Source organism: Eumetopias jubatus, unplaced genomic scaffold (genome assembly GCF_037043125.1).
Source record: "Eumetopias jubatus isolate StellerSeaLion01/CBP00866 unplaced genomic scaffold, mEumJub1_p1.0 scaffold_1, whole genome shotgun sequence".
NCBI classification, from domain to species: Eukaryota; Metazoa; Chordata; class Mammalia; order Carnivora; family Otariidae; genus Eumetopias; species Eumetopias jubatus.
The window spans coordinates 97,683,052-97,755,140 of NW_028274807.1; the positions used below are offsets into that span (position 1 = coordinate 97,683,052).

The window sequence follows — 72,089 nt, forward strand, 5'->3', positions numbered from 1 at the left end:
ATTTCAATACCAAATTTCTTGAGAACCATGTATACGTCTTTAAATCTTAAAATGAGCACCCCCCCAAAAAAATTATATTCTATAAAAACGGGAAAAGACCTTAAAATATCTGGTAGTATTTAAAAAGGAAAACACATGCATTTTCTGTTCAGTTTCAGCTTCTGTTAAAGAAACTTCTGTGTCTTTTTTTTTTTCCTTCACTCTGAAATGAGCGCCTGCAATCGTAAAGCATGAATCTGGTAATACTTTTGTAAATGAATCACTAGTGCATTCATAACCATTAGCCTCTGAACAGATGTCAGAAAGTAAAGATTGGCTGCCTCTAGATCGAGTTGCGGCTGCCAACTCTCGCGAGCTTTGTCAGTAACAGTTGATTGTAATGTCAGTGCCGTCCAATTTACAGGCTGGAGCAGCAGCTGCATACTGCGCTTCCCCGAAGTATTACATGATTTCCACTCCTTGCAAACTTTATCATCTTTGTTGCAGTGAGTCAGGTAAGCGGCTCTGAATTTACATGTTCGTGTAGAGATGCAACTTACTGAGAAGCTCATTCTGTAGGAGGATTGTTATACCTTCACTGGTTTGCTGTGCCCCTTTGGTGCACTGTGGAGAACAATTATTGCCAATGGGACAGATGAAGCAAGCGAGCAGACACATGCATCAAATCTGCCTATTATTCAAGGAACGCAAAGTGAGTCCATTTAACTGCTGAGGAAAAAATGAATTTATTCAACTTTGTGTAACCATAGCACTTGTGGAATCACTGATGTATCTTCTCAGTGCGCTCCCTAAGGGAAAACATTTTATGCTGTATTTTACGCTTAAATGCACAATTCAGTGAATCTCTATCTCTCCTAAAAAGAGTAACAAAAGTGGTTTTTGACCAGTCTTACTCTATTTCCTTTTTCCTTTTTCTTTCTTAATTTTTTTTTTTTTTTAAGTGGCATGAAATGAATAGTTCTCTTATTGTCTGGCTTGGCAGGGTACTTTTCTTAATCAACATTTTGTCATCTGAAACAATATCAATTGGCAAAGAATAAAGTCTAAGTTTCTTATATCTAAAAGAAAATTCTGTTTTCTAACTTGATATACAAACTTTTCCCCCTTGGTTCTAGTTGTCCTCTTTTTTTAAAATATGTGCATTTAAATTATAGCATAATATTGTAAATTTGCTATTATTTCTATTATACAAACAATTAGCAAATATAGATTTTCTGCTCGTCCTATAGTCTTGTACACCTACCTTTATTTTGATGATATCAGTTCTTGTTTAATCAGAGAATTAAGCATTGAGTATAAAATGTGTGAATGATTAAAAGTAAACTGAAATGTGGATGAAATTATTTCATTGTTTATGATTTCTGTTTATAATTCATTTTTTATTTCTTTTTTTAAAGATTTTATTTATTTATTTGAGAGAGAGAGAATGAAAGCCAGAGAGCACGAGAGGGAAGAGGGTCAGAGGGAGAAGCAGACCCCCTGCTGAGCAGGGAGCCCGATGTGGGACTCGACCCCGGGACTCCAGGATCATGACCTGAGCCAAAGGCAGTCGCTTAACCAACTGAGCCACCCAGGCGCCCCTCATTTTTTATTTCAAAAGTAGGCCTTCCCAATTTTTAGGAACATATTACACAATAATAAACTCAACTAGGAGGTACTATCACTAGTCTGTATAATGCCTTCCATAATATAAACTATCTCATACTTACGATAAATATATTTCACTTATGTAAATAGTTACTTGTTTAAGGATGAACATGAGTTTTTAAAGAGTGGCTTTATACTTTAAATGAACATCTTTAGAATTCTCTGTGATTTTGAAATAACATCACCTTTGAATGACAAAATTGCTAATTGGATTTGCTAAGTTGTTTTATTGTTGTTTTTAATGTCCTGCTTCTTTAACTGTAAGAAAATGTTTGAGATCTATTCCACATTTCAGTTTTTAAAATATGGGCTAATAATATCTTAACAAATCACATCTTGTTTATAAATTTAGTTTCTGCTCTGAATCATTTTTTGATAATAATAACATATTTAAATTGTATGTTGTCTTCATATTAATGCTTTCATGCCAAAATCTGCTCATTCTTATAAAAACTGTAGGATGTTAGAGGATTATAACTGAATAGATGTCAACCTAACACCAGATTTAACTTTCAAAGAAGACCCAAGATACCTCTCTAATGTCAAATGTTTGAATTATTCGCACAATGAAAAGTTTGTGAATGTTCTTCCTGATTGAGGACAGATAAAGATCTTATGCTTCTCATACCTAACATAGTGTCTTCTATCTGTACACATTCTTTTAGGAACTAATGGGTATCTGAAGGATCCCTGAAAGACAGTGGTATAGTCTATTTATAAATAGACTTCCTCAGTTCCCCACTTCAGATAGCCTACAACAAAACAAGCTTTTTGGGTTTGGTATAAAGGCTTAGTTGTTTAATTTGACCAAATATATTTTAGAGGCGCTTGTTTTAGATCATATTATCTAGATGGCTCTTGCCCCACTATTTTAAGGTTTATTTTTATATAGAAATGCATATTATAACTTTTTAAAAAACAGGAAAATTACACTCAGAAAACTATTATCAATATTTGCTTGCCCATCTTTTAAGAAGTCCTTGGGTGGCCAATTATTTTGAAAATGTGGTTGATAATCAGCTATGGCAAATGTATGGCAAATAAGTAGCTTTCTGTCAATCATTTTATTATAGCCATGTCTTATGGCATAACATATATTTCTTAAAATTGATAATACTTTCAGGGTGCCTGGGTGACTCAGTCATTAAGCATCTGCCTTCGGCTCAGGTCATGATCACAGGGTCCTGGGATCGAGCCCCTTATCGGGCTCCCTGCTCCATGGAGGGTCTGCTTCTCCCTCTCCCACTCCCCCTGCTTGTGTTCCCTCTCTTGCTGTGTCTCTCTCTGTCAAATGAATAAATAAAATCTTTTTAAAAAGTTGATAATACTTTCAAAATTAAATCAAAAATGAAAAAAGTAATTTTTTGCCTTTTTTTACTTTCAAAGTTATATTGTTGAAAGGTTGAAATATTTTCCAAAGATTGCCAGTAGATTTTGATATCCCAGAGCACTTGACAACTTTGGAATACTATAGTCTTCATTATCTTTCAGGTTTTTCCTTCTTCCCACACCCATCATTCATTTTCTCTTGCAATTCCAAAGAGTCTTGCCTTTCTTTCCAAAACTATGGCAGTAAGTTAAGTGATCTAATTCAGATACTCATTTGTAGTTGGTATGAAAAATTTCCCCATTCCTTATGATGTGTTATGTATTCTCAGAGTTTAAGTTGTTTATTTAATGTGACATTAGCCAACTCGCACCAGAATTTATTGAAAAAACAAATGAAGTTTTATTTAATGTTTTAATTATTAATAAAGATTTAGATATATAGACTAATAACATTTTCTTAGTCTCCTTTATTCATCTTTTGATTATTTAATCATGTGGTAACATATACTAAAAATACAGAGCAACCTGTTAGAATAGAGAATACCAGATTATGAAAAGGACAACATAATGGCTTATTTAAATCAGTACTGCAGCTAACTATAAAAATATTACCCTACACTAACAATGTATATAGGAGCACATGCATACTTTCATATTAAAGTCTAGGCTTCATAATATGGTATATAAACTCTCCAACAGGTACCATGATGGAGAGTTGGGATTATATTGCCATTCTTGCTGTGACCACATGCTTACGATGATTTTTTTTGAGTGTTACTAATTACATTATTTGTGAGATGATGACTCATAGGTCATTGTTGAGAAAGCAAGATTATTATTTGCATAAATCATACTATACAACATTGACACCTAGTCAGCACAAATATAAATAAAAACATACAAGAAAATCAAACTAAGTGACATACAAATGATACTAACCTTTTACGTGTTATAGTAGATAATTTTTAAAATATTCAAGGACAATTATTAATTTACTAATTACATATAAAAACAAAATGTTTTGGTAGTATTATACTTGCTGTGCAATAAAATTATTAAACTGTAGAATAAACGTTTGAAAATTATCAGAGAACAAAAATTATTAGCATTAGGTGTTTAGTTTACAAAGGCAAAATAATATTTATATAAAACCACACACACACACACACACACACACACACACACACACACACAAATGAATGATCTTTACTTGAGATTCAGAAGAACATTGCTTGAACTGGGCCACAGAGAGGAATGAGTACAATCAAAGATGCTGCAATTAATGTGTTGAAATGCATCTTAGAGTAAACCTGCTTTGTGTCTTAATTCCTCTTTTCTTTCCAAAGCAGGCTTTTAAAAAGAAACAAAACAAAACAAAATGCTGCAGCACTTTGTTCTCCAAATGTCACCTCCATCTATTTAAAAGAAAGGGCTTAGAAATTATCAGAAGGAAAAAAAAATAAGACTGTAGTATCTATACCTCTAAAATTCCTGAACTGTCAGAAATATAAAATTTCATTAGTAAGTGTTAAGTCTACAAGAACCTTTACATTATTGTTACATTATCATAATACTATGATATCATTCTAATTATCATAAATAGTATATTATAAATAGTATATCATATTATAATAATATAGAAATCATAAATATAATAGTATAGAAATAGTATTAAAATATTATGTAATTCAATAATGTATTTAACAGTCAACACAGATCCAAAAGTATCAAAACTGATAACATAAAATAATCTCACAGTTTGATTTTTTAAAACCTTATTATTTTTATAATCATTATATATAGACATGCATATACATGGACAATGATAGTGTTAGATCTAGATATATAGGTAGAAAGACAGAGACAGAGATAGAGATATCCATAAGCACACTGAACAAAATACAATTGATCAGGTTATCCAGATCTTTTGGGGGGCTCAAAAAATACTTGTTGATCACTAGCTGTACCATTAGCACTGGTGAATGCAATTGATTTAAAATGTGAGAATCCTAACTCTGGAACAGTTTTCAGGGTAATACTTTATTCCCTCTACCTTCTGAGACAATATAAATTAAAAAAAATAAAAACACTAATACAGATTCTCAATGCTCACAGCATTAGCTTCTTAGACACATAGCTTGTATTTACAATTACAGTATCAAAAAAAATACAGAAAAAATTTTTTTACATTTATGGACCTTTGTTATTATCATGTGGATGAGAATCAGTGTTTGTATTTGACTGTTTTAATCAGGTTTTCTTTCAGTTATATAAAGATGTTAGTTCTTTTAAATGATATGGGCATTACATTTTTGGGTCCCTCTTTGTTATGTGAAGTTTAAGAATCTGATTTTTAGGTTTTATTAATTTTAAAGAAATTAAGGTGTACATTATGAATTTGTTTATTTATTTATTTGAGAGGAAGAGAGAGAGCACACACAAGCACGAGTTGGGGGGAGGAGTAGAAGACGGTAGAGGGAGAGAAGCAGACTCCCTGCTGAGCTTGGAGCCCAATGCAGCTAGATCTCATGACCCATGAGATCATGACCTGAGCTGAAATCAAGAGTAGGACACTCAACCCACTGAGCCACCCCAGTGCCACACATTATGAATTTTTAGTAAAACTTTGATTTCCACAAGCAATCTTTTCATGTCATCAATAAATATTATTTAATAAAATGTCAAATAGTTATAATTTTGTAGGTCTCAAAGATTCCTTTTTCTTCTACTCTTTCCAGTAATTCCTCAGCATTAGTCCTCTTAATCTCACTTATTTTGTCCACTATCAAAATGCAAGTAATCTGACCATGTTAACACATGTCATATGTTAACATATAGGCAACCTTGTCAGTTGCATATACTTTAATCAATTAACAAATAACAGATGTGCATTGAGTAATCCCTGAGTGTAAAATTCCTTCAAAGTATCTCCTCTCACACATTATATTATCAGCTGCTGGTTCTCTCCATTGACATTGTAATTCAGGTAGAGAAGGCTTTCTTTGTTACTCACCTTTTCTGGTATATATCTTCAGTTTCTCTTCCAGTTTTTCCCATAGTTCTTTACAGTGGCAGCAGATTTGTTAGTTTTCACAATTTTTAGTTTCAATGACAACTACTGTATTTTTGTTACTTAATATTCTATGAATAGATTGTCCAAATTGTCTTCTGGATTGTTTTGAGGAAGAAACCATGAGGCAAAAAGAACCACAAAGGGACCATGGAAACAGAAAAAGCCAGTAACATAAGTCTAAGGATCCTTAAAGGTTCTCAATCTACTTCACAGTTCTGTCAAGAGTCAGCTGACCATGAATAGAACTGTACACATTTCAGAGCATACATGAGCTTGTATTTTTTCCTCTAATCGAGGTAGAAATGATATCTTCATAAGTTGACTACTACTTAATGCCACTTTTGGTGGGTCAGTCAAAAAAATATATATCTATATCTATATCTATAGATATATATCTATAGATATAGATATAGATATATCTACATATAGATATATATATGCCTGGGACAAACTTCCTCTTTAAAATACTAAATCTTCCTTACAGAGACCTGATAATGAATTCCTCCAAGTGAAATAATTTCTACTTTTCCATTCCACTCATTCCTGTTCTAAATTGAAAACTGAAATATCTCCAAGCATTTTCTGTGTGTGTGGTTTTTTTTAACAAAACCTTTATAGTAGTAACAGATTTATTAGTTTTCATAATTGTTAGGGTTAATAAGAATTACTTTATTTCAGTTAATTATCATAAATAAAATATAATACTTGATGCATGAGGCTTTTAAAACTTCCTAATTACCTCTCTTTCAGAAATCAATATGCAGAGCAAGGGTACAATCATAAGAATCCGATTTCTCTTCCGGTTTCTTCTGCTCTGGGTGTTTATTGGGAAGTCACTCACGGAAGAAGACATCATAATTACCACCAAGAATGGAAAAGTCAGAGGAATGAACTTGCCAGTTCTTGGTGGCACAGTAACAGCCTTTCTTGGAATTCCCTATGCACAGCCTCCTCTTGGTAGACTTCGATTCAAAAAGCCACAGTTCTTGACCAAGTGGTCCGATATTTGGAATGCCACAAAATATGCAAATTCTTGCTATCAGAACACAGATCAAAGTTTCCCAGGTTTCCCTGGATCAGAGATGTGGAACCCAAACACCGATCTCAGTGAAGACTGTTTATATCTGAATGTGTGGGTTCCAACACCTAAACCAAAAAATGCGACTGTAATGATCTGGATCTATGGTGGTGGTTTTCAAACCGGAACATCATCTTTACCTGTTTATGATGGCAAATTTCTGGCTCGGGTTGAAAGAGTTATTGTAGTTTCAATGAACTATAGGGTGGGTGCCCTAGGATTCTTAGCTTTACCAGGAAATCCCGAGGTACCAGGGAACATGGGCTTGTTTGATCAACAGTTGGCACTTCAGTGGGTCCAAAAAAATATAGCTGCCTTTGGTGGAAATCCTAAAAGTGTAACTCTCTTTGGAGAAAGTGCAGGAGCAGGTTCAGTTAGCCTTCATTTACTTTCTCCTAGAAGCCAGCCATTGTTTACCAGAGCCATTCTGCAAAGTGGATCCTCTAATGCCCCTTGGGCAGTAATGTCTCTCGATGAAGCCAGGAACAGAACATTGACCTTAGCTAAATTTATTGGTTGCTCTAGAGAAAATGAGACTGAGATAATCAAATGCCTTCGAAACAAAGATCCCCAGGAAATTCTACTGAATGAAATCTTGGTTGTCCCCTCTGATACTCTTTTGTCTGTAAACTTTGGTCCGGTTGTGGATGGTGATTTTCTCACTGACATTCCAGACATACTACTCCAACTTGGACAGTTCAAAAAAGCCCAGATCTTGGTGGGTGTTAATAAAGATGAAGGGACAGCATTTTTAGTATATGGTGCTCCTGGTTTCAGCAAAGATAACGACAGTATCATAACTAGAAAAGACTTTCAAGTAGGCTTAAAAAAGTATTTTCCAGGAGTGAGTGAATTTGGAAGGGAATCGATCCTTTTTTATTATGTGGACTTGTTAGATGATCAGAGAGCTGAAAAATATCGTGATGCATTGGATGATGTTCTTGGGGACTACAATATCATATGTCCGGCCTTGGAGTTCACCAAAAAGTTCTCAGAATTGGGAAATAATGCCTTTTTCTACTATTTTGAGCACCGATCCTCCCAACTTCCTTGGCCAGAATGGATGGGAGTGATGCATGGTTATGAAATTGAATTTGTCTTTGGTTTACCTCTGGAAAGAAGAGCTAATTACACAAAAGCTGAGGAAATTTTGAGTAGATCCATAATGAAATACTGGGCAAATTTTGCAAAATATGGGTAAGTGCTGATTTTTGTCAGGGTTCTTGTTTGATTTTGTTTGGTTTTGCTTAGCTTTGCTTGCTCTCTGGTATAGACTTCATTAAAAGCACAGAAATGTTTTAATTATTTATTCTTTTTGTACCATAAGCTACTTTTGGTTTCTATTATATAATGAATTTCAATTTCTTGCATCAGGGTGCTTAAATCAGTGAAGAACTTTTATGAAAAAATATTTTCTCATTTCATTTCCAAAATACTGCAAAGTACTGTAGTAATCTTAGCCAAAGTTTATATGCAAATAGATGTTTACCTTGAAAGCTAAAGTTATTGTAACCATACTTTTTAACCTGAAAGTTTATAGTGTTTATAGGTTTAGGGAGGAGTAGAAATATATATTCTCCTCATGTTCATAAACAGAGGTAGTGGTAACTGATAGGTGGGAAAACACATTACCATTCAGGAAAATCAAAGGGCAAGATGGTGATGGGGTTGGCCCTCAGATTACTTCAAATACAAATGCAGAGTTCAGCATTTTATCAATTTTTCCCCTAATAGGTTTGTTCAGAGCTTTCAGGTGACTGGACAGGAGCAGCTGCAAGGGTCATCAGGTTTAGCTAAGCTGCTTTCAGCTTGAGCAGCCATATAGCTGACATTAGCTAATCCGAAGTATGTAGAACTTATTTTTCCTTATATGTTATAAATATTGTGATATTATGCCCCCAGGAGTCAGAAGAAAACAATCTGTTCAAATATATTTTCTAATTTGTATCTCTTAAATATACAAATTTATGTGTATAGAAAATAAGGGGTATTTTTTTGTAACCCACAAAAGAATTTTATACATTGGGATAATTGGTATCAGTGAGAAAAACAAAAGAAATAGAAGTTTGGGCATCTGTTTTTAAATTACTGTGAGTACTTGCAGAAACTCACAAATTGATAGATGCATTAATCCAATCTGTCATGTTATCTTTTATAATTGGAAAGAATGTTGATAGTGATATTGTGTTCTAGTTTTCTCTTCCAACCTCCATTTGAAATTCATTATTACTTCATGTCACTATATGTATTTCCTACAAAGTACTTGTATGATGTCATTCTTCTCAAAAATTTTTAATGTTTATCCACTCTGTCTAAAGCAAAAATTCTTCTTTCTCTCATTAAGAGACCTCTGTAATCTTACTGCAACCCATATTCCCCAACAATACCGGGCTTCTTGGCAGGCCAATTACCTCATGAATGCCAAAGATTTTAAGCTTAATATAACCTTCCATCCTTGTTCTTGCTCTGCACCCTGTTTAGAACAGCTACCCGTCTCCTTCTTAATGACACAAGTCCTACTCTTTTTTAAGGTCCTGCACACCCACACGTTTCACCAAGCATATCTTTAATTCTTAGAGTTGTAATTGCTTCAGTCCTCTTTTTCACTCTCAACAGAAGTTGTTGACTGTAACTTGTCTCTGTGGGATTTTTCATTGTATGCTAAGCCTCCCAAGCTAGACTGAACTAACTTCTGAAAAGAGAAACTGGTTTTACTGGAAACTCATTAAAGTACTAGTGTGGGTATATGACATATTTATCAAATTATTTGGTTATCAAATGATTGAACAAAAACAGGTAAAGGCTAGAATGAGTAAAAAATGTACATATGTTCAAGATATGTTAGCCATTTTTTATAGTTGCACAATCTTATGACTTCTCCACATCAGCTTCAATTTCTGCTGAAGAAGAATCATCATTTCCAGAGCAGCTTTAGAGTGATTTCTATCTCATTTTCTTCTCACCCTAAAGGCTATATCCATATTAAATCGCTTTAATATGTTTTAAATTCTTTCTTACAATTCTAGAGATTGTAAAGAATTTAAGGAGATACATTCTTTAAAATTATTGATGCCTGTGATTTTTAAAGGAATTTATTTTGCATGTGGAAATCATCAAGGAATTTATACTTTCTCATGTCACAATGGAGAATACTGAGAATTGGATGTGGCTAATATCTTGACACACAGCAACAGATCAAAGAAGCAAATCTTTGATGCTTAACAGAATAGATATGAAGATTGACACATTTCAGTTATAATGATAAATTCACACAAATGAGATTATAAACCATAATCTCATTTTTAAAGTAGTTTGGCTCTCACAAAATGTCATTTTAGTTGGGGAGTTTCTTTACAGGCAACATTTGCACAGTGGAACGGAAGTAATAATACTTCATACCTGTTGAGAGTTGACTTGTTGGCAAACATAATGTTAATCTCCTGGTATACATTATCTTTCTTTAAAGTATACCTAGGAATAAATATAGAAGTTTAGAATGGTTAAGTCAACTCCAGTGGAAACAAAGTTGGTAAATGTACAGTTTGTAAATCCATCCACCTCTATCTGACCACAAAAGCTATGTTCTAGCTCTGTGGTTTTCAGTGAAGGGAGATTAATCCCCTGACCCCTCACCTTCCCACCCCTGGGAACATTCACTAATGTCTGGATCTGTATTTGAGTGTCCCAGCTGGTGGTGGGGGTGCTACTAACAAGGTAAAGGCCAGGGATGCTCCTACACCTCCTGGAAAGTGCAGAGCAGCCCCCACAACAAAGAATTATTCATTCCAAATGTTAGTTATTCCAAGATTGAGAAACTGCAGTTTTCTACTTCTTCATATCCCAAAAATGGCACATTAAGAAAGTAAAAAAGTAGAACTAGGAGCAGTAATAATTATTCAGGAAAATGAGTTTTCAAGTTCATGGTTCATAATACATTTTAACAAATTCTCCTTCTTAAATAATATCTAGCATAAATTGTACTTTTTGTTATAATCAAATTCAAAATAAGGGTGCCTGGGTGGCTCAGTTGGTTGAGTGTCTGACTCTTGGTCTCAGCTCAGGTCTTGACCTCAGGGTCATTATTTCAAGCTCCCTGTTGGGCTCCATGCTGGGTGTGGAGCCTACTTAAAAAAAAATTAAATTCAAAATAATTTTGAATTTTTCTTGGTGATTTTTTATTTTGCCAATGGGTCATTTAGTAGACTGTTACTTAACTCCCAAGTATTTGGATAATTTCTAGATATTTTGTTATTGATTTCTAGGTTAGTTCCATTCTAGTAGTAGACAATATTCTGTAAGATTTTCCCCTTTGAAATATATTAAGAACTATTTTATGACCCAGCATATGACTGTATGGGTTATTAGTTTATGTGCTCTTCCGTTACATAGTATGGTGTGTTCTGTAAATTAATTAGTTCACATAGTATGGTGTGTTCTGTAAATTAATTAGTTCACGGTCATTCAGGTCTTCTAATATTCTCCCTAATATGTTTTCTACTTGCTTCAAAAACTGAGAGAGGGGTATTAACATCTTCAACTGTAATTGTGGTATTACTCATTTCTCCATTTAGCTCTGCTAATTTCTTTTAGTATTTTAAATCTATGTTATTAATTTCTATGCATATTTAGGATCATATAGTCCTGATTAATTGACCATTTTATCATTATGAAATGTCTCTTTATCCCGAAGTTGGCTTTGTCTAATATCAAGATAGAGATGTCAAGTTTCCCATACTTATGTTTACACATTTTGTTCTATTCTTTTATTCCACTTATATTTCTAAAGAAATCTTCCTTACAGTTGAGTTGGTATGACTAATCCATTTGACATTTAATGTATTTAACAATATGATTTTAAGTACATCATCTTGCTTTTTAAAATGTCATTTTATATAGACATTTTAATTTGCCTTTAATATTTTTTCCCATGGTTGCTTTAGGGCTAGCAATTGTTTCTTTAACTTGTGAAAGTCAACTTATAGTTAATACTGAAACATTTTGCATTTTGCAACTGACATTTCCCACTTTCTTCACAATTCACATTTCCCATTTTCTCCATCACCCTTACTACTTCACAAATGCAAGAAACTAACAATATTGTTTCACGTATACTCGATATTTTTTGTATTGCTGTCATATGGTTAGGCAATGTGTAATATAAAATCTCACTTAATATTAAATATCATTAAAATATCATTTGTTTTAAACCATCAGTTATATTTATGCAAATTCATAAAAGAAAAGGAAAAATGGTCTTTTATGTTTACCCACAGAATTGCCATTTCTAACATTCTTTATTCTTACCTATGGATTCTAGTTTTCATCTGGCATCATTCCCTTCGTGCTGAGGAACATTCTTTAGGATTTCTCATTGTGTAGGTTGGCTAGTTACAACTAGCCATTCATCAACTTTCTTTTATCTGAAAATGCCTTTATTTTACCTCTGTTGAAGGATATTTTTTAAGAATATAGAATACTGAATTGATTTTTTTTCTTTTCCATTATCTTCTTGTCTCTCTAGTTCTGATGTGAAGTGCGCTTTTATTCATATGACTTCCCCCCTGTATGCAATATCTTTTTTTTTTCACCCCTCTGGGTTGATTTTAAAATTTTCTCTTTATCTTGGGTTTTCTATAGTTTGTCCATGATGTTTCTAAGTATATATATATATATATTTGGTCTGGGGTTCACTAAGGTTCTTCTTGTTGATTTTTCATGTCACATTTGAGATATTTTGGGTCAGCATTTCGTCAAATATTCTTTCTGCTTCCTTCTCATTCTCATCTCCTTCTAAAACTCCAATTATACATGTACTAGGTTGTTTAATATTTCACAGGTCACTAAATTTCTGCTCCCTTTTCTTCAGTTTTGCTTCTGTTTTTCAAATTAAGTACTTTTTACTTATTTCTCTGCAAGCTCATTGACCATTCTAACCTTCTCCAATTTGTAGCTGAACCCACCCCATGACTATTTTATTTCATTTTAGTTTTCAGATAAAAATTTCCTTTTTTAAAAATAATTTCATTTCTTTGCCAAGAGTCCCTCTCTATCTCCTATTTAAAAAGATATTATTTTTTAAGTTCTTGAACATATTTAAAATAGTTTTAAGGTTTTGTTTGCTCATCCACTATCTGGTTCACAGGTTCAGTTTCTCTTTTTCTATTTCTTTGCATGCTTAATAATTTTCAAATTTATACTGGACTTTGTGGATTATATGCAGAAAAAATTCTATATTATTTTATCCCTCTTGGAAGAAGTATGCTTGCACTGAAGAATGTTTTTCTATTTTACCAGGCCATTCAATTAAAGGATGTGTATACACTTAAGTTTGTCTCAAATGTGTAATAGGCATGGTTTTATATTTTGTTAGAGTGGACCCAGGGGAGGTCCAAGATATTTTATAGATCCTCCAACTTGGCAGGACTAAAACTCAAAAGTCTGTCTTCACTGAGGGTATTGCAGGGACTTGGTTTCAGGGTCTGTTAGGATGGGACAGACCAGGTCTCATTGTATTCCTTACTTCTAAGGCTTGTCTTTGCCTCCAGCTGGACACTGAGTTTTAAAGAGGTATTAATGAGATGTAAATGAAGTGTTGACAACATTATGATAGTTATTCACTCTCCAGCTTTTCCCATCTCTCTTCTGCTCTCAGCCTTACAGCATCTTCTCTCTAGTCTGCCTCTTAGACACTCACCCTGTACATATTCAGCCCAGCCTCAGCCAAAAATCTGCAGGGAATCCCTGCAGAGAATTTGAGCCTCACTCCTTCCTCTCTGGAGTTCTGCCCCAGATTCCAGCTTCTGTATCCGGGAACTCTTATTTCTGTCTCTCGACCTCAGTGAAGCTACTCAACTGCTTAGCCTCACACTCCCTGCATCTTGGACAAGAAATTCTCTGCAGATGAGTAACCACAGTAAACACGGGCTCACCTTAGACTTCCCTGCTCTCAAATAACACAGACTTGTGCTGCCTGTTCTCAGGTTCTTGAAACTCATTGCCTTGTCTTTTGTTTTTGTTTTGTTTTTTGTCCAGTATTATAATTGTTTATGGTGGGAAGGCTAATCCAGTTTAAATCACTCTGTCATGGATGAACATAAAAATCCAAACTCCTCCAATTTGTATTTTAAGGGAATCTTAACCTTTATATTTCTCATTCAGTTACATGAAACACCTTTTTTTGCAGTTACTTTAGAATATTTTTTCAATTTCCAAGACATATAAAAGCCTTTTTAGTTTGACTTATGGGCAAAAATAAGAAAACATTATTCTGTGGTAGCACTAAATTGTATTCAGATTTGGTATCTCTAGTTGTAGTGTTTTAAATTCCTTCTAAAACAGAAGCCACACTATCATGTAAACCTTTGCTGATTGTAATTACCACCTATATGTACTTTGCTTGTTCCTGCTTTCCCTCAATCCCACCTTTGAAAATGAATTTAAAACCTTACCCAAATAGCACACAGGTCCATATGTGCATTACACCCAATACTCTATACTAATATATGTTGAAATATCAGTTCACATATATATCCATCAATCATTCATCCAAGCAATAACTTGATGGCCAAGAAATTAAATTAAGCAGAACTTAATGACATCCATCCATTCAGTACTATCCCAATTATACAGGAAATTGGTGACATCAAACTTGATTTATCAGACAGACCAGAGCAGCTAAAGAAAGTAAATAGCCAAAATATAATTAGTAGCAGAATGTAAGATAGTGGAGGATCATTATTCCAGGACCCCTCCCGTTGCTTCCCACTGGGTCAGATCATCTTTTGTTTACTGTATCCTCTCCAGGTGCTACATTCAGAGCTCCACCAGTGTATAACTTTAAGGGAAGCCATTCACAGCGCAGTTACACAGTTGTCCCAATTGTATGTGACAGCCCTGATGTGTCCAGTGTTCATCTTTCTACAGATCTTATATTTATATCACCTTAGGCAACTTACTTAAAACGCCCTACTGTTTTTCCTTATCTGTAAAATGGGGATATAAATATGCCTCCCTCGCTGACATATGCAAATGTTACCTTATCATTTACAGAGAATTGCATTCCTCCTTCCCATTAAAACAATATATATTTTCCTCCTACCAGGCAAAAACTGCTTCAATCTATTCTTATCTAAGATCAAACTTGCCTTCTCCCAAAAAACATACAATTGTTTCACTTCCCAGCTCCACGGGAATTAATCAATGAGGTTTTCAAACAAATAAAGATCAAATAAAATTGAGGCAGTTGACTGGCTTCTGTCTTTTTGGTGATAATCCATTTATTCAGAATCCCTCTAAAGTGGTTAATGTTTCCTAACATTTTTTTGCCAGACATAAATGTTATGTCACACTTTTCTTTTGTCCTATTTTGATATCATGAAACCAAAAAAATTACTTAACGAAGTATTTGTAACTTCATTGTAGCTTATCTGCTGCTACCCTTGTGTATTTTATTTCTTATTTATTCCCTTACACTGGAAGAAATCTTATCACAGATGGAACAATTTATTAAGTGGAAACAAAAATATACTACTAAACTCTCAGTCCCATGATTCACTGATCTATTAAAAAAAATAAGAATAGTTCCTGATTTCTGTACTAAGAAGTAGGTGTGATTAAATTAAATGTTAAGCCATAATTTCTTAGTGTACAAGATTTTTTTAAATAATTGAGACAATTTAAAAATAAGCATGCTTCACAAACAATGAATCATGGAACACTACATCAAAAACTAATGATGTAATGTATGGTTATTAACATAACAATAAAAATTTAAAAAATAAAAAAATAAAAATAGGCATGCTTCCATATAATAAATTGTAATTATAATGATTACAAATTACAGATTTGCTAGACTTCTAATGCAATGAACTTTGTTTCTGATTTGGAATATTTGGGATATATATATATATATATATATATATATATATATATCTGAATACACCCATGCATTAAGGGGTGGGCACTTCATAGACATTGCTGTAACTTCACTAGACTAGTAGGAACACATGCGATAATAATGTATTTTCTAATATTTATAATGCAAAGTGGATTTAATAATATTAGTGTTTAATAGGTATGATTCCTTCTTATTTACTTATATATGACACAGGAAATAAAGTGATTGAAAGAACAATTATTTCAACCCCATTTATTTTTTAAGTGAGTGTATTTTCTTTGTGTGTTCTTGTCTTTCCCCCTCCTGCAACCATTTTGTGTTTTCAAAAGATAATAGAAAAACTGAGGAAAATCAAAGAAAGTGTAAGAATCAGTGCTTTTTCATTCTAAATCTCTGTAGGAATTAATATGTGTCCCTATTCATTATGTAAAGTTTGTACAAATCCCTTCACCAATAAATTAATTTTCAAATTACACTTGAAATTATTTTTATTATATGTTTTAACTTAACAAAATAAATATTCTAGGACTTCATCACAACACCTTTCTCAATAAGAGATGCCTTAAGTGTAGCAAAAGGATAGCAGTTAAAGATTGTGTTAACATGAATGATACCATTACACTGGCAAAGTATGAAGTGTATGGATTCTATTATTAGAATTAAAAAATGCCGAAATGATGACACTATCTAACATTTCAGATGAGAAGTGTGTGGTCCATAGAAGAAAAGTGAATTAGAGCTAATAGGTGACAGAACGAAGATTAACTAGGACTCGAAACTATTAACTTTCATTTCCTTTTATTATTCTTTCACCAGGCTGCCTTCACCATGAATTATTGAAAGGAGGCATTAAACAGTCTTAGGAAATGCATTTGATTGCAAACTAATAATTTTAACATGTTAGCATGCTGATACCTGCCTGGTTAATATTATAAGGGTAAGGGCAGAGAACAGACTAAAATTAGACATCATGAGATGTAGAGACAAGTTTAAGTTTGTGAAAGACTGTCATCTGGCCATCTAGTGTAATTATTATCAGGCTTATAATTAGATTTCCTGACATAATAGTTCATGTGGTTTCCAGAGTGAAGAAAAAAAATCCTTACCCTCTGATTCTATAATTATTTGTGGTACATTATTATAATTAACCTAACTGAAACATTTTGATGACTTTGCAAAAGGGTCAGGGCTCCAATCCCCTTGGATTTATTTTATTGCTATCATGACAGCATCAGTGTTCTCTCACTTCAAATTCTACCTGCCTCCCCCGACCCTGCCAAAGAATTAGGTGAGAAATTACTCCATAAGGAATAAAACAATGAGTAGTAGCTGCAGTGTAAAGTACTTTAAATTTAATAGATAAAATATAAAAGTAGATTTTAAAAAAAATATGCATGCATTAGTGTAACTTATTTGAGAAGGAGGAATTACATTATGGGACAGTCTAGGGTATACATAAGATCACTTGCAAAACCATTTCAGAGTGCAGTGGTATTTTACCATCAGTGGTATGAGAAGGAGAAACAAGATCCCCCCAGAGGGCTGCATCTATGAAGATAGCTATAAAACTAAAATACATTTGACTAAGTGTTTTGAAATACTTTATCACAGTGAAGTAGGGGAGAACTAATGTTTTTATAGTATAAGGGGGCTCATTAAAACATGGAAAAATCACATTGACAGCATCCATTTACTTGGAAATAACAATGTGATTAGTTCTGTATGATTTTCCAAATGTTTTCTGTATTTGGAAAAAATTATAACATTCAGTGCACTTGTAAATCTGAAGTTTAGTCTGAATTGGAATTAATCCATTATTATTTTAAAAATCAAAGTCATAATTTCAGTAACATATAAATGTAATACTTCAAAAGACCTATCAGGTATGAAATAATATGCCATATTTCACTAAGTAATAAAATGCAGTAACCAAAATGTGATTTTAAATATTTTACTGTATAGGGGCACCTGGGTGGCTCAGTCGTTAAGCGTCTGCCTTCGGCTCAGGTCATGATCCCAGGGTCCTGGGATCGAGTCCCACATTGGGCTCCCCGCTCAGTGGGAAGCCTGTTTCTCCCTCTCCCACTCTCCCTGCTTGTGTTCCCTCTCTCACTGTGTCTCTCTCTGTCAAATAAATAAATAAAATCTTTAAAAAAATATATTTTACTGTATAAAATACTATTTTTCTGACTGTTTCACAGTCAGATATAACTAAAATGTGTTTGGTCAGATTTATGAGTTCCAAGAAATTATTCTTGCTTCAATTTTCCTTCCCAGTCAATAGCACTCAAGATCCAAGTGCTAAGGGGCACCTGGGTGGCTCAGATGGTTAAGCGACTGCCTTCGGCTCAGGTCACGATCCCAAGGTCCTGGGATCAAGCCCCGCATCGGGCTCCCTGCTCGGCGGGAAGCCTGCTTCTCCCTCTCCCACTCCCCCAGCTTGTGTTCCCTCTCTCTCTGTCTCTCTCTCTCTCTCTGTCAATTAAATAAATAAAATCTTAAAAAAAAAAATCCAAGTGCTAAAAAGCATAACTCCACCCTATTTTTATATTTTGTGTTAATATTTTACCTAGACTCCTTCCTAATAACATGATAAATACTATGAACCTGATAGGATAATCGGTAGATTTATTATGAATGAAATGTCAGTATTAACTTGTCCACTGACCTCTGTTATATAAAAGCAACTGAGTCTTTATCTTATACAAATTACATTATTTTTTGGTGTATCAGTCTCTTAAGGATTGATACCAAAATAATATGTTTTTATGACTAGAGTTAAAATATTACCTACAAAAATATATTTTATCTGATAAACCATTACAAACCAACATAATAGCCTAATGATATCACTGTTAGAATTCCATATTTTGTTTAAAAGCCAAAATTTCAGTCATGCTTTTACTGGTTTCATAATGTTTCTGGAGGTATGAAAATTAGACATTTCATAAAACTCCTTGATATGAAAATCTACAGTTTTTATAGAGCACTTGTTAATCACAAGTTAAAAATTTTTTTATGGTTGGGCATATATTATGCAGGCTTGAAGAGAAGGTGAGAAATGGGAGACTAGCCGGTCAGTAGAGCAGTCCGAATACATACATTTCTTCATTAAGTTCTCTGTCTTATTTGGGCACCATTTATGGTGGCCCAAAACAGTTATGATAGTAACATCAAAGGTCACTCATCACAGATCACCATAACAAATAGAATAATAATGAAAAAAAAATGCCATGTAGTGAGAATTACCAAAATGCGACGCAGAGACACAAAGTAAGCAAATGCTGTTGGAAAAAATACGCCAATAACCTTGCTCGAGGCAGGGTTGCCACAAACCTTCAATTGTAAAAAATGCAGTATCTGTAAAGGGCAACAAAGAGAAGCACAATAAAGCAAGGTATGACAGGGCGCCTGGGTGGCTCAGTCGTTAAGCGTCTGCCTTCAGCTCAGGTCATGATCCCGGGGTCTTGGGATTGAGCCCCACATCGGGCTCCCTGCTCGGTGGGGAGCCTGCTTCTCCCTCTCCCACTCCCCTGCTTGTGTTCCCTCTCTTGCTATCTCTTTTTGTCAAATAAATAAATAAAATCTTAAAAACAGAAACAAGGTATGACCATACTTTGAAGGAAGATCTGGCAGGATTTGCTAATAGATTGGGTGTGGGATATGAGAGAGTAAGTGATGGCAAGAATATCCCAAAGTTTTTGACCTGAGCCACCAGAGGTGCCAATTTCTGAAATAAGGATGCCAATGGGATTTTGTAACCAAAAGTGCTATTTTAAACATTTTAAGTTTAAAGTGTCTATCTTACCAGACACTTTTAGCAATAAAATAACAATTCCAACACTGTAGTCTAGAACTCAGGGGTTCTAGTTCTAGAACCAGAAAGGTAGATGTTTGAGATATAAATTTGGTATCTAAGGGCATGAAGATGGTATTTAAAGCCATGAGACGGATGGAGGTGGTGGACAGAGCAGATGCCTGAGCACTCCTAGGCTAGAGGCCCAGAGAAAGAAGAGCAACCAGGAGAGAGAATGAGTAGCCAATGACTTAGAAAGGCAACTAGGAGAACAAATAATCTCCCCAAAAGCAAATGAAGAGAACATTTCAAGGAAGGGGTAATAAAAGTATCAAATATAGACTGAGTGTAATGAAAACTATATGAAACTGTACACAAAGGTCTGTGAGTTTGGAAATGTGGAGGTTATTGGTGGCAAAGATGTGGGATTTTTGATGGAATGTTTGGGAACGAAAGCTTTAATGGATAGATTCCAAAGAGAAAGGGAGAAGAGGAATTAGAAATTTCAATTTGAATCAATTTTTCAAAGAGGGAAAGGATGGGACTTTACTTTCCCTGAAGTCGAGCAGGGAGATCAAGTCTGGGATATAGGGAAAAGAGAGGGCAGGAGCCTCTTTGTGTCAACTTAAAATTAAGAGCCAGGATCAGGGGCGCCTGGGTGGCTCAGTTGGTTAAGCGACTGCCTTCGGCTCAGGTCATGATCCTGGAGTCCCGGGATCGAGTCCCGCATCGGGCTCCCTGCTCAACAGGGAGTCTGCTTCTCTTTCTGACCTTCCCCTCTCATGTACTCTCTCTCTCGTTCTCTCTCTCAAATAAATAGATAAAATCTTAAAAAAAAAAAAAAAAAGCCAGGATGAGAGGCAAAGGAGCGTTTATTTGGGATCAAAGAAGTGCAATTCAGGGAGCACAGACCCAGGTAGAGACCCAAATGGTGTTTCACTTGCAGGTGAAACCAGGGCAGTTTTATGAGGAAAGGCAAGGGGGCAATTACATGAGTTGAAGGAAAGACAAAGTTTTTCTATGGGTGTTAACAAGCTTTGTATGGCTGTTAAGTCGCAAACTACTCCGGGTTATACATTAATGGACTGTTGATTTTATCTTCAGAAAGTCCACAAGTCTCAGTCTTGTGACCAGGATATCTGTTGTCCCACTGATTTCTGAAACAATTGCTTACAACACTTGCTTTTTTAGCCAGTACAAAAGTTTGGCCCAGAGCAAACAAAGGCACATAAGGCAGTTTCTCTGCAGTGGCTGCTTAGGCTTTATTTTAAAATGGCTCTAGTGACACCAATTTTTCTCACAATTATTTTTGCTTTTTTAATGGGAGATATTGCAATGTGTCTGTGTGCTGATGGGACTGGTACAGTGAGTGATTAATGTGACTATTTGGGTTTTGTATCAGCATCATAATCATCTACCTAATTGTATTCATTTATTTATTTTTTGTTTTAGAAAACGATGCATCTCCATATAATGCAAACCACTTGGTTAGAAGTCAGGCTGTTGGTAACTTGGATGTAGCAGTGCACAAACTAAGGGAATCAAGAGCTGGGAAACAAAGGGAAAATAAACAAAACCACCACCCAAATATTCTGCACATCAAAAAAAAAAAAAAGCTATCATGAAATACTTCTTTGATATTTATTCCACCGAGAAGGTGGTATTTCATCATTTGGAATCTTTTGGCTTGTAATGTGCCCTAAATTCTAAAAGGATTATTCCTTTATTTTTTAAAATGAGAGACAAATCAGAAGCAGCAGTCTTTTGAGAGCTAAGACAGAAAGCAAGCAACTTTGCAACAGTCTGAGGGGTCATAGGGACAGCAAGACAAGCAAGTAGGGGGAAAAATAGCCTCTGATATGCTAGCTATGAGGCAGGGGAGAGAGGTTCTTGTCTCACGGAGTCTAAGAGTGAATCTCCAGGACAAAGGAGAGTAAGCAGAGCATAGAGTTTTATTAAGCAAGGATATAGAAAAAGATCTCAGGAGTGAGAGGGGTCAACCAGGTTGCCACCAAGGGTTTTTATCTCTGGCCTTTTATTAAAATTTTACCAGGAATTTGCCAGTGGTTAGGTCAGTGATCTGGAGCCAGACATGATGCTTATACATTGTATGAGAGTCTCTACTTCTGTTTCTGTGACATCTATGATCTATAGATAGGTTTTGCTAGGTCTGGTTAATCTTTATTGTTAACTTTGAGGCCTGATGTTTTGTGTTTTTTTTTTTTTTTTTTTTTTGGCGGTTATTTTCAATTTTCTGTGGTTACAATGTAATTATTAGAAAAACATTTTAACCCTAGCAGTTGGGACAGGGCATCTAGATACTCTTCCTTGTCTTTATTTTTGTTCTGTCTCAGTGTCTGTATACCTGAAATACCCTCAGAGCCTAGTTGGGGCCACTACTCCTTCCCTACTCCAAGTCCCATCCTTTCCCTATTCAGCTAGTGCCCGTGGTAACACTATTGACCCTGAGATCAAATAGCATGCTGTGTAGTGCCTTCTAGGTGTCCTTTCACTTTCAAGGAAATACTGTGCAATGCTTGCCAGGAAAATTAATTTGTTAAAATAAGATGAATGTGGTTATAATTAAAATAACTGAGGCCTTAAGCAACACACTGTGCACGTGACTTATAAGTAATAATAATTTGGCCTTATTGTGTGGTCAAAATCTACTTAAGAAAGTACTGACTAGCTTTCAGATTATGCTAATAACATGTGCTCGCTGTCCGCTTCGGACTTCATTTCCGTCATGCAACTCTCTCAGGAAGTATGGTGGTGACCAACAGGTGGTGTGATAGGGCACTGAAACTTACAGAGCTCCAGCTGCCCCAAATTCTACAGGTATTATTGAAAACCAGAAATCCAATTTGAATCCGATGGTCTGATGGGAGAACACAGGTACCTCTCTCTTCCCCATACTTTGCTCCCTCTCTATTAAAATTTGTGTGTGCCATTGGGAAAGGGAAAGAGCAAATAATTGAATCCCTTTTGTCCTCAGTTTCTTCATCTTTAATATAGGAGTGCCAATACCTGTCTCCTGGTGGGCATGGTAATTCGAAAAAAACTCTCTGCAAAATAGCTGACATATTTCCAGACACATATTACAGGTAGCATTGCCAAATAAAGGATAGGATACCTAGTTTAATGTGAATTTCAGCAAAACAACAAATAGTTCTTCTTAGTGTTAAGCATGTCCCATAAATTTGCATGGGGCATACATACTATACTAAAAGAATTAAATTATGTGTTGTTGAGCTAAACAACAAATACATATATAACTGGGAGTTCTGTTCTGTTGTTGTCCTGTTGCATTCTTGCTAAATCTGGTAACTCTAACTGCAAGTCAGATGGCCTACAGAAAGTGTTCTGAGTTGGAGCAGGGTTTGGCAAAAGCTGAGAAAGGTGTCAGAGGGAAGTTCAGCAAAGGGCCCATTAAATCGGTAGGAAAAACAGAAGGAAATACAGAACATTGTAGTGAGGTGGCCCTCACAACTGTATCAGACCAGCAGGGGTTGGAGAATGGGGCTTCCAAGGGACACCCTGCATTTCTAAAGTCCTAGCTACATTTCTCAAGATTAGCGCTAGGGCTAGACAGGGCTCAGTTTGCAAGTTTAGGATTTAAGTGTCCTGAGCTGAGGTAAGTAAAGATTAACGTCATAAGGGCAAAAGTTGATCTAAATATTAACATTAGAACAGAAATAAGATTTTCTTCTCCCTCAGCCTGAATCTCAAAAGCTCCGAATATGCATTTGCGTTTGTTTTATTGTTTATTTTTGAATCTTTTACTCTCCTTTTCCACCTAAGAAAAGATAACCTCTGGGAAGTTAATGTTTCATAAAATAATACAATTTATTCATGAAGACTTTTTTTTAAGACTTTTGAATCATATTAATGAACGCTGAAATAAAGAATGAGGGGAAAATAACATAAACCAGAAAACACATTATTTGCAGGATTTTCAAACTAATTCTATTTACAACACTGGAGTTTGCAATCTCAAATTTCATTTTCAAATTATTTATCACTAAAAATAACAATTTACAATGCTCTGCTTACTTATAAGTTTGAGTTATTAGAAATAAATTATTCAGACCCTGTAATTATATAAAGGGTTTTATTACAAAGTAAATATTGTGGAAGTCAAAGAAACCTAACGGTTATAAAAATGATTAAAATTCAAGGAAGTACAAGTCCTAATCTTGTCATCTCCATCAAATTTGGGTTCAGATATTCTATTACTTAGGATTATATTAGACTACGTGTAAATTAAGATTGGCTTTTTGATCTCTACCTAAATTATTACAATGAGCCACATTGATTGTTTTATACCTTCTCTATCTAAGTTTCTTTTCTACTATTAGTACAATAGAGATCATTTATATGTAATGAATAAGTAATGTAACAGTGAGAAAAATTATGAACCTTTTTAAATATTAAATTCAACATCATCTTTATAATTGGCCTTTCTTATGTTAAGACATTTACAGAAAATTGGTTTAAAACTTATGAATTTATATTTATTGTCAAATAACAAATATGAAACAATTTTGTAACGAGTTTGATGTCCTTTATTTAAGGGAAAACAATCCATGGGTTGGGCGGGGAAGTATATAGTGTCTATCTATCAAGCACTGGACCATTCTTCCCCAGGGATGTTTGGGCAAGAGCAAGTTTTCTAGAGCTTTAGAAGCAACAACGTGGAGATAGGACTTTACTGGCTGGGTTTGCATATCCAACTTTATTTAGAAAGATCAAGAAACAAAAGAAATAAGCCAAGAGTTAGCTTGGTACTTGGGGATCAGCTGACTGGATGTTTCTGGTCAAGTGGAGTACTTACAGGGACACAAAAATTATGAGTTTGTTTTGCTGACCCAGCACCCCAAGCAGAAACAACTCCCATTTTGGGGTTAGAAATTTATTTCGACATTGTGTTTTAGCTTTCTTTTCTTCTTCATGTTTTGGACTAGGGAAAGACTTTGTGTAAATAAGTGACTCTAAATGGTAGATCAATTATGGTTTAAACAGAATATGCTCTCAACCTGCTTTTCATTGTGATTAAGTTAAAGATCACTTAACCTTTATTTTGGAAAGCAGTATTGACTTTACCAAATATTGGTATACATATTTAAGTTCTCTCATTGTGAACCTATTCTTGATATAATCAGATATCTACAAATGGAAAATAAGATGGAAAAATCAGAATTGATCTTCAATCTTTAGTGATTAGGAACCAAAAATTATTTACTTAATAAGGAAGAAAACCAGAGGAGATAAAAGATGATTATAGGAAAATGATCAACATAAATATTTGACAATTCAATACCTAAAAGAATATAAAAATTATTTCAACATCAAAAAGATTCTACCTACAAAGTATCTTTGAAATTGTATTGGTAAATCATCAAAGTAATATCAACATGCCATAGAGCACTGACTGATCATAATTTTGCAGTTTGTATTGTTTAATTCACAGTAGCTTCTCTTTCTATCATTTTTTTTATCCTGGTAAAAAAAAGTTTTGAACGAAAACCCTGACAAAAAAATATATGTGGAGAATACATTGAATAGCTGAAAATGAAAGTAAAGATTGTCTAGCAATTAGAGAATTGTGGAAATCCTATGCCATTATGAAGAGCATCCGAGCATGTTTAATAACTTGAAATGATACAGGGAAAGGGGGTCTGAACAAAATCTGGAGGAACTAATGCCAATGTTCAATGCTTTGCAGCACAGTCTGTTCCCACACTATTAGAGTGCATGCCTATTCACGGTATTATGTTTCTTTCTATGGAGTATTAGTTAAACATTTTTCATCATGGGAAAATACCACATTAAAGACTGTGCAAATAAATAATAGTTATATTATAAATAACTAGTAAACAAGTACATACTGAAACATTTATGTAAAATAGTTAATTTTCTTTTTTATTTCTCTGGTCCTCTAGATGAGTTATGAACACAATGCAAGAGATAAATTAAAAAGAGATAAAGATATTATAATCCACAAAATTAGAAATGCCTATCTAAACACAGTTTAAAATTTGAACATGCTGTTTATTTGAAACTATAATAGTTTTATAGTTTTCCTGTATCTAGCATGTGAAATAAGTGTAACTAGATTGTCATGTCAACAAGAGCAAATTAATAACTAAAACTTAAACGTAGAATATAAATGGTGATAAATATGTTTGTATTTCAAGATTTGTAGTAGAACAACAAAAAAGTAAAAGATTTATGAGATCCAGCTTTTATCCAGTTATGGATTCATATCTAAGAAATCTTTGGATGAGGATATTATAGTATTTTTTTCTTTTCAAACTGTTTAACTATTCTAAAATTGTACATTTCAGATGTGGTACCAAAGTGTTAAGAATGGATAAAGACCAAAATTATTTATTTATATATATAAATATATATATATATATATATAAATTGTATTTATATAAATTTCTGTTTCTTCCTGATAAATTATCTGTTCTTGAAAGTTGGTATTCACAGAGACTTCAGGATCCAGCCTGAACATACTCTAAACTTTTGAACCAATCTATATTAAAAAGAGTCTATAGAGAATGAATGAGAAGGAGAAGAAAGGAAATAAAGGAAACTTTCTCAGGTTTCTAGCTCTGGACTCAGTGCTTTCACATATTAACCCACTTAATTTCCATAACAGATATGCTAAGATGTTATTATCTCTACTAATTAAATGAAGAGATGGGGTGAATTAAGGTGGGCAAAGTCAAATGGCTGGACATGATTTGAAATGAGAAATTTGAGGAAGTTGTTCTGACACCAAAGCCCATTTATTTCCACTGGATCACCTAACCAACTTGTCACTCTAGATTTTACTATTTTAACTATTATTTTCTAATCCCCATTCTGCTCAGTACTTACTCATAATTCCGGGATGAGACTGGCACTCCAAGCAACAGGAAGGTAAAACAAGGGCGCCTGGCTGGCTCAGTCGGTTAAGCGTCTGCCTTCTGATCAGGTCATGATCCCAGGGTCCTGGGATGGAGTCCCAAGTCAGGCTCTACTCAGCAGCCTTCTCCCTTTCCCTCTCTCTCTCTCAAATAAATAAATAAAATCTTAAAAAAAAAGGGAAGGTAAATCAATGGCTATCCATGTACCCTCCCATCCTGCTGAGGAAATAATGTCTTAATTATCAGATTAAATTGTCTTTATTTCAAATTTACAAATTAAAATTTTAATGCTAAAAACAGAAATCCAAAAAGGGAATTTTTGAAGAGAAAAATCAAATTAATTTCTTTAGCCAGTTGAGGGTTTTGTTTTGTTTTGTTTTTTGTAGGTGTAGAGAATTCAGTTATTACTGAAACATTACCATTGTCTGTTCATGCAAGACTTCTCTCATGTCAGTAACATTATTTTATTATTTTTCCACTTATGCCACATTCTTGAATCTCCCCGTCATGAGCACGCTATGAAGGCTCACACAACAAGTTGTGTCTTTCCACAGTGTCAGCTTTATTCAATCATAAAGCAAAATTAATCACAATTATAAAGCAGGTTCAGGATGGCAAATTCAATGACAATTCACTCTGTGATAAAACTTGGCTTCTTACACAGCACACAGAGTAGGACGTAAGACAAACCACACAACCAACAAGATAACAGAGGGTGCAGGAAGTTAACTGAACCAAACACAAAGTTAGTCTGTAGGCGCAGAGTTGAGATAAGGTCTCGGTCTGGCCCAGGTCAGCTCTGGGCACCTACTGCTTCTGATGTTCAAGCAGTGAAGTATCTCAGTTCTGTTTGGGGATCAATTGGACAGAGCCTTCAGTGGCAGTTGCCTTTTTTAAGTGGTCAGACATAGGTCAGGTCTGAAGAGTCAGACAGTTTGCTGCCAAAATCCTCCCATTTTTAAAGGGATTTAATTGGTCTTGGGCCCCTGCAGACCTCCTCTGGTTCTGCTTGTCATCAGTTCTGGGGTGTCAGCTGATGCTGGTCCCGACAATATCTTTTAACTGCCGTACCTTTAACTGCTTGTGTCATTGCTTGAAACGGGCTCCTGCTTGACATGAGAGACTCCATTTTGCTCTCTACACCCCCACACACTTACACTCTGTTAGGCATGTTTGCACAAGGTGGGGCATCTGCTCATGAATATATAGGTAGATATGTCTTCACTTTTGTTCAGATTGTTGTCCTTTGGTATTAAATGAAAATTTAGTTAAAAGAAGAATTAGGGGGTGCCTGGGTGGCTCAGATGGTTAAGTGTCTGCCTTCAGCTCAGGTCATGATCTCCAGATCCTGGGATCGAGCCCCATATCGGGCTCCCAGCTCGGCAGGGAGTCTGCTTCTCCCTCTCCCTCTGCCTCTCCCCCTGCTTGTAATCTCTCTGTCTCTCCCTCTCTCTCAAATAAATAAATAAAATCTTTAAAAGTTAAAAAAAAAAAAGAATTAGACCTCCACCTGCAAATACAGTTGTTTCTAATTTCACCTTTTCTGTGGCGATTGTAACTGCATATTAAATGGAGATCTAAATCTCTCAACTTTAGATTCATTTGCAGTTTGGGTCTTCCACTTCCAGCAAGATTGCTTCATTTCTTGAGTTGGTATATTCTACTAATTAATATTTAACATTGTTGCTGTTATCATGACTGATTCTTTTTAAAAATAATGATTTATGGTATCTATTTTAGCTATCAATTTTATAGCTTTGTTTTTATCATCACTATGAGATAAATGTCAGCCAATTTAACTCATAGCTCTTAAGTAAAATGTTTTGTTTTGTTTTTCAAAAAGAGGGGTACTACTAACTGAGTGTTTTAATGCATTAACACTGAGTTCACTGTTTCTAGTCTTCCAAAAGTTTCCCCTTACTTTTATCTTCTGACATTTCCACAGTCTGTCCTTTGAGCTAAGAGATCCACACCAAGAACAAGACTTTTTAAAAGAGACAGAAGAAATAACAGCTTGCTTCAGATACTGCTAAGGAAAACAATACCTAACAACTTACTATTAATTTCAAGGGGAGAAACTTGATTCTCCTAACTACCGCCCAGGCAGGGCTGATGATACCGTGCATCCTGCTCCCAGTGGCTAGTGGTATTTGTCCCACTTTCACAGCCTAGCCTCAAAACTGAAACGCTGGCAACAAAATAACACACCCAAGGAGAAAATGGAAACAAATGTTGTAAAGTGAGAAAACTATGCCAAGTATAGGGAGAATCCATCAAAATACATTAGCACACAAATGAAGGAAGTGTAAGTACTAGGAATCTGCACACTTCCAAGACACTAAATATACGAAGATATTTTGAATGGGGGCATAGTCTTCTCAGTCCGGACAATATGTAAAACTTTCATAAACATTTGCTGTGTGAATTGGAATTGGCTACTAGAAAATCACTACTTGAACAGAAAAATATTATCCTTAATTCATACTGAGTATAACTATAGATAGTAAAACTGCTATTATAGGAGATTTATTTTTTAAAATTCAGCATGCAAGAATATAGCCTGCCTGAAACTTAACTATTTTTGTCTCCAAAACAAATATCAATTTCTATAATTGATGTAAAACTAGAGATTTGTTTTTCAAAATCACCTAATACAATGTCTATCATATAGTAAGCATGATAAAGAACAGCAATTTTTAATATTATTGATAATCATAAATATAGGTATCATCCAAGGAATGTTTAAAACTCTACTAACTTCTTTAAAATACCAAATAGGGGCATTTTCCAATAAATTATGATAATAAAAGAATACTTAGCTTGGTAGCACTTTTTTTTTCAAGATTTTATTTATTTATTTGAGAGGGAGAGAGAGAGAGAGAGAGAGAGAGCAAGAGCAAGGGGAAGGAGAAGCAGGCTCCCCGGGGAGCAGGGAGCCCAACGTGGGGCTCGATCCCAGGACCTTGGGATCACGACCTGAGTGAAGGCAAATGCTTAACCAACTGAGCCACGCAGGCACACCCACTTTTTGTTTTTGAAGCTTAACAGTTCAGGAAATTTAACTAAGTGCCATGCTCTACTAGACATGCTTAAAGTCAACTTTTACTATTATAAGTTATAATCACAAAAACCATGTTACTTTTCTTAGAGAACTTATCATATTATGTACTTTACTTTGAAAGATACTATAATATGAAAGTATGCTGTCCTTGGATTATAAAAATGCATGGTAATATGGATGAGATAGAGGAAAATATACCCAACAAATATTGGCCTTATGTACCCTTGCTAAACTTATGCTAAATATTGGATTTAGCATTGGATCTAAACAGTTATACATGTGCGATTATATAGATACATACAAAATGGGAAATAAGATATTTATTTTATTTTATTTAAATTCAATTAATTAACAAATAGCATATTATTAGTTTCAGAGGTAGGGAAGTAACATTTTAAAGCATCTTGAATGTCAAAAAAAATCTTTAAAATCTACTCATTCATCCTATGTTCTTATTATATAACAGCAACAACAAAAACTTGAAAAATGTCCTGTATTTAAGTTGTATTTAGTATACTATACAAGAGAGCCATGAATATTCAAATTTGGCAACAGTGTGGTCTTGACCTAAAAGTTGAAAAAAAATTCAAAGTTTTTTTAATTGAAACCACATAGAAATTGGGTTTCGTTATTTTTTGTACCTATTTTCAGTTATATGGGCTTAATGTTATCCATCCACCTCCCCAAATAGCCCACATAAAATGATAGTTGTTTCTATAAGATTACAGTGTTTGAGTCACACTGTATTTTTCTCTAATTTAACAACTGAGTTTTGCATACTCAATCAACACAGCCACGGGAAGAACCCAGTTTGGTCATTAAAACAATCAGAACAATAATTCATCCATTTTGACTATTATTCAGGCAGATTAAAATAAACTACATAATCATTATTGTCATGATATGATTACACCATTATTTGGGCATCTGGCTCTAGTTCCTCTCTGTTTCATACAATATTATGAACAAAAAATTATGATTATAAAAAATCAAATATTTTATATTAAATTTTCCCCCACATCTCTATAATATTTTATAATTTTATTCATTGAAAAAAACTATTGAGCACTAATTATAAGCCAGGCACTGTGCTAAATGCTGTAGAGTCGATAGAAATACACAGCAGAAAAAAATGCAGTCCTACCATCGAGGAGATACCACTTACTGCTGAGAGAGCAGCAAAGAGCAATTTACCATGCACAGAGATAAGGGCTACACCATGAATGAAAAACAGACTTCTGTGGAATACAACTTAGAAGGACCTCGAGTCAGTCCTTGGGCCTTACGGGAAATTTCTCAAGGAGAGAATCCTTTGGGAAGATGACATAGTATTTGCAAAGACCCAAAGGTGATAGAGACGGCAAGAGAAAACAAGGCAGGCAGGTGTGGGGAGACTTGAGTCTGGAGAGACGTGCAGAAACCAGTTCCTAAATGTGTCAACCCTACTAGTTTGGGATCATATCAGAAGGGTACCATGTGGAAACATTTTGTTTTGTTGCTTCTTTGTTTGTTTAAGTCTGGGTAGAATACTATTAAATTAGCATTTTAGTAAGATCATCCAGTCTGCAGGGGAAAAGATGGCCTAGAGATGAGCAAGAAAGTGACGGGGAAGATGATTTGGAGATATGTTTCAATCGTCCAGGGCAACAATAAAAAGCGTAGATTAGAAGGGTTCTGTTGCGAATGAAAAGGCCAGACACTAGATTTGAGAGGTTCAGTGGATATAAGTCTTAGATAGATATAAAGGGTCTTGGAGAAGAAGGAGAAATCAATGAATGTTACCCAGTTTTCCGACTCAACTAACCAGGGTCTCTTCCTGAGCTAGGTACATGTGGATGACAGGGTTAAATTGATTTCAGTCCTTCATACATTGAGTTAGTGCCTAAGAAACACCCAAGGGAATAGGTTGATAGGTACTTGGATATAAATAGTAATTTAATCAACCACATTGGGTGTGATCATTAAGATATTTTATGTACAATGAGCACCTATGATATTTGACAATAACCAACATTAGGAAAGACAAAAAGGAAAAGGAGCCTAAAATTCAGAGTAGGAAGGAGTGGCTAGAAAATTAGAAGGAAAAGAGAAAGTAAGAAATTTGTAGTGTTTCTGAAGGAAATGGAAATAAGTTTCTTAAAAAGAAAGGTAAAAAATTAGCAAAATAAGCACCAAAAAATGACCTTTATATTTAATGATCTAGGTCCTTGGTGTCATTCATCTGTGCTGTATCTTAGATCTTCCAGAATCACTTGAAGAGAGATAAATGTCTCTTCTTCTGCCTGTATACATATGAGTGTGCAGGCATTAAATTTTCAAAATATGTAACAAAACATCTTATACCACTATGAAATAATCTTGTGTTTAAAATCCCTTTGGAAATGTATTTGTGTGTCTTTAATAACCTATACTGAATTATGCACTAATCAAATTTTCACTTTTCCTAAGCTTCCAAACGCCTTCAATTATCCCTTCTGGGATTCCCAGAGTGGCAACAAAATTCATTGCAGTTTTGGTTTTTAAACATTTCCTTCATTCTTTGGCATTAACTGATATCTGGCTGATCCTGAAGATTCTATTTTACCTTCAGCCCATTCAAGTGATGGCTGTCTTTATTCCAGTATTCATGTACCATAGAAGTTGTAAAATACCTACCTGAATGTTCATCGCCATTTCTGAAACACCATTCCTTCCACATCCCTCAGAATAATTCAAGTCTGAAGCAAATACTATGAAACACTGTCAAACTATGCTACCCACTCCCCATTCTTGCTGTAGTCATCTGCTTAAATCCAAGTGAATCCTATTCATTCACTGGAGATTTCTAGCATCTAGCATACTTGGCCTCTCTCTACCATAAATCACATAAGCATTTTTAATTATTTTGGTGTTCATAACAGTAATCCATCCAATGCTTTAACTCATTCAATCTTTCTCACATGCAGGAATCACAGCTCTATTTATGTCTAAATATACAATTGCAACCAAAAAGTTTAATGTGCCTGTAAACACACACACACACACACACACACACACACACACACACACACACACACCGTGATAATAAATTCAAGACTTTAAACTCAAAATCTTTAACGTTGCCTAGAATTAAATGTCGCTAGCCAATTTATTTCTCCAGCTTTTCTACAGAATATATTTTCTCATTCTTCAAAGCTTAAAAATTCCTCTTCCAGTCACACTTTCAGTTATAAACTTGCATTTTACACACACACACACACACACATACACACACCCAGACTCAGTCAGCTCACCAAATCAACCTATTAGAATTCATGCTTATGTACCCTACCTTCCTCCTTCTGCAGTTAACGTTCTGTCTCCCATCCCCCCGTAAGTGGGATTCTGCAGAGCCCATCCACTCATGACTATGCAAGAACTTAGCTCTTAAAATTATTTTCCTTCTCTCTTTCATCACCATTTATTTCTCTATATATCATTCCCATTGTTTTATTAGTGTATACTATCTCTCATCTTAAAAGAAAGACTTCACATCGTTCAATAGCTACTTTCTCATTTTCCTATTCTCTTGGACAACAAAACTCTCTACATGAGTTCTCTCCACCAATTGCCTACTTTCCTTTTCTCATTCTATATTTAAACTATTCCATTACCCCAGTCACCTCAAATTGACCGGTCTCATAATGGTCAGCAAATTATGTAATCATTTCTCAATCTTGTTGCTAACCCTGTCACCAGTGTTTGACCTTGCTGCCTTCTCCCCTCCTGGCAGCATCATTTCCAGTTGGGTTCTGTGAACCCAGCCATGGCCAGGCTTTGTCTCACCTTTCCAAACCTATTTTTGTCCTCTCTGGTGTGTCTTCTCTTCTCACATCTGCATGTTGCAGTGTTTCCAAACTTAGTCCTTGGACGTGTTCTCTTTTACGTACATTTTCACCCCATAGGCGATCCCATCCGGTTTCATCCCTTTAACTACCATCAATATACCAATGATTCCAAAGTTGTCTCTGTAGCCCAGACCTCTCCCTGAACCCCTAGACCTTATGTCTGCATCTGTTTAGGTATTTAGTAATATCATAAACGAAAGAGCTATAATTTTCTTGTAATATTCTCCTCACAGGCTTTCTCATCTCAGTTAAGAACAACTCCATTCTTCCATTTGCCTAAGCCCCAAATCTCAGGATCAGTGTTGCTGTCTCCCTCTTTATCCTTCCCCACATCCAGGTTGTCAGTAAATTCTGTCAACTTACCTTTAAGAAAATAACCAAGCCAGAATTCTCTTGAAGAGTACATGTTGCTTATAATGATTAATGCTCATTGCATATCTTTGAATCTAAAATAGTCGTAAATAGAGCCTGGGCATTCAGTGATACTAAGAAATTATTGTTAAATTTATTAGGTATGATGGTGCTGTTTTGGCTAAGTAGGAATACGTCCATCTCGGGGAGAGGGAGATGCATACTAAATTGCTTAGGTGAAGAATGTAGTGTCTGTACTAAAGCATAAAACAAATAAACAGAAGTTTAGGACTCTTGACTGCCTCACTGCTACTCCTTTGGTTCAAACCACCATCATCTCCCACATGTATTTTTCTCTAGCTTTCTGCCTGGTGTTTGTTTTCTTGTGTTCACTCAAACTTCATCTCTTCTCAGCACAGTGTCTCCATTCCACACCATACTGGTTCCTCACTGTTTCTTGAACGTATGGCGCACACTCAATACATTTATCCTCAGAACTCGTGCAGAGTTCTTCCCACTGATCTCTTTGCCTCCTTCTCCAGATATTTGCATGAATATACCCTTCATTTTCTTCAGGTCGCTCACAAGTCACCTTTTCATGGGAGCCTTTCCTGGCTGTCTTAACACATTCTCAATTTTCTATGCATTTAACATTTTCCTTCTCTACACATGTTTGTCCTCTTTACACGTATTATTTAGCAGATTGATTTTATTCATCTTTTTGCTCTCCCACCAATATGTAAGATCCAGAGAAATAGGGATTTTGTTTATTTTGCTCAGAACTGTATATCCAGTACCTGTAACATTGTTGGGCACATAATAGGTATTCAATGAACAATTGTTCAATGGAGTAAAGAACTAATTGAATGGATTCTTCTCAACTTCCCTAGCACTAAAGCTCTCCAGAGCTTAGTTCTCAGATCTCTTCCCTTTTCTTTTTCTATTTTCTTTCCTAAGGAATCTCATCTATTTCTGTGATGTTAAATACTATATATATATACGTTCATTAATTCCATTTGTAGGTCTGTAAATGTCTCACGTGTATAAGTTGCTCAAAATCTAAACCCTATCTTTAAATCCTTATTTTCTCCATCCTACATCAGCAAATTCTATCGGCTCAATCTTCAAAATAGATCCAAATATAACTTAGGTCTCACTGTTTCAGATACAAGCCTGTTCTCTACCACCGACATACCAATTCTGGTTTACTACAATTGCTGGTCTCCCTGGTCCCTCCGTTGTCTCTTTGTAGTTTATTCTCCTTCTTTATAGTTGCAGTTATCTTTTCAAAATGTTAGCCAGATCTCGTCGCTGCCTAGATAAGAGCTCTCTGGTGATTTCTTCTTTTATCTAGAATAAAATCTTAATTTCTTATCATTATCTAAAAGGGCCTATAAGACATGTTCTTTGGCTATCTCTATTAAGATTCTCTCCCTGCTTACTATGCTCCAGCCAACCTTGTGGTCCTCTTGAGATCACTCACTAAAAATGTATGGATAAACAGGGTCTGAGAAGTTGAATAACATCATGTAAGTTCAAGCCGTTTTTAGTAGTAGAGTCTGGTTTCGAGGCTTGTGATTTCAAACCATGTATTATGCAGCCCCTCGGGGTGTAATGTGATACTGGGAGCAAGTTGGGGACATTAATTGAATCTGAGAACACAGAGAGTGACTTTGTGGAGTTTAAATATGGTGTGGTCCCATAGAGTTGAAGGAAAAGCAGAATTATAAATGTAGGTGTATATGCAGTGGCTGGGATTTCATGACTAGAGCCCAGTAAGGTGTTGTGGATGAAAGAATGTGGAGAGAGACCTATGAGTTCATCATGTACAAGAACAGTTAAAACTGAGAATGGACGCATTTGTCAAGGGAGTGGATAGAGGCAGAAAGAAAATTTGAGTCAAACTTATCCCTTATAAGCCCAGAACCAAATAGCAGTTTGATTTTTAAGTTATTGCAAACGTTTGGATGACAAGGTCTTACTTGCCTCTGGAATATTGGATCACAATGACAGTGACTATAAAAATAAGGAAGAGGACATACACCCTGATCAAAATCTCTAGGTGAGCATGTGCAATTTTAAAAGTCCTGCAAATAAATCTGAACAACCCCTAAATAGATGTGTCTCCTTATCACTACCGTTTTCTCCTCTCTTATTTCTCTTCCCATTAAGAATCACTGCCTTAACAAGAGGAAACCAGAGAGGGAGACAAACCATAACAGACTTGTAGTCTCCGGAAACCAACTGAGGGTTGCTGGAGTGAAGGGGGTGGGAGGGAGGGGGTGGCTGGGTGATAGACATTGGGAAGGGTATGTGCTATGGTGAGCGCTGTGATTTGTGTTAAGACTGATGAATCACAGACCTGTACCCCTGAAACAAATAATACATTATATGTTAATGAAGAGAAAGAATCACTGCTGTATAGCTTAGGAGACAGAAACACACTTAAAATATTTTTTTCAAGCTACACAGACAAAATGCAGGTTAATATAAGAGAAAATGATGATAGTAGCAAAAGAAACATAAAAAATACCTATTTAATTAAAACTATGTCATGGGGGTGCCTAGGTGGCTCAGTTGGTTAAGCATCCAACTCCTGATTTAGGGTGAGGTCATGATCTCAGGGTCCTGAGATTGAGTCCATGTCAGGCTTCACACTTAGCAAGGAGTCTGCTGGAGAATCTGTCTTCATTCTCCTCCCTTACCCATGCTTAAAAAAAAAAAATAAGTGCTATCATGGATAACATGCTCATCAATGTGCAAATGAGATAAATTACTGGTAAATGCATGTCTAAAGGAATGTGTTATCTAAAAAAGAGTTGTGGGGGGGGCGCCTGGGTGGCTCAGTTGTTAAGCCTCTGCCTTCAGCTCAGGTCATGGTCCCAGGGTCCTGGAATCGAGCCCCGCATCAGCTCCCTGCTCAGCGGGAAGCCTGCTTCTCCCTCTCCCACTCCCCCTGCTTGTGTTCCCTCTCTCGCTGTGTCTCTCTCTGTCAAATAAATAAATAAAATCTTAAAAAAAAAAGAGTTGGGATAAAGATTTTTTAAATTACAAGTATATTTGAAAGATGAAACACTTTCATTTTCATTACTTTTTAATTTTAAAAGTATTAAAATAGATCACATTTAAAGTTGAAAATCTAAACACACACTGAACTCTGGATTTCTTGGTTTTTCTTTCACCTCCAACAAAAAATAGCCTTGCTTTGTTGTTGAACTTCCAGCTGACTATGATGGATCAGAAAGAACATGGCCATTAGAAGAAGATACAGTTGATACTGAAGTCCATGTTTACCATGTAGTTTCCAAGGTGATTAATTCCTCTGAGTCTCTCTTTCCCTAATAAACCTACCTCACACCTTTTTGGGAAAACTTGTCCAGTGAGTCATATAGTCATACTTACTGTACTATGGAAAGCCTACAAGAAACAGCCAGAATGGTCTTGGTGGTTGTAGAACAGTGCTGTTATCTTTACTGTTGCTATCGTCATTAACTTCATCATCACTCTTGCATTTATTAAATATTTTATCAAGACCCTGGTATGACTCTAAGTATTCTGCATAGATATTTCATGCATTCTTTACAACTAATCTATGTAAAATACATTCATATCCTTATTTTATAAATAAATTGATGATTGGAGAGTTTAGGCAAATTGCCCAAGGTCACATAGCCAATAACATTTTTAATAAATACTTTTTCTGCTTCATTTCTTGATACTAAAATTGCTTCTAAATTATAGTACCTGAAATAGCAGTTTAGAAGACTTTGTGAGATAAATAGATTGTTGGCAGGAATACTCCTTATCTTCTTTAGATAGCTACTATTTTTATGTAGAAAATAAACTTTTATCCTACCTCTCAGATTAAGGACATTTTAAGATTTCTAATTTCAAATATATATATTTATTAATTTTATATAGTCCATAACATTTCATATTTACATATTGATATAAATGTTCAAAATATATCTGATCATAGCAAGATAATTATTTCTGTAGCTCTTATCAAAAAACAGCATACAACTTAATACAAAAAATATTTTTAATTCTTCAGCATTACTTCAGATATTTTTGCATAAAATTCATGAAAAAGTGTCCAAGGAACACTTCCTTTATATTCACAAGTTATTAAATCATACTAGCCAGTATAAAATAATTATCTTTTTAGCTTTTATTATGGTACATCTGCCTTGAATATAAGAAGTAAAATCCTGTGACTGACTTGGCTGCAATTTGCAAGTCATTCAGAAATTACATTCATCATCGTCACTAAGGAAGAGTCTGGAAGGAATTGCCTGAGCTGTATTTAGCATCTATGAGAACTGCACAGTCCACTCTGTTCATCTTTCTCACATTTCCTTTTCTAAGGAAAAGCCAGGAAACTATAGCCAAGAAGCAGCACATAAAGTAATGTTTGCTTTCAGGACCCTTCAGCTCACCTCAAACTCTTTACTGTGACTCAGTAAATAGGTAGTTCTGAATTAGTACATGCTTTTCAAAGATGTTTGGTTGTGCTACTTGTCTTTCTTCATAGACAATATTACTATCTGAATCTTTAAGATCTGTTACTTTGTTTATATATTGTCTATCTCCACAGATTAAAATGGAACTCTGTGATCATGGAACTTCTCAGTCCTGTTCACGGATCTCTGTGATCACGGACCTTCTCAGTCCTATTCACTGCTATATCCATTGTCCAGAGAGGAGTTCCCAGAACAAACTGGCAATAAAATTCAAAATAAATAACAGCTTCCTGAAAAAAAATTAGTTTGATATTTTATTGTGGATTAAAAAAATTCAACAAAACACTATCATGTGATACATCTACAATTAAGAATAACCTCATTGTCTCACAAGTGAAGAGGTTATGATTAGTCTGGAGGACAAAAAACAAGGTGTTTGTTGAGCGGGCAAGTGTATCTGGCTTCAAAAAAAAATGTATCATAAAGGAGAGTTTAGATATATTCTATGTGAGCAGGAAGCAGAGAACCTTTGGTTAAATTCATATAGAGACCATTTTTAATTTAGTATTAAAAGAGAAAAAAATACATATTTCTCTTTGAAAATGAATAAAAAATAGCCCCAATGCCTGGAACTCTAGTAGGGCCTGAATACAGGTCTGTTCTATCAAGTTGAGTTAATAGTGAGTAAAGTGGTCTGGGGTTAAAATGACCTTCTCCAGAATGCGAGACACATCCCATTATGGAGATATCTGCTTTATGCAGATATTTTAGAGAAAATGAAACACTGAATAGGAGATTAGACAACATTATTTCAAGAAATCTTCAGTAAAAAAAATAAAAATTAAGTAATAGAAAAGTTAGAAAAAATATGCAGAAAAGAGTTAATTTAAAAATAGAAAATCATTGATAATAAAATATCTGCTTTATGCAGATATTTTAGAGAAAATGAAACACTGAATAGGAGATTAGACAACATTATTTCAAGAAACCTTGAGTAAAAAAATAAAAATTAAGTAATAGAAAAGTTAGAAAAAATATGCAGAAAAGAATTAATTTAAGGGGAACCTGGGTGGCTCAGTTGGTTAGGCGACTGCCTTCGGCTCAGGTCATGATCCTGGAGTCCCGGGATCGAATCCCTCATCGGTATCCCTGCTCAGCAGAGAGTCTGCTTCTCCCTCTGACCCTCCCCCCCTCATGCTCTCTCTATCTCATTCTCCCTCTCAAATAAATAAATAAAATCTTTAAAAAAAAAGAAAAGAGTTAATTTAAAAATAGAAAATCGTTGATAATAAAACATTTCCAATTCCACACTAACAAATAATAAAATATAATACTTTAATGAGAAATAATGGAAGGCTGAAATGGGGCATCATGAAATTCTTAAATAATGGAAAAATGGACAGGATAATATTTAATTTACTAATTATTGGTCAAATAATATAATAGAAGAATTATTGAAAAACATCATATTTTATATAGCAGGTAGCAAACAGGTATTTACTGTTCTCTCTCCAATGTTCATATAGATTTAATATAACTTAGATCAAAGATTTTCATCTTTCATTAAAAATACAATTATTTTGTATGTGTAATTATTTTAATGATTAGAAATTCAATATGCTTGGGTGCTCACTTTGGAAAATTCATTAAGCATCATTTGAAGCTCCATATATCTGTGTTTTGCAATAAAACATACTTAAACTATTTGTTGTGCTGACAGTTTTCTCCAAAAATAGTATTATTAATTTTACTTTATTTTTCCTAGAAACAATGCCCTGTAAATATATAAATAAAATCACATATACATAATTTTTAATTTTATTTTGCAATATATTCATCATATTAGCTAAATCTTTCTTAGCACATTAAAAAATTATATTTATATATCTATACATAAAATTACACCAAGTTCTGATACAATCAATTTAATGGCCTACTTACTTAAGCAAGGTCTAGTAGGTAAAACCTTTACCAAGTAGCTTTACTGAGCACTGACTGTATTATGTTATGGGAATGAACAAACATGTTCTCTGCTCTCATGGCCCTTTTTGGTCTAATGGAGGTGATTACTCAAATATAGGGACCTCCAGTGAATAGTGATATAAAAAAATAATTTTGAATTCAAGAAGAATTATTTGATATGCTCAAACTATCCATTAAGGAAAAAAGATTGCAATAATTATGATTTTATATAATTTTCTTAGAGCATTTGATTTCCCAAGTCCCTTCTAATGTTTAAGTGTTCCCTTAAAATCAAGCTATTTTAAGACATATATGCTACTATAAAACTAAGATTCCAGGACTTTTTTTTGGCATTTCGTAGACTTATTCCTGAAACTGTGGGCTTGCTGCCATTAACTTTATGGCAGAGACTAGAGCAAACTGGTAGAATTTGGAACACTCAAAAGAGAAGCCAATTTGTTTCGTTTGGGATTATTTTCTATCCATAATTAATGCTAAGTCTGCCCTTTATTAAAATAAGTGCTCTGGTGTCATTATGTGAAAGTGCCTTTGAACTTTCTACAGACCCCTGGACAATAGCTTCTCTGGGAAATCATGTGAGCATATCCAAATGATAGCAGTTGCTCTACTGTCACTAGAAAACAAAAATAGGTACAAATATAGTGCATTTTGACACTTAGAAATTAGGCAAGATATCTGGATGCACTTGCCAAGCTACTAAAAGAGAAAAGAAGAAAGAAAAGGAGGGAGGAAGGGAGGAAGAACAGGTTTCTGCTTCTCTCTAATAAGCTTCTGCACAGTGGAGGAAACAACCAACAAAACTAAAAGGCAATGTACGGAATGGGAGAAGATATTTGCAAATGACATATCTGATAAAGGGTTACTATCCAAAATATACAAAGAACTTATAAAACTCAACACCCAAACATAAATAATCCAATTAAAAAATGGGCAGAAGACATGAACAGACATTTCTCCAAAGAAGACATGCAGATGGCTAACAAACACTTCAAAAGATGTTCAATATCACTGATCATCAGGGAAATAGAAATCAAAAGTACCGTGAGATACCACCTCACACCTGTCAGAACGGCTAAAATCAACAAAACACTAAGCAACAGGTATTGGCGAGGATGCAGAGAATGGGGAACCCTCTTACACTGTTGGTGGGAATGCAAGCTGGTGCAGCCACTCTGGAAAACAGTATGGAGGTTCTTCAAAAAGTTAAAAATAGAACTACCCTATGATCCAGCAATTGCACTAGTAGGTATTTACCCAAAGGTTATAAAAATACTGATTTGAAGGGGCACATACACCCTGATATTTATAGCAACATGATCTACAATAGCCAAATTATGGAAAGAGCCCAAATGTCCATGGACCAATGAAAGGATAAAGAAGAGGCAGTGTATCCATATAATGGAATATTACTCAGCCATAAAGAAATAATGACCTCTTGTCATTTGCAACAACATGGATGGAACTAGAAATTATTATGCTAAGGAATGTCAGACAGAGAAAGACAAATACATATGATTTCATTCATATATGGAACTTAAGAAACAAAGGGGAAAAAAAAAGAGAGAGGGAGGCCGACCAAGAAGCCGACTCCTACCATAGAGAACAAACTGATGGTTACCAGAGGGGAAGAGGGCTAAGGGCACGAGTGAAATAGGTGATGGGGATTAAGGAGTGCACTTGTTGTGATGAGCACCACGTGATGTATGCAAGTTTTGCATCACCATATTGTACACCTGAAACAAATATTACCCTGTATCTTAACTAATTGGAATTGAAATAAAAACTTTAAGAAATGCTAAATAAATAAATAAATCAGTCTAGGATTCAGCCCAGTTCATTTTCTGGAACGCTGGAGGAGGCTAAACGTTGCCTGGTATTCCTCTTTAACTCTCCAAATAATTAAGCAATTCCTTCTGTCCAAACAATGCAGAGGACAGAAGGAAGATTAATTTTCCAGACCATGAAAGCTTTGTTTATCCCTCATACCATACTTTGCCAGGATAGTAAAGATCTAAGAGATCTTTTGTTTGACAAACTTTCGCCCTTTCAGCTGATGAACAACTGAAGATGAGCAGCGCAACCCAATTGCTAAATGGCAACTGCGCATTGGGAATCAATTTATTTGCATGACTCTATCCAACTACTTCAGTGAAGTATTTAGGAGAGTGGGTTAAGTCCAGTAGCCACTTTAAAATACCAATTGAGATGTAAAAGTTCTCGCAAAACAGAAAATGTGCTTTAAAGTGGGCATCTTCTTCCTAGTTATAAATTTAGAAAAAGAATACTACATCTCAGCGAAGGTGAAAATGTGTAGGAAGATTTAGATTTGGATTAAAAGGAGAAATATGTTTGTATGTATTTGAGCCTTTTTTTACACCCCCCGTTTTTTTCGTAAATATGATTGAGTTCAACAACACTGATTGATAACCAGTACCAGGTTCTTTGTTAGGAGTTAGTTAAAAAAAAGAAAAAAAGTTTAGACAAGTTTCCTGACATCAGGGAGCACTCAAGAAATCTCCCTTTATGCGCAGTATTGAGCAGCTTGACTTTTTAGGATCATCCTTCAGACTGGATGTTTCTTTCTTACTTTCCAGGCATTCACTTTCATAGCACACTTCTAGCTGTGTTAGATCATAATTGGCCTTTGCTTATTGCCAGGGCTGAAACCTCAGCCCATGTCCTGTAAACCTTCAGTTACAACAGTTGCTAATTATTCTCAAAGTTAGAAGATGACCTGCAACTAAACATATGTCGTTTCCCTAATGGTATTTATTTAACTGAAACGTAATCTGTTCCTTTTTATTAATGTTGAGTGAAAATAAATCTTTCCCCTTTTTTTCCTCCCCCGAAGGTTTAGCCCATTGATATGTTTTGCCTTTTGAGCAGATTGGGTCACAGGATCATACAGTTTACATATTTCCTTTAGGATTCTTCTCTTTTCTTCCCTTTCCTTCCTGTCTCTTCCCCTTCTTCTGATCTTTCTCTCATAAAGACCTGTACTCCTATTTCTCTGTGAGGTTGACAATATATCCCAATCCACTACTTAGGAATGATGAAATAATAAAAATTTAATAACCAATTTGACCATGGACTCTACCCACACAATAGATTTAGATGCAAGAAGTCATTGTTAGAGCATTTCTGAATTACCAACAACTTCTGTGGTGTACTAATACAGTCCTGACCCTTTGGGTACCCAGATTCCTGCCTAGAAAAACAAACCTGTTGAAGTAAGAAGGAAACTTAATAAACCAATGAATCTAGGGAATTGTTCTTCAATAATTACTTCTCTCATCCCCACAGGTTACAAGGGAAATGTCAGGAGATGGAAGGAAGCAAATAATAAAAGTGAACTAGACTTAGATATTTGCATTAACTATAATTTAAATTGCAAATAATCCACTTAAAAAACTCTCTATGCACAACTACATTATTCTACACTACATATTGCTTTAGTAAGTAATATTTTTGCCCTTATTGCCTACAGAGGGAAAACAGTACAATCATAAAAAACTTTCTAGCAAATTACAGTAAGGCTAGATGAGGGGCATAAATGAGCCTTGGAAAAGAATTGAGTTTCAGTTTGTGATCAAGGCTTACAAGAAACTCATGCATATTGTGACTCCCCCTCAGCTGATGTAGGGCTTCGACATCAAATGCATTATTACACTAAGCATTTGAAGAATCAATGAGTTTTCAAGTTTTAAATCTGAGAAGAGTATTATCTACAAGCCTTTTTTGTCATCTTAGCACAGGAGAATGAAGTTAATTCCTCTCTTCTAATACTGTGAAAATTAGTATTCTATGACTGATACTGAATCGATCTAAAACATATCCAAAATTCTGAAGGCTGTTCACTTAGTTATTTTAGCAAGCATTTATTGAGCATATACTTTTTGTGCAGGCTTATAATAGATGCTGAATGTGCAAAAGTGAATAATATGTGATTTGCTCTAAAGCTCAAAATATAGTTATTACCTATATAATTTGGCACTTTATAGTGACTTCCAATAGGATGATGTAAATTAAATATGTATGTGATTTACATCAATTATTTTGGTACCTCTAATATTCAAGTTGCAGTATATACACACACACACACATACACATAATTTCGGGATTCAGATACACAGAAATATGTGTGTTTGTGTGTTTATGTGTCTATATCTGCTAAGGACAATTATTTAAATGATTCCATTTGTCTTTAAAGATTCATCTTAGAAGCTTGTAGGAAACCATAAAGTTCAGTATAAGTTTTTTTTCTATTGTAGTATTTATGGCATTTTATTATAGATATTTTTCTTTTTTTTAATTTTTTTATTATGTTCAGTTAGCCGGCATATAGTACATCATTAGTTTTTGATGTAGTGTTCAACGATTCATTAGTTGCATATAACACCCAGTGCTCATCACAACACGTGCCCTCCTTAATACCCACCACTCGGTTACCCCAGCCTCCCAGCCCCTTCCCTTCTGTAACTTTCAGTTTGTTTCCCAGAGTCCAGAGTCTCTCATGGTTTGTCTCCCTCTCTGTTTCTTCCCATTTTATAAAACTAATCAATCAACCTAGGATATACCCTTATAGGTTAAAATGGACCCAGTATGATTGCATTATTGGGAATGCATTCATGAATTAATACTAAGTTGCTTGAATAGAATTCGGTGGCTATTTAGTTGGTTATATAATTAAGAATAAATGTACAATTAATTTATTTAATTTAAGAAAGCTGTCTTTGGGTAGGTTTTAAAGATTGAACAGATTATAGAACACTTAATTAAAGGAAATCAGCAATGGCATTTGATCAAATTTATAAATATATTATAGTCACAGAAAATTCCTCTAAAAGGAATCAAAAACAACTTCAAAATGTATTTAATATCTATATTTATCCTAAGGAGTTTCCTGTATACAAAATGAAGCAGAGCCCATGATCTTGAGAGAAACAGTATTTTATTTATCCTTTGCTATTTATTAGCGTCACTGTTTTACCTGTGTCTTCATATTTTTCTGAAACATTATATTATGAACTCGTGTTCATCATCATATACTTAAATATGAAGAGAAAATTTGTTTACTATATGAAAATTGCTTTGTTCTTTATATAAACATGTCAAAATAATAGAGGCAACTTCTGAAATTTTCACTGCTGTTATCACTACTATCATGATACTAAATAAATGTCTCCTTTTTATTTTCCTTTTTCTCAATTGTGCTCAATTGGTTCCTAATTTTTTTCTAAGAATACTAAACCTGCACATCACCTTTTTCAAATGTCAACCTTCTAGGCACAAGTTTATGCTATCTTATCAATTATTTTATTTAAATGTTAAACTATCATGGTAAAAAATAGTTTACAGGTAAGGCATATGTTAAAACTATCCCACAGTCTCTTACGGCCTTATTAAAAACTAATTTGAAGAAGAATTTCATATTACTTGGGGCTCCAAATACTGATTTTACTAAAATTGGAGAAAAGGTCATTTTTGAAATATAATTTCCCATGTGGTGGTGGTTTTTAAATATGATTATTTACGATAATTAAAGGAAAATGAGATAACTTGAACTATCAGTTGTGATATTTCTTATTTTTCTATTCATATTTCTTGCCTAAATACTATGAGTCAGGCACAGTTGTAAACAAAGCAACCAAATGATGATTTGCATGGAGCTTACCCTCTGTCTTAGTCCATTCTGACTGCCATAATGAAATACCACAGATGTGGTAGTTTATAAACAACAGAAATTTACTGCTCACAATTCTGGAGACTAGAGTTCCAAGATTTAGTCACTATAGCATAGTCACCTTCTGGTGAGGAACCCCTTCCTAACCGATAGCCAGCTCCTTTCACTGTGTCCTCACATGGTGGAAGGGACAAAGGATCCCTCTGAGGCCTCTTTGATAAAGGCACCAATCCCATTCACGAGGGCCTGCCCTTATGGCTGAAGCATCTCCCAAAGGCTCCAGCTTCTAATATCATCACCTTATTTTGGGAGCACACAATCATTCAGACCACAGCACTCTGTAATGAGGGAAAAGGAAAATTTACAGTTAAAATCAATGTTGAATATTACTCAGCCATTAAAAATATGAAATCTTGCCATTGGCAACAATATGGATGGAGCTAGAAATTATTATGCTAAGTGAAATAAGTCAGACAGAGAAAGGTAAATACCAGATGATTTCATTCATATGTTGAACTTAAGAAACAAACTTATGAACAAAGGGGGGAAAAAAAGAGAGAGAGGTAGGCAAACCAAGAAACAGACTCCTAACTCTAGAGAACAAACTGCTGGTTACCAGAGGGGAGGTGAGTGGGGGAATGGGTGAAATAGGTGATGGGGATCAAGGAAGGCACTTGCTGTGATGAGCACCAGGTGAGGTATGCAAGTGTTGAATCACCATATTATATACTTGAAATTAACAACTAATTAGAATTTAAATGAAAACTTAAAATTTTGAAATATGAGGAAATCAAGACTGGCTATCTTAGTGGAGCCAGCAAAGAAGGCCTGTCTGAAGAGATAGGATGAGCATAGAACAAGAAGCTACAGTCTGGGAAGGGACAGGTGCTGTATATCCTGTGAATTAATTTATTGCTATGTGCATATTTTTAAATATCATTCCTGTATTGAAATTTGGAAAGTGAGTCACAATTTTGGTATTCCTGGGGAATACTACATTAGAGAGCTTGTGAATCCATTTGGAAGGCAGAGATTCCCTCAGTAAAATAAAGATTAACCACTAAATCCCAACTGCCTACTTCCAATCTGTATTTGGATCTCAAATTTCATATGTGAAGAACTGAATTCTCAATATTTTTCTTCAAACATGCTCTTGCAGCAGTTTCTATCTCAGTAATGGCAACTCCATTCATCTTTCCAGTTTCTCAGGCCAGAATCCTTAGTGTCATCCTTGCCTTTTCTCTATTTCTACTCCATTGGCTAATTGCAAGGACACTGTCTACCTTCAAAATACATTCATGATCTAACTACTTCTCTCAATTTCTACTACTAGCCCCCTGGTTCAAACAACCATCCTCTCTCACCTAAATTATTCCCGCAGTTCCCTAGCTGGTCTCCCTGCTTCTGACCTTGGAGTCTCTGTAGACTATTCCTGGAATTCCAGCCAGATGATCTTTTTAAAAAATATTAAGTGAGATCTTGTCCTTTCTTTGTGCAAACCCTCCAATTACTTCTTCTCTCATTCAGAGTAGACATAAAAAGCTTACAAGGACCTACAGGTCACTAAATAATGTGGCCTCCTGTCACCTCTCCAACCATGCCTCAGACTACTGCCTCCTTGGCTGGCTCCACTCTAGCCACACTCTCTCACTCAGTTTTCATGGAAAACCCCAGATGCTCCTCTGTCTTAATAGCCTTTGCTGTCTATTCCTTCTGCTGAAATGCTCTTCCTACAAAACACTGTATAGCTCACTCCTCTCTTCCTTCAAGTCTCCACTTAAAAGTTCCTTTCCTCTCAAATATTGCAGTTTCCTTACGCAGAAGTAGCCAAAATCAAGGTTAAGGGCTCAGGCCTTCAGATTTCCAAGTTGGCTCAAGATTTCTTTCTTTAAAAAAAAAAAAAAAGTTTATTCATGAGAGAGAGAGAGGGAAAGAGAGAGAGAACAGAGGAGAAACAGAGGGAGAAAGACAAGCAGACTCCACAATAAGTGCTGAGCCCGACATGGGGCTTGATCTCAGGACCCTGAGATCATGACCTGAGCCAAAACCTAGAGCCAGACACTTAACTGACTGAGCCATCCAGGTGCCCCAAAGTTGGCTCAAGATTTCTGACATCAGTTGCAAGTTCAAGGTCACCAGGGTCACCCTCACTTCAGACTAGCTGGCTATAAATTTGAGATCCCTAAAGACTTCCCAGATTTAATCATGCCCTCGAATGACTCACAGAACTCAGGAGGGTGCTATAAATACAACCGCAATTTTTATATAATAAAAGGATATATGTATCAGAACCCGTCTGGGCGCCTGGGTGGCTCAGTCAATTAAGTGTCTGCCTTCGGCTCAGGTCATGATCCCAGGGTCCTGGGATCGAGTCCCACATCAGGCTCCTTCCTCAGTGGGGAGCCTCCTCTCCCTATGCCCCTCCCCACACTCATGCTCTCTCTCGCAAAAATAAATAAAAAAAATCTTAAAAAAAAAAAGGAAAAAGAACCCGTCAAAAGAAGAGATACATAAACAGGATCTGGTACTGACAGGATTCCAAAGGTAAAGTCTGTAACCCCAGAGATGCATTACCTTCAAGGCATTAATTATGGCAATGTGCACATGGAGTATTGCTAGCCCAAGGAAACTCACCTGAACTTGAGATCCAGAGTGTTATTGTAGTTTCATTATATAGGCATAATCGATTAATTTATTAGCCTTTGTGGTTGAACTCAATCTTTACACCTTTCCCCTTCCTGGAGGTCAGGTTATCACCTGACTCAAAGTCCCACCCCCTTTTTTTTTTTTTTTTTTTAAGATTTTACTTATTTATTTGACAGAAAGAGACACAGCCAGAGAGGGAACACAAGCAGGGGGAGTGGGAGAGGGAGAAGCAGGCTTCCCGCTGAGCAGGGAGCCCGATGCGGAGCTCAATCCCGGGACCCTGGGATCATGACCTGAGCCGAAGGCAGACGCTTAAAGACTGAGCCACCCAGGCGCCCCAAAGTCCCACCCTTCTGATCACATGGTTGGTCTTTCTGGCATGGCCTTCCTTCCACAAGATTATCAGTGTGAGCAGGCCCACCCTGAGTCAGACCTTAAGTAAAAGCCAAGCAGGTGTCCACCATGAGTCACCTTGTTATCATAAACAATATGGTACAGTGCAAAATTCCAAAGATTTAGAGGTTACCTTGCAGGAATTATGGACAAAGGCCAATGAAATTCATGATTACACACTCCTTCACCACTGTCCCCTCTCCAACAGCTATTATGTATTTTCCTTCTTTGTCTTATTTATTGTCTATCTTCCTCAAAGTAAGAAAACTGCACTGGCAAGAATTTCTATTTTTGTCTTTGTTGATTTTCTGTGACTTAAATAAGCCTGACATAGTATGCACTCAATTAATACTTGTTGAATGAATAGATGAATTTTGTTTTGCTAAATTCAGATTCTCTTATATCCCCCCTATTCCTTAAATTAAAATACAATTTTATTCAAGTGACTTGACATAGAATATAAATCTATGAATATTTGTATATCTAAGAAATTATCTGACATAATCTGTATTCCCTTTGCCCTCTGAGGACAGTAGAATATTTCAGCTCGCCTTCCAATTTACAACTACTAATTATGGCTTTATTTTATTAGATTGTAAGGCACACTGAAATATATTCACTTTAAAAGTATTGTATAGCTTTCTTAGACATCACTGTCTCTGAATTCTTAATCAAAAAGAATCTTAATTCCTAGGTTAGGATTGATGGGCAATCCTGGGATTTATAATCCCAAGAAAACTTGACGCATGGAGCTGAATGCATACTACTTCTTCATATCAGGCATCCTGAGTCAATTAATGTCTTTTTTATAAATTTGTTCATAAAATAAGATCTCAAATCTGTGCTCTACTATCAATGACAAGCAGTAATTTCCTGAAATACAGATGTTAGGAAAATATTCTGCATTTTTGGTTAAATAAGCTATGTCTCAAAACTTTTCAAACCTACATAAGAGGAAAAGTGTAATGGATGATCTTTAGACCACTTCTGTATACCACAAAGTAGAACAAAAATCTCATAGTAAAAATAGAGCAGAGATTTTTCTATTTCATGGAAAATTTTAGGTATTATCGCTTCAAAGTCTTTATTTTGTGAGGAGAACAGGAAATACTTTTGAAAAATAACAGAGCCAAGATGTTTAAATATACCTTATAATTCCGAGATTAAAATTATATAGTGTTTCAGAATTGTGTAGCTGGAAAATGTGTTTTATTTCACAGTCTTTAATTGATACAGATAGAGAATTATATCTCTTAAGTTTTAAATTCTTTGAAGATTCCTTCAGATTATACAGTAAAAGGCTCCATCATTTCAATAGCTATTCCAATCGCTTTTTGAAAACTGTATTTATATCCATAGGCAAAGGAATTTTATTATCTCTGGATTGCATTTTGGAATGTCATGAGCTATTTCATAGAACAAAGTTTGTCAAATGAGCACGGGCAGTGCCAGTAGGGCTTCGCTCTTGAACTCAAGTACGAGGCAGCTTTGTTCAAGTCACCATTTGCAGAAGCCAGAAATGAATGAGCAGTTAAAATGGTGCCATAAGTTAATTAGAGTGGAATTAGAAGGCAAGTGGGCAATTTAGGAATATAAGAATTGCTGTACCGAATCAGACCAATGGTTCTCCTGGTTTAATATCCAGCCTCCAGCAGCTGTACTTGTTAAGTTTCTAAAGCTTTAAAAGAAAGGGAAAAGACTATATAATTCACCTAGACAAGTATGCCATCTGTGATCTGGAGAAATTTTCTTCATGACCTCTCTCAAATAATACCCTGAAGCAGGAGGTTTCAATCCTTTCATGATATTGGTTTAGCTTGAATAGCTCTGGTTATTAATAATTCTTTTTAATCATCCAATTCCTACATAAAATCAACTAGTCCATCAAGAAGCTATTTATCTCCAAAGCTCCTAAATTCATGGTTGAATATGTCTGTTTCTATGATAAAAGAATACAAGTTCTTGATGGCAAAATCTGCTCTAGACAACCATGCTCAATGAATGCCTGCTTCTCTTTCCAAAATTTACTGGGTTCACAGGCTTGTGGCCAAAAGAAATCTTGTATCTGCTGTCACTGCTTCCAACTTTCTATTTGTTACCAATCTACAGAGCTATTTGAATGATGAAGAAATTTGCACACTGAACTTTTAGAAAAGTTCAACTGTAGTTTTTCTTATATGATTTTACTTAAGGTAGAATGAATCCAAGAGAGAGGAATGAATTACTTATCCTTATCACTTTAGTCTTCGTTTATGATAGAAGTACCTGTGACAATCTTATAAGTTTCTTGGTTATTGGTTATTCTGGATAACCTCCAGGTCAATATTTCTCAAATGTTATCTTCAAAATAAGCCATTTAGTCAAAAATCCCTCAAGAGTAGTAAAGGCCTACAGTTCCATCTCTAAACCATTTTCCTAGGCTGTCAGATCTTAAAGTGATAACACTAATATCCTAAAGCTATCACTCTAATAGGATCTCCTCTATCCTGTATTCCAAGAAAACTAGTTTTTCCATTGTGTTTTGACCTAAGATGAACACTCATTATTTAGAACGGTGTTAATTCTGTTCCCTTTCTTTCTTTCTTTTTTTTTTAAGATTTTATTTATTTATTTGAGAGAGAGAACAAGAAGGGGGAGGGTCAGAGGGAGAAGCAGACCCCCTACTGAGTAAGGCGCCCCATGCAGGACTCGATCCTGGTACTCCAGGATCATGACCTGAGCCGAAGGCAGTCGCTTAACCAACTGAGCCACCCAGGCACCCCGATTCTGTTCCCTTTCTCTAGCTTTCCTAATTTCTCTTTCTGGTTCTGTTCCTCATTTACTCTCCTTACTTCAGCTAGAAGCTCTTTCCTTCAGGTAATTTCTTTTCAAACATGTAGTGATTATTCCCTCTTCTGACAATTTGTGTCCCTTTGTTTATGTTTGGTTTAGGCTACCATACATTGGTTCTTTTTTTTTTCATGAATGGTCTTCCTTGTAAATTCCCTAAGGGAAACTATATTTCCCATGTTTATTTGCATTTCCAGATCCTAGAGCAGTGTCTAACTCATAATCATAGCATGAAAATATATTAAAGGGAAATCTATAGAATCGCCAGTGACTACTTAGAGCCACTTGCAAAATGTTTACTCTTCGAGTTTGTGTTTGTGTGATCTAGTTAAGACCAATATTATTGAGTGCTACAAAGTGTAAACAAACCCCCAACTATACATTTCTAAAAAAAATAGAATCAAGTGTTATTGATGTAAAAATCACAATGAAATATATGGGAAATATCAGCACAAAAAGAGAAGATGAGAAAGGGAATCTGAATTGACCTAGCCCATGCCCTTGGGAAATGAAGGGATTCCAAGCTTGACAGCTGGGACAAAGGCAAGGAGGTGAAATAGAGGAGGGAATTCCTAAGAAACTGCCCCTAATTCCTGTTGGTTAGCTCATGCGAAGACTAAGTGGCACCATGTTTGTTAAATTTATGTGAACCCGTTGGGGAATTATTGAAACATTTTTCATCAGTAAGCAGATCTACAAGAATGTAAGATCAACTTAAAAGTGAGACTGAAGGAAGTTTCCTACAGTAATGACGTTATTGCATAATAGGATGTGTAATCAGTCACAAACTCAGGCAGTAATGACAAGAACAAATAGAATGACATGGATGCAAGATACTCAGCAGACATGTACTAATGTTCACTGTGAGAAGATTGAGTCTGAGGTAAAGGAAGAAAAGGAGACAAAAGGAACATTGCGCCTTCGAGCATGTTTAAGTGTGAATAAAACATTAGCATTCTTGAAATAAAAAAAATATTTTTTCTCCCTGTATATTAAACAGAAATACATGTAAAAGTTTTTCTTTAAATTTTAATTCCTACACTTTTAGTTTAGCACTTCAAGTTGCTGAAAACATTCCACCCAGTTCATTTTTACTTGACATCATCAAAACAAATCCACATTTCTTCTGACATTTAAAAGCTGTTGTTGGTTTTTGAGCACGCTATTCTCTCTAACAATGATTTCAATAGAACTATAATGTCTCTCTTTAATTTTTTTAGAAATCCAGATGGAACCCAGAACAATAGCACAAGATGGCCTGCCTTCAGAAACACAGACCAAAAATATTTAACCTTGAATACAGAGTCACCAAGAGTATATGCTAAACTACGTGCTCAACAATGCCGATTCTGGACACTATTTTTTCCCAAAGTCTTGGAAATGACAGGTGTGTGTTTTTTTAGTATTTGGTCAAATAATTGGTTGTGGATTATGTAAAAGGGAGAAAAGGTAGCCTATCCAAGGCACAATGATGGTGTTAATCAGTGAATTTACAATTAGTCGATTCCAGGGGCGCCTGGGTGGCTCGGTCATTAAACGGCTGCCTTTGGCTCAGGTCATGATCCCAGGATCCTGGGATGGAGCCCCGCATCAGGCTTCCTGCTCCGCGGGAAGACTGCTTCTCCCTCTCTCACTCCCCCTGCTTGTGTTCGCTCTCTGGCTGTGTCTCTTTCTGTCAAATAAATAAATAAAATCTTTAAAAAAAATACAATTACTTGATTCCAGTGAGTACATTGCTTTCACAACTTTTCTTCCAGCAAGTTTAGATATTTGAGGGCTTACTACATGAGCAGCACTTTAGTAGTAAAATAGAGAAACTAAAGTAGAGATTTTCCCTTAGAGGAACATAAAACTTCATAATGGAACTAAAATAGGGCACTACTTGCCTATTCAGCTTATCTTTGTGGAGTTAATTAATGGATAAATGAATAAATAAACATATAAAATAATGTATAGAACTAAAAATATAATTAATAAAATATAGAATGAATATAATTTATACTCAAAGAGAGGTAAAAACAAATTTATTGATAAATAGAACTCTTGATTTCTAAGGGAGGAAAAAACTCCAGAATTTAAATATTTAAAAACACAATCCAAATATTTCTAAATATTTTGAGCTTAGAGACATGTATCATGAGCACATACATATATAACACAATCCAATAAACAGACAGTAATTTAATTAATCCTTAGGAAGGGATTCCTTAAGCTTATATAAGGAAATACTAGGAAAATTGGTTCAAATTTTAGTGTTATTTCAAAATTCATTAGTAAGAAAATATTTAAATTAACTTGAGGGAGCAGCTTGAATGATCGCCTCTTCTGTGAGGAAAATGACATATCTCATTCACTTGTCAGTTTTAAAATGCCCAGCTGTTTCTAACCCATGTGACTCCTCAGACCTTGATTTTTCAAGTAAAAGTAATTGACTTTCAACCATCAGATATATTGCTGCAGTTTCCTTAGACTTTACCACTCTGTTCATCATAATACACTGTAATTTGGGGGCCAAGTTAGATATTACAATAGAGTAGGTGCTTTAGTTTCCTGTTTAGAGAGGTTGGGGGTTAGTTTCAGGCAAACATGGGCATCTTAGAGCTATTTTTGATTGTTTAATACACTTTTTAATTATCAGACATTACTCACCAAAATTATAATTATGTCCTCCATCTGTTTGGGAGATGTTTCTGATATACCAGTGCTCTGTGTATTACCAAATGTTCTGTGACATAATATACATCCAGAGATGGGTTTCTGCATCCCTTGGCAAAGCTACAGAGCTGCCCTTGTGTCCTCGGGGTGTGAATAACAATGAGGTAATGTGTTTAATCTGCCAAGAGACCAAAAGAGGTACCATTTAACATAACACAGACTACACGTTCTTAATCTTTACTTAAAATATCTTTAAATGAGAAGGTCATAATTGAGGAACAATGAGAACAGGTGGGGAGGATTTTAAATGACTAACTTATTACAAGCCAAACTGACCTGTTCTGGTTCGAGCTTCTGTGGTCTGTTGCAATTTCTCTGTTGATAGAATAAAATTTAAGTATCAGCAGTTTTTGAAGATGTACTTCATAATCTCTATCTCTAAATACTCAACTGCCATAAAGCATGTTGAATAAACAAACTCCTAAGATTTTGGCTAGCTGCCACGCCTTCCTATGCAGTGAGGAATCACTTTCTAGTTTGAGCAACACTGAGCTGTATGGAAATAGCAGGCCTGGCTCCTAATTAGTACCGTGCTCTGGGATTGTTCCAAGCACCTTAAAAACATAATTTTATGCTTTAGCATTTTTTCAGATAATTCCCCCAAACAGATTATATTAAATATATTTTATAAAATGTAAAGTAGGGCGCCTGGGTGGCTCAGTTAGTTAAGCGACTGCCTTCGGCTCAGGTCATGATCCGGAGTCCCGGAATCGAGTCCCACATTGGGCTCCCTGCTCAGTGAGGGGTCTGCTTCTCCCTCTGGCCCTCTTCCCTCTCGTGCTCTCTGTCTCTCATTCTCTCTCTCTCAAATAAATAAATAAAATCTTAAAAAAAAATGTAATGTAAATGCATGATAGGATTGTTGTAACATGGGGAGCCTAGTGGCTCAGTCATTAAGTGTCTGCTTTGGCTCAGGTCATGATCCCAGGGTCCTGGGATAGAGCCCCTCATCGGGCTCCCTGGTCTGTGGGAAGCCTCCTTCTCCCTCTCACTCTGCCCCTGCTTGTGTTCCCTTTCTTGCTGTGTTTCTGTCTCTGTCAAATAAATAAATAAAATCTTTACCAAAAAAATTGTTGTAACATTAATATCCTCATTAATAGTCAAAAATGTTTTACATTTAAACAGAACCAGTTTGAAGTTATATGTTTTTAGGTTTAATAAATGAATAATGTAGGGAATTAAAAAGATTAAGAACACATGTTCTTACCATATTTTGTGTATTTCAAGCTGCAAAACCTCACACATTTCAGTATTTGATATTTTGAAAATTAGGGTTATTCATATGACCTGGGCTGAAGTTCCTATGGAAGTATTATGTTTTTTTAAAAAAGCAGCTCTACATGTAAAGGAAAACTATTTTTTTTTAAAGATTTTATTTATTTATTTGAGAGAGAGAGAATGAGGGATAGAGAGCACGAGAGGGAAGAGGGTCAGAGGGAGAAGCAGACTCCCTGCTGAGCAGGGAGCCCGATGCGGGACTCGATCCTGGGACTCCAGGACCATGACCTGAGCCGAAGGCAGTCGCTTAACCAACTGAGCCACCCAGGCGCCCTGTAAAGGAAAACTATTGACTGAGTTTCTTAAAGGTAGAAATATTTACCTCACTCATGATGGAAAGCCAATGAGCTTTTATAAGTACCAATTGAGCAGTAGTTTACATTTGCACAATAAATGTTCTCAAATAAAATGATCCTTAAGACTTGCTTAAACACAGGAATTCTAGCACTTAACGTTTAGACTATACTTCAGCATATGCCTGTGCTATTAGTGTGTGCACCTGCAGGAAATAAAATGTGAATATTTGTTTTAAATATTCTCAAATTCAAAATTTTCCCTAGAAAATGTAACTGCACAAAATATTTCACAATTGTTTGAAAAAGAAAGAAAAAGAAATAAAGGAATGACCCATTCAATGTCAATAAGATATCAGTATTTCTCACTAAAAGTGGAAGAGTAAATTTACTTTGACCTTCAAATCCTCCCAATAAAGAAAAATATTAGATCCAGTGGTTTTTGCTTTATTCCATGTTAAAAATACAGGCATACATTAAAGATATTGCCAGTTTGGTTCCAGACCACCACAGTAAAGCAAGTGTCACAATATAGTGAGTCAATGAAATTTTTGGTTTCCCAATGCGTATAAAAGTTATATTTACATGATGCTATAGTCTGTTAAGTGTGTAGCAGCATTATGTCTAAAAAAATAATGAACACATCTTAATTTAAAAATACTCTATTGCTAAAAACGCTAACCATCATCTGAGCTTTCAGTGAGTCATAATGTTTTTGCTGGTGGAGGATTTTGCCTCAAATGTTCGTGGCTGCCAACTGATCAGGGCTGATGGTTGCTGAAGGCTGAGGTGGCTATGGCAATTTCTTCAAATAAGATAACAATGAAGTTCTCACATTGAGTGACTCTTTCACAAATGATTTTGCTGTAGCATGTGATACTGTTTGATAGCATTTGAGCCACAGTAGAACTTCTTTCAAAACTAGGGTCAATCATTTTAAACCCTACTTCTGCTTTATCAACAGAGTTTATGTAATATTCTAAATTCTCTGTTGGCATTTCAACAATCTTCACAGTATATTCACCAAGAGTAGATTCCAGCTCAAGAAACCACTTTCTTTGCTTGTCCAAAGGGAGCAACTCTTCATCCTTTAAAGTTTTATCATGAGGTTGCAGCAATTCAAATATAATAACAATAAAAAGATTGAAATATTGCAAGAATTACCAAAATGTGACACCGAGACTTGAGTGAGCAAATGCTGTTGGAAAAATTGTGTGGATAGACTTACTTGAGGTGGGGTGGCCACCAACTTTCAGTTTATAAAAAATGCAATATCTGCAAAGCACAATACAGTGAAGCGCAGTGGAATGGGTAGACCTATATGTGGTCTTCAGGCTTCACCTGAGTTTAGAGTAGTTCACTCTATAGTATAGTTGTAGCTCACTCTCATCCCACACTCAGAATCATAACAGGACAACTAATGCGTTTCTGATCTGCCCCATAAGGAATTATGCATTCCTTGGAAACTTTAATAATTGTGTAACAAACAGGAAAATAAGCAAGTAATGGGAACAACAGAGATTTTCAACGAAATCTCAAAGTACATGAATTATTTTTTATTGTAATGATTAACACATGTCAATACCCAATTTACTCTTTTCTTCTACCTTTACCTCCATGAATAATTTTGAGTAGACTCACCTCTCCTGTATTCTTTCTCAATGCCTCAGACTTGATTAAATAGACTCTGCTCTGGTGAAATATTGCTCTCACTCTTTTTTCATCAACAAGACAAAAGGTAGCCTTATTAGTATAATTCTTTCTGTTGGGGAGAAAGCTTGACTTTTTCTTTTTTCCAAATGAGCCAACAATGTGGACAAATCAAAAATCACAAAAGTCCTGAAAAAGTGGTGTCGATATGTTTATGAACTACTGGTATCGATCTAGCTGTACATGGATTCAATAAGGAACAAAGTTAAGAATAAATTTTTGTAAGAGGGCAGTAAATTCATTAGTGGAGCTCCCAATAGATGTATAGGGCTTGATTTCATAATGTACACACCATTTGATTTATCCTTCACAGTAGCACTGCAAAATAGTGATCACCAACTCCAATTATAGTTGGAAAACTAATTTCAAAAGTTAAGAATTTTTTCTATGTCACTAATATAGTAAGTGGTCAAGCTGGAATTTAACCCATGTCACTCCAAAGCCTATATAATGTCCTTTTTTTCACTTTGTAGTACCTTGTTAACTACAAAACAAATAGATCTACATCTCACAGATAATAAGTCTATGTTCACTTAAGTAGTATTCCAGTTTGGAGAAAGAGAAGTAGGGGGAAGAAAAAAAAAAAACTTCTAAGTTTGGTTTTGATTGATGTCATGGGACTCAAAATTTTTGTTATCTTTTCACTATGGTGTGTTCAGTTCCGGGTTGTATCGGAAAATAATCAAATGTTTCATATTTTATTGTCTCAATCAAAGCTCAGCATTATTAAAGAAAAAATCACTCAGGTCTACAAAGCATTTATACACTAAAAAGCAAAGTATTTCAATACACTAAATTGTATAGTGTTTGATTATGATATACAAGGAAATAAATTTACATTTATATGAATCAATGAATTTGGTATCATTCTATGCGCAAGAAAGGAAAATCAAATCTAAGACCTTTTCTCTGAGTATTAAAATTCATGGAGTAAGTGGTGGATTACCATCACTTATTTGTTATATCAAAAAGTTTGTTCTTTCTGAACTTTAGAGCCCTTACTTGGCATAACATTTAAAAAAGCATTTAATTTTGAAAAGATACCAAAAGAGTGCATCATTTGGTGTGATATTTAATGTCTTTCACATCTAATGTTTTTTAGAAAAGTTCTATTATTCAAAAATAATTACAGTCATTGACATTCTAAAAGCCATTTTTAAAATGGGACATTTTTGTATATATTCTCAAATATTTGTCCAAAGTCCAAGCAGTATGAACATTTCAAACTTACATATATCCTAAATTACAGGGGATATTTTCATAGCTGTATGAATGTTTTAAATATTTTCATTTTCATATAAAGTAAAAAGGAATCACTGAATGTGCTCCACTGTTAATAGTATGAACGGAAAGAAGACACATTTTCATGTATAAAGTAGTAAGATCACATAAACTATGTTCTCCAAATTAATATCTTACAGAAATATAATTAATTTTAAAAATTCCTAACTATAAAGTATATATTTAAAAAACTGTCAAGTCCTTATTTTCAGGACAGCTGAAATAACGTAAAGTGTTGTTTTTTAATTCAGTGACTAGAGCACAGCATCCTAAAAGTTTAAGAAGTAAGAGAACTACAAATGTGGAAAATACTAATAGACTTAAATATAAACCATCTTCTAGCTTTATCATACGTATTTATATTAGGAACATAGATACATGATTTTAGAGGTTTGTAATTTAAGAGATCCCGTTCTTCACAAACCTTACTCTTTAGTGTAATACATTTTCAAATAAATCAAGATTTCGAGGTGCTTGTAGTACATAGACCATTTTCGGTTCATTGTCTCACATTACTTCTGGCATAAACACTCCCCTCCTCTGACACAGGCATATGCTACTGGAAAGCAGAGATTGTCTTCATCATCTTTCTAATTCGCAAAGCAATTAATAAACTCCTTTCATGTAGTAGCTTCCATTAACTGCTTTCAATGATTATGCATTGTTTGGAATTAAAGTACACCGATACAGAGTGAGAGTGAAATTTACATGGAGTGTCAATTACAAAGTTACCCTTAGGCATTGATAAATATATATAAATATTTTCATCAGAAGTAAGTCTGCTATATAATTATATATGTAAAAGAGATGCATTAAATAAGATTTCCGTTATGCATAGGAAAAGATAGTAATATCTATATACTATATATCTTCTTAGAAACTTAAGTAAATATATGTTATATGATATAATTAGATGTAATATATTGATTCATTTTCACATTTTTATGGTATATGCAATTTATACATATATATAATTTGCATTTTCATATAATGTATAAAATTTTATTAAAAGCTTTCCAGGTAGTGAAAGAAGCTGCTAATAAATAATTAAAAATTAAAAAATTACTGTGCAGTGAACTTGGAAAAAATGGCATCCGTGATCAAAGTTATTTTTCAATTAAGGTAAACAGATTAAAATTCAGATTAATATAACTTATTCCATGTTTTACAGGAAACATTGATGAAGCAGAACAAGAATGGAGAGCAGGATTCTATCGCTGGAACAATTACATGATGGACTGGAAAAATCAATTTAACGATTATACTAGCAAGAAAGAAAGCTGTGCGGGTCTCTAATTAATAGATTTACCCTTTATAGAATGTTCATTTTCCTGTAGATCAAGGTAAAAATATCGGTAGCTCTCTTACATACCTAGTAAGAAAGCTCTTATACAGCTGAAGCAAAAATGCCAGAAGGATAATATCGATTCTTCACATCTTCCACTTCGTATTGTACCTAGCATTTCAAAACCCAAATGGCTAGAACACGTTTAATTAAATTTCACAATATAAAGTTTGACAATTAATTATATGCATATTAAAATGATTTGCAGCTTCAAACTCTCTTTCCTGAGTAACTTTATGAATTTTTCTCCTTAAAAATACCCGTATTCTACTTTTAGTTGTGTATTTTCATTACCACTCATAAAAAGGTATCCTTTTAAAAGGAACTAGGTCTTGAAACACTGGACACTAATTTATAATACTATTTCCTTTAAGTAATTTTGGGAATTTAATGTCAATATGGGATATTAAAACAAACAGACAATAATTGGTTCCCTTTGTTTTTTATAGGAAGGCAAGAGGGAATCTTAAAGTAAAAGGCTTGGTTACTTTGAAACACCTAGTGACTAAAACAAAATGTTGCTCCCAAGAGATAAAACGTAAAAGAATATAATTATTTCTGTTTTTTATTTTTTTTAAATATGTACATTCCTAGTCCTCAAACTCTATTCTTCATTCTTTCAACTCTTGACCTTCCTCACCTCCCCACTCCCTGACTCTCCCAAAGGTGTACATGTGTAAATTACTCTTCCTGTAACTGAAAAGTAAAACATGCAGATGAGCAGAAGTCTAAAGTCAGAAGTCATATACCAGCTGGGATAGGGGAACTCTTGCCTTGCACCTAGAAATACTAGGATTTTAATAGAGAAATTGCTTAATTCCAGAAAAGAAATTGTAATACTTTCTGCAGATAAATGATATTATTTTTATAATTTAAAAAATTATAAAGCTGCATTTACTAACTGGCATGGCAACTAAACACATCCATTGAATAAATTAAACAAGTAGTTCATTAACGGGGAGAAGTCAGAGATTTTAAGTTTCAGAAAAGGTCAGTGCATGTTGATTTTGTTAATTAAGTATTGAAAACCAGCACTCAGGATAGGACAAAGTATTTAGTATATAGGTCTGTAGATTGTTGGTTAAAGTGTGTCCCATTGTTCACTGGTCATAAGGATGTTCAGAGTCAGATCCAGGATGGTCCGTCGTCCTCACTCATTCAAGTTTCAGGCTACCTTATCAGCTTCAGCTGGTTAGAGAGAGAATTTATTATACAAATCAAGGCAGTTTTGATATCACTTCAGTGCTGCTGTAAATGGACATCTCTGCTTTAGAGTTCTTCCCTCATCCTACGATGCAGGAAAACAACAACAACAACAACAACAACAAAAAGCACCGCGAATGATAGGCGAATAAGCAGACATTCCATTCTACACCACCATTTTTGTTTCAGGAGCCATTCTTCCAGGATCCATTATGGTTTTCTGAATCATTTGAGCCTCCTTTTTATGTAGAACCCTCTGAAATGTGAAACAACAGGATGATGCCTCTTCAACAGCATTAAAGATCCTTTAGAGACACTCTTGATGAAACCAATAATTAGGAAAACATAATTTTGTTTATAGAATACCTGTAACCTGCCTTAAATGACAGGCTCCAATCATCTGAAAAGATCCCATGGGCCACTTTGTCCCACCTTGGACAGCCAGTTGGTTTGTTCTTGAATTTTACTGCAACAACACTTTACTTACTCTGAAGCTTTTACCCAAATACAGCAAGTGTCAGCCAGCACATAAACCCCTCTGCGTTTGTTCTGTAAATAAATTAGTATGAATCCACTGTGTCCAGCACCATTGCAGGAAGATAGGTTAAGGCTTTTCAAGAAAACACTGTATAACAGTGTCTATACAGTTTCTCTTACTATGATTGACATTTAAAAGGCAGTTGCAGTGTAGGATTTTAATTCAGGAAACTCAAGCCAAGGGAGAAACTTGTGCATAAAATGATGGAAATTAGTATCTCTGAATACTTGGAGATTTGTCTTTCAGCAGGCTCACAGATGAAAGAACTTTCAGTTGTCTGAGATACTAGAGGTATAGAAGCATTAAAACCTAAAATGCCATAAAACCCTTCCCAGAAAGCAGAGTATAGGGAGATGATAGCATACGTACACAAAACCATGGAGGCTTTCACCCAATTCTGGTAAATTTTTAAGGTACATCTCTCAAAAGTATGAGGGAAAATTATGTCTAAGGTTACAATAGAACAAGTGGAATTAGTCCAACCAGTATCACAACACTTAGCTTGATCAATTATTTAAGTGAAAACATTTCTTGCAGTGTGGCACTCTCCATAAAACTTTGCATTATAGGGTTTATTGAAAATTATCATTTATGGTTTGGTATCCATGTAATACGTATAGGGATTAAGGTAACAAGTCACATACCTTTAAAAAACTACCATTAAAACTGGTTTTATTTTTCAAATAAATTGGCTGCTGAATATTATCAGCATGAAGGCAAGGTAAGTAATTTCTGGTCAATCAGAAATTAAATTTCATGGATAAGTCTTAACATAATTGCAGCTGTGACATTTTTAGCAGAATATTCAAATAAATGGAGCCTCCCTGACATTGCTGAAGGATGACAAACTCAACAGCTAGTAAAATTTCCTGTTGTGTCTGCAGCCTTACTGATTTCAACAAAAGCGTTCTCTTTACAAAGAATTTGTTTTAAAATTAGGATGGTAAGAAAAGTAAGACGTATATATATTTTTTAACTAAATGTACTTAATGTCAATGTAAACCCGCAGTGCAGTTTATCAATATGATCTTGGGGGAAACTAGATTGTTAAAGAATAAAGTAAACACCAGATTTGAAAATACACACACTCAGGTACCTGCATACATACATACATTTATACATACAGGACTACTCTATTAATGTCCAGCAGGTGATTACATTGAAGAATTCACTGAATACGTCCAAGATAGGGGAAAAACAGGGGGGTTGGAGTATAGACAGTCCCTGATTTATAATGATTCGACTTAGGATTCTTTGATTTTACAATGGTGCGAAAGCAATAGAGATTCAGTAGAAACCATACCACAAATTTTAAATTTTGATCTTTTCCCAGGCTAGCGCTATGTGGTATGAGGCTCTCTCATGATGCAGGGCAGTGGCAGCAACCTGCAGCTCCCAGTCAGTGCTGCAATCATGAGGATAAACATCCTTCCCATTTACAGCCATTCTGTTTTTTTACTTCCAGTACAGTATTCAATAAGTTACATGAGATATTCAATACTTATTATAAAATGAACTTTCTGTTCGACAATTATACCCAACTGCAAGTTAATGTAAGTGTTCAGAGCACATTTCAGATAGGCTAGGCTAAGCTATGAAGTTCAGTAAATTAAGTGCATTAAATGCATTTTTGACCTATGATATTTTCAACTTACGATGGGTTTACTGGGATGTTTCCCCAGGCATGGTAAGTCATGGAAGGGCCAATTCTGATAAAACACAAGGATCACTTTGACATGTCATTGACAAAAGCTGCTGTAACTAGAAAATGTTTTACTTATAAATTGATTAAAAAGACACATAATAGACCAATTACTGAGTGAGGAATGCAGGTTGTAGGGGACAGAAAAGGTAAAACCTTTATATAGCCAAGCCATAAGTCTAATATTATATCCAAAAATGAACAACATCTAAAATTCCAATTTTCCTGAAAAGAAGGAAAGAAAATGAAGGAAGGAAGGAAGGAAAGAAGGAAAATCCCTTCCTCACTTACGCCCTAGCTTCCATGAGTTCAGCTTACCTTGCTCTGTCTTATCCTTGGTCCAAAATCTCACCATTACAGTTACCAGCTGATGAGAAAATAAGGCAATAGAAGTGGCATAGAGATTTTAGAGGTGAATTAGAACACAAATAGCCATAACACACAACATAAAATTCATTTACCTCACCCAAAAAATCTGGGTTTTCTCTAGGCATAGCCCATTTTCACAGCCTAGTTTAACCCTTTACAATTATCCTGAAAGACAGAAAATTCTGAATTTCCAAGGCAATTAACTGCCAGTGGAGATTCCCAACTAGGAACTGCGTGCACAATGCCACCACACGGTATCTGGTGCTTGTTGACTGAGTGGATGAATGAGAGGATAAGATATAGCATGGTTGAGTTCCACTACATAGGAGCAAAACTGTAGTGAGAATCTTTTTTTTTTAAGATTTTATTTATTTATTTGAGAGAGAGAGAGAGCACAAGAGCAGATTGGGTCAGAGGGAGAAGCAGACACCCTGCTGAGTAGGGAGCCCCATGCAGGACTTGATCGTGGGACTCCAGGATCATGACCCGAGCTGAAGGCAGCCACTTAACCAACTGAGCCACCCAGGCGCCCTGTAGTGAGAATCTTGAGGAAGCCAAGAGAAAGCATGAAGATAGAAAAATAGAAGACAAGAAAGAGGAGCCAGAGAAGGAGGAGAAAGACTTCATCTGGAATCAAATTTACCCAAATGATCTGTCTGGGCACTTTGAGAGTTTCAAGGCAGAAGAGATGACGAGAAAAGAAATTGCAGATAGATAGATATAATTTATTAGATAATTTTACATTGGTATATAGGGCATTTAATTCAGTTATTTTCAACTTTCATCCTCAGCTACACATTATGAATCCCTGGCAATAACTGCAGTCTGCACACACCAGACCCGGTGAACTAGAATCTCTCAGAGTAGAGTCTAGACATCAATATTTTTTAGAATTTCTCAGGTGATTCTGATTTTATCAGGTTGAGACACTGATTTATTTTTCTATGATAGCATTGTTTGTCTTGACAGATTTAAGGACAATGCTTTCTCTAGGGAAAAAAAAAAAATCATATGTCCTACGTCAGTAATTCCCAAATTCTGTTACATATTAAACTTGCCTCAGAAGTTATTAAAAAAAAAAAATCCCAATATCCATGTCCCACTCGATACCAATTAAATCACAATGTGAGGGTGGGAGGGAGGCACCAGTATTTCTTTTTTTTTTTTTAAAGATTTTATTTATTTATTTGAGAGAGAGAGAATGAGAGATAGAGAGCACAAGAGGGAAGAGAGTCAGAGGGAGAAGCAGACTTCCCGCTGAGCAGGGAGCCCGATGCGGGACTCGATCCCAGGACTCCAGGATCATGACCTGAGCCGAAGGCAGTCGCTTAACCAACTGAGCCACCCAGGCACCCAGGGACCAGTATTTCTTTCTTTCTTTTCTTCCTTTCTTTTTCTTTTTTTCTTTCTTTCTTTCTTTCTTTCTTTTTTTTTAAAGATTTTTTTCTTTCTTTCTTTCTTTTTTAAGATTTATTCATTTATAATAGAGAGAGAAAGCACAAATGGGAAGGGAGAGGGAGAGAGAAGCCTGAGCAGACTCTGAGCTGAGTATAGAGCCCCATGCATGGCTCAATCTCATGACCCTGAGATCAAGACCTGAGCTGAAACCAGGAGTTGGACTTCCAACCAACTGTGCCACCCAGGTGCCCCTGATAATGATTCCTGACTGGTCCCAATATACAGCAATGGTTGGGAACCAATGGCCCATTCCAGACAGTTAATTTAAAGAACAGGGAGGATATTCATATTCTTTTTTTTTTTTTAAGATTTTATTTATTTATTCATGAGAGACAGAGGGCAGAGGGAGAGAGAAGCAGAGGGAGAAGCAGGATCCCAAGGAGCAGGGAGCCCGATGCAGGACTGGATCCCAGGACCCTGGGATCATGACCTGAGCCGAAGGCAGACTCTTAACCATCTGAGCCACCCAGGCGCCCTTCATATTCTTTTAGTACTCAGAAGCAGGTAACTATAAAACTTGCAATTTTATGTGACAAAGTGACCCTGCCTCTTGCCAGTTTTGCTTCTCAGAAAATGCCTCTTTGAATGACTGGGAAATTAGTACTTTAAAATTCAACAGTAAAATACATAGTGTCTCCATCTCCCAGTCTCTCAAACTTCAGTGAGAGCCAAGTACCAAACACAGTTGCCCTAACCACAGATAAAAACATTTGCAAACTCAAGGATAATTCAGTGTGATGAATGTCTCCCATTGGTCCACCCTCCCTGAATGTCCCCCAGGACTTTTCTGCCAGCTCACCTCAGGTCTTAAAAACCCTTTCTTCTTTTGTTTCAACAGAATTGAGTTCAGTCTCTCTCCACTATTGCAATAGTCTTGACTAAAGTCTTGCTTGCCTGTTATGTTTTGCCCAGTGCAATTTTTACTTTAACAGGCTAAACCAAAATCCAACACTGTTTATAAAGTGCCTGGGGTACACTCACACTTCTACCAATTTTCTATGACCACATCAGGAAAATGCAAATATTTTCTTATAAGAGATATCCTTCAGAAAGAGCGGTTCCCCTGACTACCCCTAATGAAAAGGGTGGCAAAACTTGATTTCATGAGGTGTTGAATACCTGCTTTTTGGTGATTTTTTCCTCTAGAACTTAGGAAGATAATAATTTGCATTCCTGTGTTAATGTCCAGTTTTTGGCATTTTTCATTTTTAGCATTCCTTAATGTTCTCCTATTTTTCTTTCTTTCTACATCACATTTAAGTTTTCATAGTCATACTCTTTTCCTGCTAGAATGGCCATGAACAAATGGATTTCCCCATTTTGCATATAGGATTTATTTTCTTTTCCTTTTTTTTTCTTCTCTCCTTTCCTCTTATCTTTTCCAATGTTCATTAATGCAAAAATTAACTACAGATCTTTGTGCTGTGGTCTAGAAGTCACTGGTGATATAAAGAATTACATTTACATCTGTAATGGAAATTTCCATTATACTCTTAGGCTTTGGGGAACAGATAACAAACAACATTTTCATAGAAAAATATTTATCATGAAGCCAATATAACTTAAACTTCAGCAATCTTCACTTGCAAGGACTCCTTTAAAGGCACTACATGTAATTTCGTATTTGTAATCTCATATTATTTTTTTAAAAAAAGGTTGCCAGAAAGATATGAGTTTGGAGAGGAACAAAATTTGGTTTAGCTTTTGTTTTTCACCATCCACAGAAATGAGCCTTTAGTCTATAGTCCCAGGCACAAAACATTTTTAGTCCAAAAGAACTCTTCTTCCACTGTTCTTAAAGATATTTCCCTGGTTTTCTTTAGCTGAAATGTGTTATCTTTGTTTTACAACATTGTAATATGCTAATTTTGAAGTTACTATCTTTGTGCAAGGTAATAAGTGAGTGAAAAACTCAAATGCTAACATCTGCTGTGGCATTTCAATTTTAAACCAAATGTGTGTATAATATTCTCTTTGGTAAGCGAATTAACATTTTCACATAACCATGAAAGATAAAATTTTAATAATCTCCCTTGGAGTTGTCCCTTTGAAGTTATGCGCAAAATATTAAGTTAGAATTCTAATAGAACACCATTCCTTCTTTAAGATTTTTGAAGCTTTCAAAGGCGGAGAATGGCTATCATGTCCTCTCTCTGTTTACCTGGTATTACCGTCAGTTACAGAGGCAAAAATTTATTTATGTTAGAGTAGATTGAAGGGTACCAAGGAATGCATCAAATTCCAGAGCACCAAAGCTTCTCAATCATTGTTTGGCACTGCTATATGGAATTCCACTATTCTGTATACATTTTTCATTACCTGAAAAACATTCTTTTTCTATAATGTCTTTTTTAACCCTTTTACACTATCTCTTGAAAGAACAAAATCATAACTATTACATGCTAATGTCCTAATGCAAAGTATTTGATTTATCACATTACCATCCTCATTATCAATTTAAGTGAGTCTGGCTTGGATTCAAGTAAAGAAATTCCATGGTGGAATATTTTGGGACATTTTCCCATTTAAGGTACTACCACTAAACAAATTTTAAAGGTAGCTTTAGAGGAGGACTCTTTGCCATATAAAAAGGCAGGTATCTTCATCTTCAAAACAGTTTAATGATTGCATACCCATATCTCAATTAATTATCTTCTCTTTTCCTGTCTTATTCATCTGTAAAAAAAATGTTAATAGTATAAGTCCTAATTTTAAAAATATATATTCATTGAAAAAAAATCTTAGAAAACATGAAAGAGTAAAAAAAAAAGCTGTCATCATACTGATCAAAGATAATTTTTTTTGGTGTACTTTCATATGCATATATTCATGAATTTTTGTATATTACATATGTAAAAAACATATATATGATTACATGATGCACATATTTTTTAAAATGTGTCTCAGGATATACCAGGATAATTTTTTATTCACTATTTATTCATTTAATGTATTTATTCAAAAATATTAACAGTTGTTATTATTACTTGTCATGTATACTTTCAGGCCCCAGGGGATAGAGCAATGATCAAAACAGAAAATCCCTCTGCTCTCTTGAAGCTCACATTCGAGTGGTGTGAAATACACAATGAAACAATAAATAAACACACAGCTGCATAATGCCAGAGCCAGAAATAAAAAATGGCAGGGTAAGGAAAGAGAGATTTATGGTGGGGCCAGGACAACAGTGGATGTGTGAGGCAATCCTGAAGAAGGTGAGGCATTCAGCCATGCAAGTACGGGGAGAAGAACAATTCAGAGGGAACAGTGACAAGGCCCTGGGAGGACCTTCTCCTAAGTTCTGTGTTTAGGCAGCAACCAGGAGGCCTGAGCTGCTGGAGGATATGAAAGGGTGGTAGGAGACAAGTCAGGAAGGGAGAGGGGCAGACTGGAAGCCACTGCAGAGCTCCGAGCAGATAAATAACATAGTCATGATAATACTTCAGTTTAGAAGATCACTCTTGTTCCTTGGAGGCTAGACCACGAGAAGGCCAGAGTGGGTGCAGAGCCGACTGTTTAATTATTCAAGGCACGGGAGAAGAATGGCTCCAGCCAGGTGGGAGCTGTAGAGACGTGAGAGGTGTCATAGTTCTTGGAGCTCGAGGCAATAGCCAACAGGATTTGCCTAAAGACAGGGAGGACTAAGCAATGAGTACAAGACTTTCTGCTTAAATAATTGGTTAAATGGATTTGTCATATTCTGAGACAGGGAAAGCTGCAGGCTCAGCAGGTCTAAATAGAGGAACGAGTTCGGTTCAGGGTGTGTTAACTTTCAGATGCCTATCCGGTATCTGAGAAAGAGAGAAAACATTGTTAAGTGAGAGGAGACTTGAGGGGAGATGCCTGGATTAGAAACATAAATCAGGTGGTCTCCAGCATACAGATGGTATGCAAAGTCACAGGGCTGAAGGAGGCTACCTAGAGACTGAGTGTAAATCTGGCCCGAGCAGAGCTGCACTCCAGCATGGAGACTATAATTTGATGTTTATGTCTCTGTTAAGCTACAGAGCTTATTGCCAGACTTTTATAAAAAACTTCCCTCTTTTTAACTTTCTAACCTTGAATCATCTCCCATCCATCTGTAATTCAACAAAATTTTTCTTCGGGAAAACTAAACCGAGACTTTTCATAGCTGAGAAAATCTTTTGGTTGCCTTTGCAAATAAATGAATATTTGGTTGAATTTGTAATATCACCATTTAAATATATTTTTCCTCAACTCCAAAGCATTCTCTACAGAATAATAGTCTAAGGACAACTAGAATTTTGTTTCCATGCATGTAATATGTATCTTTTGTGTGTGTGTGTGTGTGTGTGTGTGTTTGTGTGTGTGTGTGTGTGTTTGGAAGCTTGCAAGATTACATATACACGCATACATGCATACATACATATAAATCACAAGCTGAGTAATGACTCCCCCCCCAGAAGCCATCCACTTTCTAATCCCTGGACCTTATAAATGTTGCCTTACATTGCATGAAGGAATTTTGCAAAAATGATTAAGTTGAAGATCTTGAGAGGGAGAGATAATGGATAATCCAGGAGGGCACTAAATGTAATTATATGTATCCTTGTAAGAGAGAGGCAAAGGGAAAGTTGACACAAAGAAGAGGAGTAGGGGGGCGCTTGGGTGGCTGAGTCCATTAAGTGTCTGCCTTAGGTTCAGGTCACGATCTCTGGGTCCTGGGATTGAGCCCTGCCCTGGGCTCTCTGCTCTGTGAAGCAGACTCCCTCTCACTTTCCCACTGTGCTCTCTCTCTCTCTCTCAAATAAATAAATAAAATCTTAAAAGGAAGAAGAAGAAGAAGAAGAAGAAGAAGAGGAGGAGGAGAAGGCAGTGTGCCTACAGAGGCAGAGATTGGAGTGATTCAGCGACAAACCAAAAAATGCCAAAAAATGCCAACAGTCACCAGAAGCTAGAAGAGACAAAGAATGAGTTCTTCCCTGGAGCCTATGGAGGGAAGGTGGCTTCGCTGTCACCTTGGTTTCGACACAGTCAAACTGATCTCAAATTTCCTATTTAGTGAACTGCGAGAGAATACATCTCCATTGTTTAAGCCATTAAATCAGTGTTAACGGATTGCAGCAGCCATAGGAAACAAGTACATATCCGTAAAATTTCACCATGATATATTTAACTGCTATTTATCTAACATAATTTCCCCTAGGTTTCCAAAGCTATTATCAGTCTGCTAGTTGAAATCTATCTTTATCGGGTGGAAGTTTTCAGACTCATGTCCTCTGTGCACTCTGTCCTCACCTCCATGGTATATTATACATGAGTCTGATTACCTGATCTGCCCCACTTCAGACTCACTTTCATTTTTCTTGATTCCTTTCCTCAGAAATACTCTGATTTGGGACATTTCCCCTCCAGTGTTTGTTCCTTCTCTCAGATTTGTCTTCTGTAGCTAATTCATTATTTTTATTGCCACCATTATTTTCATTAAATTTTATAACTTTTGTTTTTCATCCCATATAGTTTTTCTTCACCTTTTTCTTTCTTCATTGTTATAATTTCACAAATGCAAAAAAAAAAATCCCTTTAGTTTTTTTAAAAACCTGATTCTTTTAGGGGCGCCCGGGTGGCTCATCCATTAAGATTCTGCCTTTGGCTCAGGTCATGATCCCGTGGTCCTGGGATCGAGCCCCACATCAGGCTCCCTCCTTGACTGGAAGCCTGTTTCTCCCTCTCCCACTCCCCCTGCTTGTGTTCCCTCTCTCGCTGTGTCTCTCTCTGTCAAATAAATAAAATCTTTAAAAAAATAATAACAGATTCTTTTATATTCATAAATATTCTAAAAGTTCTTATTTCTTTACTAACTGAATTTCAAAAGCAGGTTATTTTTGAATATAGACATTTTTAGATGAATTCTTTTTCTTTTCTTTTAATTTTTTTAAAGATTTTTATTTATTTGAGAGAGAGAGAGAGAGCATGAGTGGGAGAGGGTCAGGGGGAGAAGCAGACTCTCCACTGAGGAGGGAGCCCGATGTGGGACTCGATCACGGGACTCTGGGATCATGACCTGAGCTGAAGGCAGTCACTTAACCAACTGAGCCACCCAGGTGCCCCTAGATGAATTATTTTTCTATTAATCTATGCCAACACAGTAGTATGTGATATAAATGTTGAGATAAATTTTGGCAGAAATAAGTAGGTATTCCTGGTTTAACCCTCCAGACACAG

At 35.4% G+C, this 72,089-nt stretch overlaps 1 protein-coding gene across 1 annotated transcript; it reads left to right on the forward strand.

Annotated features, from left to right (window-relative positions):
- The first annotated feature begins 379 nt into the window (after positions 1-379).
- On the forward strand, positions 380-60,584 carry BCHE (butyrylcholinesterase). The gene is made up of 4 exons (XM_028103172.2): positions 380-494; positions 6,800-8,324; positions 53,232-53,398; positions 60,460-60,584. Exons 1-4 carry the CDS (start codon positions 380-382, stop codon positions 60,582-60,584), a joined length of 1,932 nt encoding a protein of 643 aa, XP_027958973.1.
- Positions 60,585-72,089: the final 11,505 nt, after the last annotated feature.

Coding starts and splice junctions, on each gene's coding strand:
- BCHE (XM_028103172.2), top strand. CDS start 380: ATGTCAGTGCCGTCCAATTTACAGGCTGGAGCAGCAGCTGCATACTGC. Junction 8,325..53,231: donor GCAAATTTTGCAAAATATGG/GTAAGTGCTGAT, acceptor TAATTTTTTTAG/AAATCCAGATGGAACCCAGA. Junction 53,399..60,459: donor CAAAGTCTTGGAAATGACAG/GTGTGTGTTTTT, acceptor CATGTTTTACAG/GAAACATTGATGAAGCAGAA.